The sequence below is a fragment of the Dasypus novemcinctus genome, chromosome 4, assembly GCF_030445035.2.
Source record: "Dasypus novemcinctus isolate mDasNov1 chromosome 4, mDasNov1.1.hap2, whole genome shotgun sequence".
In the NCBI taxonomy this organism is placed as follows: Eukaryota; Metazoa; Chordata; class Mammalia; order Cingulata; family Dasypodidae; genus Dasypus; species Dasypus novemcinctus.
Window position 1 is genome coordinate 43,016,217 of NC_080676.1, and position 72,089 is coordinate 43,088,305.

Consider the following 72,089-nt stretch of genomic DNA (forward strand, 5'->3'; position numbering starts at 1 on the left):
TCCGTGCTGCTGACAACAACAGAGGCGGACAAAAAGAAGAACACACAGCAAATGGACACAGAGAATAGACAACCGGGGTGGGGGGGGGGCAGGGAGGAAAGATAAATAAATAAATCTTTAAAAAAAATTACAACCCATAGTAAGAAACATGATGACCTGGCACAGTCCAATGAACTAATTTAAAAACAGGAGGAGATGCAGAACATGGAACAACTTATCTGAGATGTCCACATAAATATCATGAATCAATGTAATGAAGTGAAGGAAGAGATTAAGGATATTAAGAAGACACTGGGAGAACACACTGAAGAAATTATAAACATATTTAAAAAGATAATGGGTATGATGGTAATTAATGACACAATACAAAAAATCAGAAATACAATGGAAGCACATAACAGATTTTAATGTGCAGAAGAAAGAATCAGTGATGTAGAAGTGTGTACAGCTGAAATCAAACAGATAGTAGAACAGAAAGATAAAAAGATAGCAAAAATCTACAGGGATTCAGGGATTTGAATGAGGACATGAAACACACAAAAATAGGCATTACAGGCATCCCAGAGGGAGAAGAGAAGGGAAAGAGGACAGTTGGTGTATTGGAAGAAATAATGGCTGAAAACTTCCTGTTCAAGGGTATGGGCATACATGTCCACAAAACACAGCACACCCCAAACGGTATGAAACCTCATAAGCCCTATTCCAAGACATATACTTGTCAAATTGTCCAATGCTCAAGACAAAGACAGAACACTGAAAGCAGCAAGAGAAAAAAGAACCATCACACACAAGGGAAGCTCAATAAGATCAAGAGCTAATTTCTTATCTGAAACCATGGAGGCAAGAAGGCAGTGGTGTAACATAGTTAAGATGCTAAAAGGAAAAAAAAAATCCAGCCAAGAATTCTCTATTAAGCAAAGCTAGCATTCAAAAATGAGGGATAGTAGAAAATATTCATGGATAAACAGAAATTAAGGGAGTTTGTCAATAAGAAACCTGTACTTCAAGAAATATTGAAGGGTACAGGTTGAAAGGAAAAGCAGCAAAGAGTTGGAGGAGAGTGGAAAGAACAACTGAAAAGATAAGAGAAATAAAAACAATATATGGCATACACAAACCAAAAACAAAACAAAACAAAAACTAATGTAGAAGAACCAGCAACATGTTGATGGAATAAGGAGCTCCTAGAGTCAGCTCCTGCTACAGGGCAGTTAGCAAACACCCAGAGTCTCTGGAGCTAGCTGAAGCACCTGTTTAGGGGCTCCAGGAGGCCAGAAGAGCATTCTGCAACAACCTTGAAGGAATGGAAGGGGGAGACTGCCCACCTTAGAGACGACTCATAAGTGGAGCACTCCACACCCTAGAGGCTGGTGCCCATCCTCCACTGGAGCCACAAGTTGTCTCGGGAGCCGTTTTGTGGCTGGAATTGAAAGCTCTACTTCCCAGAAATGGGGGAGGGAGAGACAGTTGGGCACCAACTTCAGGTATGATGAGGAAATTCAGTGGGGTACAGCATGATCCTGAGAACAGCTAAGGTTAAAGCCTGTCCATGTTAGAAAGAGGCTGAGAGCCACCATCTTAACTCCACACCTGGCATGAGGAGAAGTGGGGTGGGCTGAAAATTTCAGGGCTGGTGGGGACCAGCTTCTTCCCATCCAGATCATATAGCAAGTCTAACCTAGGCCCTAGGACCACCTCCAGCAGGGAGGAAGCTGTTGGGACCAGAGCCAGCCTCTCTGGGAAATTACCAGCCAAGCCACAGAGACCAGTGATCATACAGCTCTGGTGGCACAAACCACCCCAGGAGCTGCTCTGTGACAGGAATTGTAAGCTCCATTTCTCAGAAACAGGGGAGGAGGAGATGGTTGGCTGCTGATTTCAGCTGCTGGTTGGGAGACTTGGCTGGCTAAGAGATAACCCTGGGAACTGCTAGGGTGAAAAGCAGCCCAAGTCAGAAAGAGGCCAGTAGCTGCCATTCTGACTCCACTACCAGCCTGAGGGGAGGCCGGGCTGACTGAAACTCTCAGTGTCGGCAGGAAACAGTTTCTTTGACAAAGATCACCTTGCAGGCCGCCTAGGCTTCAGCCCTGCCTCTGGCAGGTAGGAGGCTGAATAGCCCTGCACCAGCCCATACAGGTAACTGTAGGGAACTATGGCTGGCATAGATTGAAAATCAGAAGTCTACCAGGGCAACTGCTGTCACCTTGGACCCCGACTGCATAGATTGCTGTCCACACCTACAGCTCCATCCCTGCCTCAGGCAGGGGAGAAAGGGATGTGAAGCTTCATCAGTCTCTCTGGGCAACTACAGTCTAGGCATGCTGTGGATTATTCCACATAGCTGTGACTCTGTCCCTACCCCTGGCAAAGGAGAAAGTTGGAAGAAGCTTCAATGGTTCCTGGTGCAATGAGGGTGGCTTGAGCCTCCACAGCTTACAGCACAATGAGCAAGGGAGAAATGATAGGAAGCCCTGAACTAAAGAGAAAAACTGCACCCAGAAAAAAATACTCTAGTAAACCAGATGACAAGACACCAACAAAAAATTACAATCCACACCAAGAAATAGGAAGCTATGACCCATTTAAAGGAATGAGATAAGTGTCCAGATGACATAAAGGAGTTGAGGCAACTAATTATAGATGTTCAAACAAATCTCCTTAATATTTTCAATGAGATGGCTAAAGAGATTAAGGATATTATGAAGACATTAGATGAGCACAATGAAGAATTTGAAAGCATACATAGAAAAATAGCAGATCTTATGGGAATGAAAGGTGCAATCAAAGAAATTAAAAAAAAAACATTGGAATCCTATAATAGTAGATTTGAGGAAGCAGAAGAAAGAATTTTTGATCTTGAAGAAATGGTCTCTGAAAGGGAACATACAAAAGAAGAGATGAAGAAAAGAATGGAAAAAATGGAACAAGGTCTAGTGGAGCCAAATGACAGCAAAAGGCATGCAAACATACATGTTATGGGTGTCCCAAAAGGAGAGGAGAAGGGAAAAGGGGCAGAAGAAATATTTAAGGAAATAATGGTAGAAAATTTCCGAACCATATTGAAGGACATAGATAATCCCAGTGCAAGAAGCACAACATACTCCCATCTGAAAAAAATACAAATAGACCAACTACAAAACACATACTCATCAGAATGTCAAACGCCAAAGACAAAGAGAGAATTCTGAGAGCAGCAAGAGAAATGCAATGCATAACATATATGGGATAGCCAATAAGTTTAAGTGCCGATTTCTCACCAGAAACCATGGAGGCAAGAAGACAGTGGTCTGATATATTTCAGATACTACAAGAGAAAAACTTCCATCCAAGAAACTCATATCCAGCATGACTGTCTTTCAAAAATGAGGACGAAATTAGAATATTCATGGATAAAGAAAAACTGAGAGAATTTCTAAGCAAGAGACCAGAATTTCAGGAAATACTAAAGGGTGTGCCAGAGCCTGCAAAGAAAAGACAGGAGAGAGGGACCTGGAAGAGAGTATAGAAATGAAGATTATAGCAATGAAAGTACCTAAAACTGTCAAAAGAGTGGTGAAAATAAAATATGACAGATAAAAACTCAAATAGTCAGGAATAAACTTAACCAATGATGTAAAGCACTTGTATTCAGAAAACTGCAACTCAATGTTAAAACAAATCAAAAAAGCTCTAAATAACTGGAAGAACATTCCATGCTCATGGACTGGAAGACTAAATATCATTAAGATGTCAATTCTACTCAAATTGATATACAGATTTAATGCAATCCCAATAAAAATTCCACCAGCATTAAAGAAAAATTGAAAACATGATCATTAAATTTATTTGGAAGTGTAAATAGTCCTGAATAGCTGGAAACATCATAGAAAGGAAAAGTGAACCCTCATCTCCAGACTTTAAATCATAGTACCTACCTATAGTGGTAAAAACAGCATGGTTCTGGCCTAAAGACAGACATAATAGACTGATGGAACCAAATTTCTGTTTCAGAAACAGACCCTCACAGGTATGGACAAGGGATTTTCGACAAGCCTGTCAAAAGCACAAAGCTCGGGCAGAACAATCCATTCAACAAATGGTGCTGAAAGAATTGGACATCCATAGCTGAAAGAAGGAAAGAGGACCCCTATCTCACAACTTATCCAAAAATTAACTCAAAATGGATTAAAAACCTAAAAATAAAAGCAAGAACCATAAAACCTCTAGAATAAATTATTGAAAAAAAATATCTTCAAGACCTGGTGGTAGGTGGTGGATTCTTAAAGGAGATAAGAGAAGGACTGAGTGGACTACTGGTGGTTTTATTTTTTTATTTTATTTTTAGTCTTTATTTATTTTTTTAATATTACATTAAAAAATATGAGTCCCCATATACCCCTCACCCCCCTCACCCCACTCCTCCCCCCATAACAACAACCTCCTCCATCATCATGAGACATTCATTGCATTTGGTGAATACATCTCTGAGCACTGCTGCACCTCATGGTCAATGATCCACATCATAGCCCACACTCTCCCACAGTCCACCCAGTGGGCCATGGGAGGACATACAATGTCCACTAACTGTGCCTGCAGCACCACCCAAGACAACTCCAAGTCCCAAAAATGCCCCCCCATCTCATCTCTTCCTCCCATTCCCTTCTCCCAGCAGCCACCAAGGCCACTTTCTCTACACCAATGCCACATTTTCTTCGATTACTAATCACAATAGTTCATGAATACAATATCAGTAAGTCCTCTCTAATCCATACTCTATTCCTCCATCCTGTGGACCTTGAAATGGTTGTGTCCACTCCACAGCTATATCAAGAGGGGGCTTAGATTCCACATGGATGCTGGATGCAATCCTCCTGCTTTCAGTTGTAGGCACTCTTGGCTCCCTGGTGTGGTGGCTGACCTTCTTCAACTTCGTGTTGGCTGAGAGGGGTAGTCCAATAAACCAGAGTGTAGGAGCTGAAGTCTGTTGAGGCTCAGGGCTTGGCTATCACATGGTCAGTCCAGAAATTCAGGTACCCTGGGTGTATATTAAACCCCAGCACCAACTAAAGTTCTGGTAAAAGTAACAGGAGAGGCTTGTGAATAAAGATCACATCTGAGTCCATCTCTACCACACAGAAACACAAACTCCAAAGTAGGGCCAACTGACATGGCACTAAACTCCACCTGCCATGACCATAGAACCTGTGGGTCTCTGTAGCCCTCAGAAGAGCCAATACCCAGGGTTGTATCTACTTTATCTGTCTCTGGGACTCTGCTGAGGTGTGCATAAGGGCAACCCCTCTAATAACTTCCCAGCTCTTTTTGGAGACTCATAGCCATATAAACTCATTTGTCCTTTCCATTTTCCCCTTTGATTCAGATCAAAAAGCATTTTTAACTCCTGCTATTATATGTAGATTGAGATATTCTGCTGGTCCAAGTTGATCCTTTTATTGAAGGTTATTTTCTAGTTACATCATCAGCTGGTTCTTGGTAGTAATCCCTCAGCGCCACTACTGATGCTTAATGTACACAGAAGTTTTAATTAGCTTTACTGTAAAAGTGTGGAAATGTATAGAGTGGATAGTAATAGTGAGTAACAGCTAGTATATAAATGGGGATTTGAGTGAAAATGGTAGTCTAGTTATGTAAATGCCAATTGGCAGATGATGGAGAATAATCTAGGAAATGGATAGCACAGTAAACCAAGAGATGGCTGAGAATTGTGGTTGATGGTACAGATGCAAGAGTGTCCTTTGTTAACTAGAACAAATGTATGTCACTACTGCAGGGTGTTGGGAATGTGGAGAAGCATGGGAAAAATACAGCTGGAGTGACCTATGGACTGTGGTTAGTAGTAATAATATAATATTCTTGCATCTATGCAAAAGATGGACTGTGTTGATACTGAGGCAGTATGGAAAATGTGAGCCAAATGTACACTATGGACATGGTAACAATCAGATGATATTATTTTATCAGTAGCAAATGACACACCACATTGTGGGTATGTTGATGGAAGGGTGTTGTTTGGGAATTCTACACATGTGCATGATTGATTTATAAGTTTACAACTTCTGTCATAAAAAAATATATTTAAAAAATAATAATAGGGTGGGTTGGGGGAAAAACACACCAAATGTAAGATAAGAACTGTGATTAGTAGCAAGATTTTGACAATATTCTTTCATAATTTAACAAACAAGTCACAACAATGCAAGGTGTTGGTGGAGGGTTGATGTGTGGGATCCCTGTATGATGTTATACATGTTTGATTTGTATTTAACAACTTTTACTATATACTTGTTTATGTATGTTCATATATAAATGATATAAAGATAATAAGATTGGTTAGGAGAAAAATACTTTGTTTAGTAGTAATATTTTGACAATGCTATTTAATTATTAGTTAAAAGGCTTCAAAACAATGCAAGTTATTGGCAGTAGGGTTAAATATTATATATGTTTATTTGGTGTTGTATGTGTTTTTTTTGTAAGTTCACAACTATTGTACATTTATTGTTTATGTATGTTAATGTGTGTGATATATTTCAATAAATTAAAAAATAAATTTTAAAAAAGGCTAATGTAAATAAATCCTTGACAGCAATAACATTGAATATTAGTGGATTGAAACACCAGTCAAGAGACACAGATTGGAAGAATGGATAATGACATATAACCCATCTATATGCTATATACAAGCAACCCACCTTATACCCAGGGATGTAAGGACGCTGAAAGTAAATGGTGGAAAACAATTTTACAAGCAAACAATAATCAAAAAAGGGCAGGAGTAGCTATACTAATATCAGAAATATGGGCTTTAAATGAAAAACTATTTTAAGAGACAAAGATGGACACTATATAGCAATAAAAGCAATATTCTATCAAAAAGAAAGAACAATCTTAAGCATTTATGCACTAACCAGGACACCTCAAAATACCTGAGGCAAACACTGGAAAAACAAAATGGAGAAATAGATGCCTCTACAATTATAGTGGGGGAATTTAATACTCAGTTACACAATTATCACCATTAGACAGAACATCTTGAAAGAGAATGAATAAAGAAACAAAGACTTTAAACAATACATTAGAGGATCTGTGTCTAATAGACATATACATAACATTATATCCAAATATAGTGGGATACACATTTTTCTTGAGTGCACATGGATTGTTCTCCAGTACAGACCATGTGCTAGGCCACAGAACAACTCTCAATGGATTCAGAAAGATTGAAATTATACCAAGTAATTTCTCTGACCACAATGGAATGAAGCTGGAATTCAGTAAGGGGCAGAGAATCAGACTAGGCACAAAGATATGGAGCTGAACAACACACTCTTGGACAAACACTGGGTCAAGGAGGAAATCTCAAAAGAAATTAGTAACTACCTTGAAACAAATGAAAATGACAACACAATGTATCAAAACCCATGGGATGCAGCAAAAGTTGTACTGAGAGGGAAATTCATAGCCATAAATGCTCATATTAAAAAAGAAAAAAGAGCTAAAGACATAACTGCACACTTGGAGGAATTAGAAAAAGAAAAACAAACTAACCACAAGGCAAGTAGAAAGAAGGAAATAAAGATTAGAGCAGAACTAAGTGAAATGGAAATGAAGAAAACACTAGGAAAAATAAACAAAACCTAAAGCTAGATCTTTGGGAAGATCAATGAACTTGACAAACTCTTTGCTAGACTAAAAAGAAAAAAAGAGAGAAGATGCAAATACATAAAATAAGAAACATGGAAGGAGAGATCACCACTGACCCTACAGAAATAAAGGGTATCATAAGAGGATACTTTGAAAAATTATATGCCAACTTTATGGATAGTTTAGAGGAAATGGACAGTTTCCTAGAAACACATGTGCAACCTACATTGACAAAAGGAGAAATTGATGAACTCAGCAGACCAATCACAAATAACAAGAACAAATTAGTCATCAAAAACCTCCTAACTAAGAAGAATCCAGGACCAGATGTCTACACAGGTGAATTCTACCAAACATTCCAGAAAGAACCAGCCTGTATCTTGCTTAAAGTCTTCCAAAAAACAGAAGTGAAGGAAACATTGCCTAACTCATTCTATGATGCCAACATCACTCTAATACCAAAGCCAAACAAAGATGTTACAAGAAAATAAAACTATAGACCAATCTCTCTAATGAACTTAGATGCTAAAATCCTCAACAAAATACTTGATAATCATATTCATCATCACATCAAACAAATTATACACCATGACCAAGTGGGTTTCATTCTTAGAATGCAAGGATGGTTCAACATAAGAAAATCAATCATTATAATACACCACATATACAGAATGAAAGAAAAAAAGTGATCATGTCTATAGATGCAGAAAAAGCATACAACACAACACAACAACCTTTCCTGATAAAAGCATGACAAAAGATAGGAATAGAAGGAAACTTCCTCAATACGATCAAAGGTACATCATAATCAATGGAGAAATCCTAATTAACATTGTGTTAGAAGTACTTGCTCAAGCACATGCAAAGAAACGATATGAAAGGCATCCAAATTGGAAAGGAAGAACTAAAAATTTCACTATTTGCAAACGACATGCTCCTGTACAGAGAAAGTCCTGAGAAATCTACAAGAAAGGTTCTAGAGTTTATGAGTTTGATGAAGTCACAGGTTACAAGATCAATGCACAAAAAACAGTATCATTTCTGTACAACAGTATTGAGCAATCTGAGGAGGAAATAAAGAAAAAAACTCACATTTACAAAAGCAATGAAAAGAATAAAATACATAGAAATAAAGTTAACCAAATATGTAAACGACTCATACAAAGAAAATGACACAACCTTACTAAATCGAAGAAGGCTTAAATAAGTGGAAGAATATTCCCTGTTCATGAATAGGAAGACTAAACATCATTAAGATGTTTATCCTACCAAAACAGATCTACAGATTTAATGCAATTCCAAAAAAAAAAAAAAATCACCAGAGAACAAGGATAGACATATTGATGAATGGAACAGAACTGAGAGTTCTGATATACATCCTCTTGTATACAGTCAACTGAACTTTGATAAGGCCACCAAGCCCATTCAACTGGGAGAGAATGACCTCTTCAACAAATGTTGCTTGGAGAACTGGATATCCATATCAGAAAGAATGAGAGAAGAACACCATCTCATACCTTATACAAAAATTAACTCAAGATGTATCAAAGATATAAATATAACAGCCAAGACCATAAAGACCTTGAAAGATAATGTAGGGGAGTACCTACAGGATCTTATAATAAGAAATGGTTTCATGAACTTCACACCCAAAGCACAGGCAGTGAAAGAAAAAATAGATAAATGGAACCCCCTCAAAATTAAAAACTTTTGCACCAAAAAGGAGTTTGTCAAGAAAGTGAAAAGGCGGTCTACCCAATGGGAAAAATACTTGGCAACCATATATCTGATAAGGGCTTAATATCCTACATATATAAAGTAATCCTACACCTCTAAAATAAAATGACAAACAACTCATTTTAAAAATGGGCAAGAGATTTGAACAGGTGCTTCTCAAAAGAAGAAATATAAATGGCTAAAAAGCTCATGGAAAGATGCTCAAAATCACTAGTTATTAGGGAAATGCAAATCAAAACCACAATGAGATATCTTCTTACACCCACCAGACTGGTGGCTATGAAAAAAACAATACTACAAGTGTTGGAGAGGATGTGGAGGAATGGGAACCCTCATCCACTGCTGATGGGAATGTAGAATGGTGCAGCCATTGTGAAGGACAGATTGGTGGTTCTCAGAAAACCAACTATAGAACTGCCTTATGATCCAGCAATTCCACCACTGGGTATATACCCAGAAGAACTGAATGCAAGGACATGAACAGATATATGCTCATCAATGTCCATAGCAGCATTAGTCACAATTGCCAAATGTTGGAATCAAACCAAATGCCCTTCCACACGTGAATGGATAAAGAATTTGTGATATATACATACAATGGGATATTACTCAGCTATTAGAAGGAATACAGTACTAACACATAGGATAACATGGATGACTCTTGAGGACCTTATGTTGAGTGAATCAAGCCAGGCACTGAAGGACAAATATTACATGACCTCACTGATATGAACTAAGCAAATAGAGCAGACACAGAGCTAGAGTCTGGAAAATAGGTTTTACAGGAAAAGAAGGTTATGAGCCAATGCCCATATGGGCAAAATCTATGATAAGGTGGAAGTATGTAGTTGTACAGTGGAGGGGCATGACAGTAGTGTAATGATACTGTTGGGTTGGATGGTGCTGATTTGTCAGGGAGTGGGGTGGAGAGGGTGGGTTGGAGTGTCCATGGAAGTAGGTGGAATTTTGGAGGAGGGAGCAGGTGAACACTAAGAATTGGTAGGTATATGGCTGAAACTACGATGTTGGGCATGCTTTGTTGGCAATATGGCAAGTGAGGGTTCCTGGTTTGGTGTGTTGGATGTGGGGTACATTCTGGGCAGGGCGCACCTGGAACAAGGTTCTAGGGAGTGTGTGAGTGTTTCTCTTGCCATTCTGTCTAATATCAGTGGGTGGAGACTCACATAATGAGGAACAAGATGGTGGACTCCATCCTGGGAAGGCCCACTATGTTCTCAAATAGAGGGACAAGAATCTCATGTGCATGAACAGTGCCTAATAGGGGAGAACAGACCAGTGTGCCAAGCCCTCCCTGTTGTTGCAAGTAAGTGAATCTTGCCTTTCAGTAGTGAAGCCTAGTGGTTGTCACAGGTCTAGAGGGGAGTGTTTGTGTGTGTGTGTGTGGGGGGGGAATAGAATAGATGGAACAGGGGGCATTTTGGGGGCAATGGAAGTGTTCTACATGATCTTGCTATGATTGATACAGTACATGTGAAATTACATCAAAATTTATAAAAGTGTATGGTCCAAAATGTAAACCATGATATAAACCATTGGCCATGGTTAGTCATGGTCAATGATGTTCAATATTTGTACATCAGTTGTAACAAATGTACCATACACATATAAAATGTTAATAGGGGAAGGGGAAAGGGGGGAAGATTTTGGGTATACTGGAGTCCCCTGTATTTGGCACATGACTTTTTTGTAACCTAAAACTTCTTTCAAGACAAAGTGAAAAAAGTAAGACATTGGAGGAATAAATGGAAGAAAATGTCACTGTACATATTGGACAACAGAACTCACAGTGATGAAAGGCAGAATGTCAAAAAAAATTTTTAAATATTTTTTCATTAGTTTCTATTTTCCCAAGATTTTTAGAAAAATATTTTTTGTATTTTATTTCTTATTTTAAAACTACCATTATTTCATTTTCTTATTAATTGTGTTTGGCTATTTTATTGGCTTCATTTTTGAAGAAGTTTTGGATCACAGGTGGGTTACAACTCTGTCAGGGGATGTTCACCGTTGTGGGGTGTCAGTGATGGGAGATAGGTGGGAGGAAGCTCACCTGAGCATACATATAAGGCATACAGATGTGTTCAATTGTTCATGGGGCATTGTCACAGTGGGTGTAGATTCACACATTAACCGAAGGGATATCAAATTCCCATTCTGGGGAGCTCTGCCACATTATCAGCAAGAATCCCCGAGTACAGGCATAATGACTAGTGAAGGACAATGGTCCATTGATGAACTCTTGATGCAGTTGACTGTGCCTATGAACCTTTACTCTTGAAATGGAAGCTTATCCTAGTATTATAGGGTGCCTAACAGTTGCCTCCTTGTTGCTCAATGTGGCCTCTCTCTAAGCCAAACAGCATATAAATATATTATGGAAGGTAATGTATTATACCTGAGATGAGCCTACCTGGCACCGAGGGATTACTGCTGAGCACCAACTAGCAATGCTTGTTATTATGGGTTTGCTTCCTGCTTCAGAGCTGTGGGTAGGTATGTGAGTCAGGGAAGGTGGTAACAGTGTGCACTATGTTTAGCTGTCAATAATTCAGAAATTTATGATTCACTAGCACATTTTTGAGACTCGTGTCTCTTCTAGTGATCTCTTTCTGGGCCATTTCATTGATTAAAGGCTCCACTGGAGAAGGCGTGGAAATGATGCTGAAACTCAATCAGCATCCTTGGCAGTTCTGGGAAGGTTTTGAGTGTCAGTTCAGGGGCTCTGTGGAGAAATGGTTAGGATTGTGCTTTAGGATTATGTCTGAATTTAGATTGGCATAATCCTTTTCTGTCCCAAATAATCTAGAGTTAATGGTATATACAATACTTAATTGGTTCTTTTTTAAAAGACTTATTTATTTATTTATTTATTTTTAATAATCCTCACCCCCCCCCCCCCCATGGTTCTCTTGTCTGTCTGCTCATTGTTTGCTCACCTTCTCCAGGAGGCACTGGGGACAAGCCCAGGACCTCCCACATGGTAGGCGAGTGCCCAACACATCCACTCCCCGCAGCTGTGGTGTCTGCTGGCTTGTGGCATCTGCTCGTTTAGGCATCTCCTTCTAGCAGCTGGTGTGGCATCTAGCTCACTGGAGTGGTGGAACTTGTAGCTCATTTCAGTTGGTGCAGCATCCAGTTCTTTTTCCGCAGTGTGGTTTGCAGCTTGTTGCACTTGGTGTGGCGTCCAGCTCATTGCGGTGGTGCGGCATCTGCTAGTCTTCTTTAAGAGGCACCAGGACGCAAACCTGGGACCTCCCATGTGGTAGGCAGGTGCTCAGTTGGTGCTCAGTTGGTTGAGCCATATCTGTTTGGTTTTGATTCACATATTGGTAACTGATCATAGACAAAAAATATGGAAACAATCGCTTCTCAAGTGACCTGAGAAAGGAAGTTCATTGCCTTTTTTTATCTGAATTCTTAAAAGCTTTTACATTTAATTTTTAATATTTACATACGGTCAACGTCACTTTTTTTGGTGTTAAATTCTATGATTTTAGACAAATATATAATCCAGTAAATCACTCTCACTGTCAAGATGAAGAACAGTTCTATCACTCCCAATAATTCCCTAATGCTCGTCCTGTATAAATTTAACCCTAAACTCCTCGCAGTCACTACTTTCTTTTCCAGTCCTATAATTTTACGTTTTCCAGATGTCATATCAAAGGGATCAGAATTTATGTAATATAACTTTGCTCTCATAACCTAATATATTTGAGATTCATCCATGATGTTGCATATATCAGTTGTTTGCTTTTTTAAATTGTGGTGTGCTAGTCTAAGGTTTGTTTATCTACTCCTGAGTAGAAGAACATTTTGGTGTTTCTAATATTGTTACTGCTTTCTTTATTAATTTTTAATCTACTTCTTCTGTTGATTACAGACAGAGGATGTTTATGTCTCCAATTATGGTTGTGGCTTTGTCTATTTTTTCCCCTATCATTTCTTTCATTTGCATCCGTTTTTCTTCATGTATTTTGAAATCCTTTTACTAAGTGCACATGTATTTAAGAATGATGGGAAGCAGACTTGGCCCAGTGGATAGGGCATCCGTCTACCACATGGGAGGTCCGCAGTTCAAACCCTGGGCCTCCTTGACCTGTGTGGAGCTGGCCCATGCGCAGTGCTGATGTGCGCAGGGAGTGCTGTGCCACACAGGGGTGTCCCCCGCGTAGAGGAGCCCCACGCGGAAGGGGTGCGTCCCGTAAAGAGAGCCACCCAGCACGAAAGAAAGTGCAGCCTGCCCAGGGATGGTGCCACACACACAGAGAGCTGACACAAGAAGATGATGCAACAAAAAGAAACACAGATTCCTGTGCCACTGACAACAGAAACTGACAAAAAGAATAGTACCCAGCAAATGGACACAGAGAACTGACAACTGGGGTGGTGGAAAGGGTAAGGGCAGAGAAATAAATAAAAATAAAATAAATCTTTTAAAAAAATGTTATTTCTTCCTGATTAATCATCTCTTTATGATAATATAATGTCTATCTTTAGTTTTCATATTTCTTGTCCTGAGTACTAATTTTCTGATATTACTATAGCCCCTCCAGCTTTTTTTCTTTTCTTTCTCACTTTCTTGAGCATTTGCACAGTATGTTTTTTCCATTTTTTCCATACTTTTATTTATTTATTTATTTATTTATTTATTTATTTTGAGGTACTGGGGCCAGGGATTGAACCCAGGACCTCGTATATGGGAAGCTGGCATTAAACCACTGAGTCACATCAGCTACCCTAAGTTGGTTTTTTCATTCCTCTTACTTGTTGTTTTTCTTTTTGTTTTAAGGAGGCATGGGCAACTGAACCCGGGACCTCCCATGTGGGAAGTAGGCACTTAACCACTTGAACCATATTTGTTCCCCATAGTTTTGCTTTTAACCTACTTTCTTATCTTTACTTTTCAGCAGTTTAATTTTTATGTGACCACATGTAGTTTTCTATGAGTTTATTCTGTTTTAAGTATTTGCAAATTTATTTTTTACTAAATTTGGGGCAGTTTTAGCCCTTACTACTTCAAATATTTTTCTCAACAATCTTTTTCTCCTTGCCTTCTGCAATTCCTGGGACATGACTCTTTACCCTCTATTGGTCCCAGAGGCAGTGCTCATTGTTTTTCCATCTCTTTTTATTTCTGTTCTTCTAATTTCTATTGCTCTACATTCAATTTCACTGACTCTTTATTCTGTCATGTCCATTTGTGATTGAGACTGTTAGTGGCTTTTTTTCCTAATTTTGGATATTATATTTTCCAGTTGTAAAAATTTCTTTATGAAAAATATAAAAACTTTAGTTTCTGTATGTCTTCTGAGAACTTTCAATTTCCATTTCCCTTATGTGTGTTTACCTTTATTTTATGGAGCACTATTATAATAGCTGCTTTAAAATCATCTGATAAGTCCAACTTCTGAGTCCTTTTGTGGTTGACATCTGTTGATTGTCCTTTTTCTTGGGAATTGACCACATTTTCCTGCTTCCTTCAATGTAGAATAATTTTAGATCTTAGAATGTATGTGTAGAATAGTATATTTTGTCAATTCTGGGTCCTGTTAAAATCTTCTGGTGAATACTGATTTTTGTGCTACTGTAGCAGGCAATCAACTCTTTTAGGTTCATACTGTAAGTCTGTCTTACCTTATGTGGATAGTGTTTCTAGTATCACTACAGTTTTAAACCTTTGCCATGGTACTTTGTGTGTCTCCCACACCTGCTCACTGAGGGATGAGCTTGTGGCCCATATGGTTTTATACACAGAATTAAGGAATCCTCTTCTCTACCTCTATCCTTTCCATGATTTTCTCCTATAGGGCCTCTTTTCTCAATCCTTGTTTAGAAAGATATGGCAAAGTTGGGAGAAAAAGAGGAAGCAAACAATACATATGGACTTCTTTTTAAACTCTTCAGATGCCAAAGGCCCATTTCCCCGTTATCCTGGTCAGAGATGAAGTTTCTAATTGGAAGTTTTGCCTCTCATTTCACTGCCTTGATCTTATATGACATGGGCCTGCTCAAATGAAAGCCATGAGACCAAAAGGAACTCATTCCCATAGGGGTCAATTGTGCAAGTTTTGGTCTCCCCTCCTCAATCTACCTGAAATGTTTACATTTCAGAGACCTCAGGTGATCATTTTAAAAATGTATCCAGAGTCTTTAGTAGGTAGGGTGTAGTTCATTTACCTCATCTTGATCTGAACTGGAAATCATTTCAAAACTTAAAAAATGACTTAAAATGTACAGTGCTTAACCAATTTATTTCACAAATTGTGGGAAATGCATAGATGCATAAAAAAGTATACAAATCATGATCCTACCACACAGAGATAACCATTCATATTAACATTTAGGTGAATTTTCTTTCAGACATTTGCTATAAAGAGAAATTTTGTGTTTGTTTTGTTTTACAAGCATTTGGATCATAATGAACAAGTTGTTTGGCAAACTGCTTTTTCACTTAATACATCATGAGTACTTTCCAAAGTCAGCTAACATTCTCCCAAATTATGATTCCGCAGTATTTTAATATTCATCATATTTTATTTTCAGTCTTTTTGATATATACAGTGAGTTTCTTTTTATTGCTCCTATGAGCAGTGTATGAAGACTGTGTTTCCTCAGCACCTTTCTCAACCATGCTTGTACCATTTGTAATAGCTTCAGCAATTTGACAGAAAAAGAATATAGCATCTCAGTTTTAGACATTAAGATAATTTTGCACTGTGTCATATATGTTGCAATTTTTCCACTTTATTTACTTTTTAATTTAAAAATATACGGAAGTTTTTGATGTTTAGACAGTAAAACTTTCAGATTTTTTCCTTTTCTGTGTTTTTCTTTGGTTTTATTTAGAAAGATGTTTCACTCTCCAAGGTTAGAAAAATATTCATCTAAATTTTCTTTTGGCTCTTTACGTTTAGTTTTTTTGTTTTTTGTTTTTTAATTTGGACTTTCTCTCCATCGTAGCTATTTCGTTGGCTAATGTGAGATAGGTATTCAACTTTAATTTTTCCAACTAGCAAATAGATGTTTAGCAGGATTTATTAAGCTGTATGGTTTCCCCTTGTTTGAAATGCCTTCTTTATTAAGTTTTGATTACTTTTCCATAGTTGTGAGTAGACAATGTATAAACTATTTGAGTTTTTAATTGTATTATGTCAATTTATCAATATTGCATCATGCCACCCTTTTTAAATTATAGTTTTACTAAGTTTTCCATATTTAGCAAATGAAAACACAAGATGCCCAATTAAATCTGAATTTCATAATCTCATGAGATATTTGAAAGAGACTTTCACTAAAAAGTTGCTAGATGTTCATCTGAAATTCAAATTTAATTTAATACCTGTATTTTATCTGACCACCCTCTATTCCAAAATCTGGCCATAAAATTTGCCTTAAATTTTCTTTTCATTTGAAAAGTTCTAACTGACTGCCACAGTAAATAATGCCTCAAATAGTTGGGCTCCTGAAGGATCCGGAAATCTCCAGACACTACCGGCAGGGCTGACGATTCAGGAGTTTGGTCCCCTGCAAGTGGGCCCTACTTTGAAATTTATGCTTCCTGGTATGACAGAGTTGGACTCCCTACACAAGGCTATTCTGCCTCTTCTATTTGAACCTATAGCTAGTACTAGAGTTGATAGGTGTATGGCCAAGAGACTTAAATCTCTGGGCTGTCCATGTGCCAGCTGGACCCTGAATCTCAAAAGAATTGCAACACCTCCTCTCCAGGTCACTGGACTCAACCAGGGCAAGTAACAAGAGATGATGATGGACAACGACCATCCCAAGGAACAGAGAGAATCTGCAACTTCAAGCAAGATTGTTCCATCCATCTGTCTCATGGAATATAAGCCTCCTCTCAGTTTGAGGCAGAGTGGGCATCACCATCCCTGAATCATCAGGATTGGTGAATGAATGATGGACTAGAGTAGACTTACTGTTATTCTACTATAGACTTATTGTGATTCTAATAATGGAAGAACTTATATCATTGATGTGGAGGCAGTGACGACAGGAGGTTTTGAGGACAGGGAGAGGGAAAAATAGGTGTAATACAGGGGCATTTTGGGGACTTGGGAAATGTCCTGAATGACATTGCAATGACAGATACAGGGCATTATATATTTTGTCATAACTTAGAAAATTGTGTGGGAGAGAGTGTAAATTATAATGTTAACTATAATCCTTGCTTAGTGGCAATACTCCAAAATGTGTTCATCAATTGTAACAAATGTACCATACTATAAAGAATGTTGTTATTGTGGGAAAATGTGAGAGGGGCAGGGAATGGGGCATATGGGAATCTCCTATATTTTTTATGCCACATTTATGTAATCTAAGTATCTTTAAAAAATAAAAAAAGAACAAAAAGGAAAAAATATATTAAAAAATAAAAAGGTAAAATAATATTTGAAGATGTACGTAGAAATAAAATTCTCAAGGAATCCTTATTTTAAAAACCTCTCAAAAAACAGGTAGTCTTTACACAGTCTCTGTAGCTCCAAGGGATTCCACTTCTTCCTCAGCTATTGACCCTTGAGATTCGCCTCCATACTGCCGCAATTTTTTGGAATGACTTTCCTTTGGTTTCTCGAATTTTAATGAATGAACAAAGGAAGCGGAACAACAGGTACAAAAATAGATAAAGTCCACCGAACTCCTGCACAGAAAAGAAACACAGAGTTCCAATTAGCTGTTTGACCCTATCTTTGTTCAGTAAATTTGCACAGTATTAGGCTGCTTACCACAATGTATGGGAAAGTTAGGGCTATGATGAAATTGCAGGTCCAGTTGCTGAATGCAGCTAGTGCTAAAGCAGCAGGGCGTGGTCCTTGAGTGAAAAACTCAGCCACCATGAACCAGGGGATGGGGCCTAGCCCAATTCCAAAGAAAGCGGTGAAGAAGAAGATGGTTGCCATGCTCAAATAATTCATCCAAGCAAACTGAAACCGAGGGAACATAAAAGAAAGTTGGAATTTGGGTATTTCGGTGGGTTGTCCTTTAGCTAAGTAGCTTCCCACTGAGTTTAGAGGTGACACAGCTCTCTTACTGATGTGCTTATGTAAAATCAACTACAGTTATCTTAGACTGAGGATAAATCTTTTGAGCATCATTAGGGCAAATACTCAGTTTGGAGAATTTATATGATGCTTAGCCATTTTGCTGTGAAAAATGTGAGGCAAGAGTCCACTGGCCTTTGCTCTTGCCCATGCCAGGTTTCTGAACTGGATGTATGACCATCCTGTGAAATAGGAGAGGAAGGCGCTGGGCTCAGATTAGTTTCAGGTACTTGCCTGAAGTGAAGCAGGCAGCCACGTGGCAGAGCTGGGATTAGGACATGCTTGTAGCTAACCCCGGGGCTGCGCTCCAATCATATTGTACACAGCCTCTCAGGAAACAAGCACAATTTACATGCTGATGTCCAGTTGAAGCAGACCAGATAGGGAATCAATAGATGGATATAGAACTTGGCAGACAAATTGCTGCCATTGAACACATGTCCTCAATACCCCTCAGAAGGCTGCTGGAAAACCTTCATGAGAACTCCCATTCGGAAGGAGATATCTTCAGGAAGCCAGGAGAAGCTCAGGGGCCTTATCATTGGCCCTCCTGGGGGGCTGATGGTGGGGTATCAATCAAAACAGCAAACAGCTGGGATTCCTCCCATGCCATTAGCAAAGGGGTGGAAATAATTAATGGTTTAAAAAGGCTGAACTGGCCCCCTCTTGCCTTTTAATCCCTATTCCAGCCTTCTTCACCCCGGCATAGATCAAAATGCAAGTAAAACCTGGGCATTTATACTCTATAATGGGCAATTGTAATCTGTAAATTGGCCCTTTTCATCACTCTTCAGCCCCTTTATCTTTACCTAGGACCCATGATCTGCTATTTTCACCCATTTCACTTCCCACCCTACCTTAGTAAATTTCTGGCATAATCAACATGGCGTGCTTTTGAAATTCATTTCTTGCAGTTTAGCCAAGGACCTAGACAAAATCCAGCTACACAGTTTATAAGCCTAAGAACCTAGTTGTTCCCTTTTCTTTATATAGCTCCTTAGTGTGATATGCCAGTCCTCTGGCTTCATTTCATAAGTCAATTTCAAATGCTTTTGACATACAAAGTACTTTAACCTTGAACAAAGAATTGTTATCATATGGTCACGAGAAAGCTCAGTGCGGATACGAAACTTACTCTTTGACAAAATCCCCCTAACATCAAGATGACACACCAAAATGTCCATCTGTGTCCAATATTAAGCAGAAAAATTCTCCCTCTCTTCTCCACAAGGAATACCTAGGAAAGTTAAAAATATATTTCTTAGTTTTATAGGTCACCAAATACTGACTTTAGACTTAAATAGTTCTTTTCTTCCAAAAGTACCTGGAAGGAAGCAGTCCTATTGCTCCCTTTTACAAATAGAGATCTAGGAGGGTCAGCTCTACCCAGAGCTGGTCTCGGTAAACTAAGGTAATCGACAAACACCTGTTTACTGAGTCACATTGACTGCATTAGGCCTTTTTATAGGTAGAATCATAGCTGTACTCCCACTCTAGAATTATCACTTTGGGTACAAAGTTCAGATGGTATACATTCTGGATCACTCCCAATAGATTTCCTGCAAATTTAAACGCAAAGGTTCAGCATAAAACGTCATATATTTCTCTTCTGATAATTGTCCTGTTATAATTAACTACAGAATCTTGAAACAACTTAGTTATTAACTACTTCCATTCAATATTCTGACTGCTAATAAAGTCAATTCATGACCATTCACTTGACATCATGCTTAATTTAAGCCTTTTACCATAATCCTCAGGTCTGTGCTTTTCTGGTGTGGCTAAATGTATCTGGTGCTAGATGTGAAGTAATTCATTTGAAAAGATAGCCTTTAGCAAAGGGTTAAAGTCTTTTTTACCCTATTTCAGCAGCTATGTCATTTATTTCTTTGGGCCTGTTGACCTTTACATTAATGGTTAAGATTTACCATGAGCTCAGATAGAGTTTGCTGATAGACCTTTGCCTCCTAAAGGCGGGTGACTCACAAAAAGGACTACCTGTGACAGTTTCTCACCTTGCTGAGTAAATTGACTAGGCACATCAGTCTTTTGGTGTGTCGATAGCAATGATACCCTTAGTATATTGAGCTTTGGCTCTGAAAATATCTGGGAAATATTTATTTTCACCTACAGAGAAAGCCACTTTCATCTCAGAGGTACATTCATACTTCAGATAGCTTGAGAAAGAAGTGGGAAAAACAAACTACAGATTAAAATTTCTCTGAAAATTGTAACTTTCAGTGTTGACCTGATGACTCTGTTTCAAGCCTCCAAGAAAACAGAAGCATTCTCAGGATCAAAGGCTTTTACTATGTGTTTCTTTAGTTTCTGGAAAATTATCTCCTTCATTGGGAAGATTTTTATTTTCCTAATGAACTCTAAAACTGCACACCTTGAAAACTGAGTTGGGCTCTCTCTTCAGTAGGCTAGATGAGCACTATAGAGTGGGTGTGAGATTTGTTGCTTGCCAGTGGTTAGAAGTGTTTGCCCAACTATAACCCTAATTTTTGTTGTGTATCACCTACATCCTGAGTGACAAGCTAGAGTTTGCTAGTAACTGCTTCTCCTCCAGGCCCATGTTGCATTCAGTTTTCTCCATATTTCTTTCCACGTTTTCTCTCTGCTACTACAGAATCTCTTCTACAGACTCATTAAATGGAAGTTCATATGGAATGGAGACCATAATTCAGAATGGAGTTAGGAAAGTCTCTCTATTTTCCTGCATACTCATTTAGTTTGTTCCTTCCAATTAGTGAAATAAGCATTATCGGCATTTATTTCTATTAGCATATATTCATTTGTAAGGATACACAGAAATACTTAACATTGGTTAACTCTGGAGAAGGGGACTGAGTGACTGATGGACTGTCCTTGTAAATATTGAACATTAAAGCAAATTTTCAAAAACAAATAATTACCTGGATTGCCAGGTCACATGGTAATTCAATGTTTGACTTTCTGAGGAACCACTGAACTGTTTTCCACTGTGGCTATACCATTTTACATTGACATGAATATGTGTGAGGGTTTCTAATTCTCTGCATCCTCAACATTTTTTTTTCCTTTTTTTTTTTTTAAAAAGCCATCCTAGTTGGTGTGAGTTGCTATCTCACTGTAGTTTTAATTTGCATTTCTTTAATGGCTAATGATATTGAGCATGGTTTCATACACTTATTGGCCATTTGAATATCTTTGGAGAAATGTCTAGGCAAACCTCTGACTCTTTTAAAATTAGGTTGTTTGTCTTTTTGTTGTTGAGTTGTAGGCTTTCTTTGTATATTTTGGATATTAAACCCTTATCATATACATGGTTTCCAAACAGCTTCTCCCATTCTGTAGGTTGTTGTTTACTTTCTTTGATAATGTCCTTGATGCTCAAAAGTCTTTAATTTTGAAGAAGTCCATTTTATCTAAATGTTTTTGTTCCTTATGCTTTTTGTATAAAATTGAAATGCCTATTGCCCACTATAACGTCCCGAAGACTTTTTCCCTGTATTTTCTTGTGTTAGTTTTATAATGTTTGCACTTACATTTAAGTTGTTGACCCATTTATAATTAGTTTTTGTACATGTTGAGTGGTATGGGTCCACATTCATTTATTTGTCTGTGGATTTCCAGTTGTCCTAACATTATTTATTGAACAAACTGTTCTTTTGCCCATTGAACTGACTTGACACCCTGTTGACAATCAAGTGGCCATAGATTTATGGATTTATCTCTGGAGTCTCACTTGTATTCCATCAGTCTAAATGTCTATTTTAAGACAGAACCATACTGTTTTACTTACTGTAGCTTTTCATTAAGTTTTGAAAACAGGAAATCCTCCAATTTTTTCTTTCTTTTCCAAGATTCTTTTTGCTACTCAGGGCCCTTTGCAATTTCATATGATTTTGTGGGCTAGCTTTTCCATTTCTGCCAAAAAAAAAAGGCTGCTGGAATTTTGATAGGGATTGCACTGAATTTGTAGATCACTTTAGGCAGTATTGACATCTTAACAATAGTGTACCTTCCAATCCATGATCATGGGATGTCTTTCCATTTATTTAGATCTTCTTTCATTTCTTTCAACAATGTTTTATAGTTGTCAGTGTACAAGTCATTTACCTCTTTGGTTAAATTTATTTCTAGATATTTGATTATATTACATGCTATTGTAATTGAATTTTTAAAATTTCCTTTTCAGATTATTCATTATTAGTGTTTAGAAATTTAATTGACTTTTGCATGTCTTCCTTGCATCCTACAACTGAGCTGAAATAATTTATTGAATCTAGTAGCTTTCATATGGATTCTTTAGAATTTTCAATGTATAGAATCATGTCGTCTGTGAATAGGATAATTTAATTTTTTAAGAATGGACCATGTTTATTTTCCTCTACTTATTTAGTTAAAACCCCAATGAAATTGAAACAAAATTTTCCCAAGAACTATCAGGATAAAAATCATGGGAATCATGGAGGAGAGGAACTTAGGTTGAAGAGCCAATATTGATAGAAATGACAATAAATTGGCTGATTCCCAGGGGTATAAGTACACACTGAAGGAGAAGAAACCCAGGACTTTATACAGGGAAAGGTCTTTGTGCCCCCACGTGAGTTCTTAATTCACAAGCCAGTGACTAAATTAAATCCCTTCTTAGTTATGCCTAATCATAATAGGACTTACCCACAAGTGTGGCTGGGTTATCACAATTAGGACTTCTTCCCATAACCTCTTGGTTGTACACACCCAGTGCACATGGAGAAAAATCACTGAGTCCTCTTGCAGTCAAAAGTTTCCCCCCTTTTCTGGACAGGGGACAAATGAAGTATTTATCTAGACTACTTACAGAGACAACAGTGAAAACTACGTTGACAATACCAAGTCCAATCATTGCATAATCAGGGTGGCTGATTCCAGCTATCTCAAAAACGTGGGTTGAGTAGTAAAAAATCTGAAAAGTAAAAGCAGTTTAGCCTTAATCAAGGAACCTACTACATATAGCCTTAAAGTAAGAAATATTTTAGGTACCTAGAACTTCAGAGATTTTGTCCACCCTCTCCTTCCGGGAAATGGAGAATTCACAGTCTTTCTTCAGTGTACAACACCTTCTGATTGCTTAAAAGCCTTTTCTTTTCTGGGAAACAGATGTGGCTCAACCAATTGGGCTCCCTTCTACCATAAATAAGAGGTCCAGGGGTCGATGCCTGGGGCCTCCTTGTGAGGGCAAGGTGGTCCATGCGGTGAGCTGGCCCACGCGGAATACCAGCCCATGCTGGAATGCTGCCCCACACAGGAGTGCCACCCTGTGTGGGAATGCTGCCTTGCACGGGAAAGCTGCCCTGTGCAGAAATGCTGGCTGATGCAGAGAGGTGGCGCAGCAAGATGACGCAACAAAAGACACAGAGGGGAAAATAAGAAGACAAAGCAGAACAGGGGAGCTGAATTGGCGCAAGAGAGTAATTGCCTCTTTCCCATTCTGGAAGGTCCCAGGATCAGTTCCCAGAGCCGCCTAATGAGAATACAAGCAGACACAGAAGAACACACAGAGAATAGACACAGAGAGCAGACAACAGAGGGAATGGGGGTGGGGTGGGGTGAAATAAATAAATCTTTAAAAAAATAAAGTCTCTTTTTTACCAGGAAACTCTGCTACTGCATCATCTTTCCCTTATAATTTTTAATTGTTTAAACTTTTTGTTCAAGTCTAACATATATGTAACATACATGCGCATATTGGAAGTGTAAACCTCAATTAATTTTCACAAACTGTACACACCCATGTAATCAGCACAGAGATGAAGAAAAAAATTTACAACCCTCCAGAACCCATATATATCCTTCAACCCATTGTGTGTACCACACTACAATCGCACTTCTAACATCATAGTTAAATTTTGCTTAGTCTTGTACTTTATACATGTTTTATTTTGTGTTTTACTTCTCTTGAACATTACTTTTGTAAAAATCATCCATATCATTGCATGGATTTGTAAACTGTTCATTATCATTGGTATATAGTCTTGTATGGTATTGATATACCACAATTTATTTACCAGTTCTACTATTTATGCATATTTGGGTAGCTAGCTGCCAATGCAAGGTATTAAGAGTAATGTTGCTATGGACATTTAGTACAATTCTTTTGGTTAAGTAAAAACATATTTATATCTAGGAATAGAATTACTGGGCCACAGCGTATGTATGTGTTCATCTTTGGTAGATACTGTCAAACAATTTTCCCAAGAAGTGTCAATTTTATGTTCTCACCAACATGTGCAAGAGTTCTGGATGCTATCACATTTAATCCAATGTTTTCCATTAGTCTCAGTGGAGACAGAGAAACCTGGTTCACATCCTCCTAATAGACTTTTATTATTTCGTTATGTTTATAATAGTCATTTAAGTCATTCAGTCTACCTGTCTTTCCTACATAACATGTGCTGTTGCTGGCACCTTTTCCTGCAGACAGGGCTGGTACAGGAGGACTGCACAAACTACGTGTTCAGTGAGTAGTGGCTGAGAGCACACAGTGAACTATCCTGCCATGTTTAGGCTTCCCATCAACCTCAGAGTCAGCATTTCCTGGATGCCTCTCTAAGTCAGGCACTGGGCTAGAACAGGAGGCAGGGAGGTTCATAGAAACTGTTGTATATTGAGGCAGAGTGGAGACAAAAGGAAGCATTTTGTTCTCTGAGTCCCAAAGTTATTTAAGAGTTATTAGACAAAATTGAATATCACAGTCCCCTTAAAGGGGGCAGATATTATAGTAGAGCAGTATCTGGTTTGTACAGTGAGGCTCACGTCTCCTATTTCTTGAACTGATGGGAATTACTTCCTTTGCCTCCCCCAAATCTCTGTCCATCTCTCATTCTCCCTCAAAGTGTCCCTTGTGGATCTCAGATTGGTGCAGTACACTATGGCAGAAGCTGAATCACATTTTAACATCAATGAAAAGTGATAAGTAATATCCTTTATCTAGTTACTTAACAAATGCTTACAATTTTTTCCTGTTCCTAATAGTTAGCAGAAACATTCTAGTCTATATAATGTAGGGGTTTCAACTGGAAAGCAGAAAGCTAGCTACTTTATTTTTCAGTATGCTTTTCAGTCATGCCTTATCTACCCTTACGTACCATGATCATGCCAGTTCACTCTTGTATATTATGTGTGCCATCTCCCCAAATGGTACAAAATTTGTTGGATGGCTGGAGCTTTATACCTGCCTATTTGGTATACTGCCTTTAAGTAGTGCATTGTGAGGTATAGAATTCTTTTTGCCCTCGTTATCAGAAGTCCTAAATTTGATACTCAATTGTATAAGCTCCGTATATTTCTGAGTTTTCAGATGTTGATTTTTCTTTTCCTTTAGGGTACTGGGTCTGGGGACTGAAGCTTAGACCTTGTATATGGGAAGCCAGTGCTCAACCACTGAGCCACTTCAGCATCCCTGAGTTGGTTTTTAGCTTGTTTGATTGTTGTTTTTGTTGTTTGTTTGCTTTTTGGAGGTACCACGGATGGAACCTGGGACCTCCCATGTGGGAGGCAGGCACTCAATTGCCTGAGCCACATCTACTCCCCTCTTTTTATATTTATTTATTTATCTTTTGCCTTTTTTCCCCCTTCATCTTAATGTATATATAATACCATTGATTTTAGACATTTTTTAAAAATTGAAGCAAGACAAGGAAAATTAATTCATGCTTAATACATATTTGTTTAGTAAGCATGTGATGTCAACATTTTAAAATGTCTTTTAACTACCTAAACTTCTACCCCTTACCCTCTCTTCCTAATTTTACTTTGCTCTGAAGAGTTAGAGGGAGTTCTTAAACTTACTATAGTGGTTCCAAAAAATTGCTGAGTCATATGGAGTGCCAAGGCTGCTAGAATGGGCTTCCGGTAGCTGGAATTGGTGAAGAGTTTAATTATGGAGACTTCCTGCTCACATGATGCATCTTCCTTTTCTCCTCTCATGTCAGTAATGTCTTTGGTGACATCATCAGATCCTCTGAGTCTTTTCAAGCCTGTCCCCAAAAATGATCACATTGAATCAACTCAGTTTAAAAAAAAAAATCTATTTTATTTTGTTAACAAAAGAGCTAGAGGTCTGTTGGCCCTTTTGAGCACTTAATTGCATGGGTGTTGGAAATTACTTTTTGTTCAATTAAATTCTGCTCTTTGGTTAATATCAACAAAAAGCAGATTTGGTTTCATTCCAAGGCAAAGAAAACTATGATCCTTATTCTCTAAGAAGCACAAAGTTGGAAGAGAGTTTTAGAAACGTCTGACTATGTCCAATATCTTCCATGTAGTTTTCTGGTTTGGGCTGGAGTAAATGCTTATGAGTGCAAAATGGCATGGAGTTGTACTTTAACCTTGTTTTGTCCTTTGTTAAGAAAAACAAGTCTTCTCACTTTTAAAAAATAATGTTCAAGCCTGACAACTTTTAACATTTTGCTTTTTCAAAGTCAAACTCTAAAAGGTATGCTTTCATTTCAAACTGTTGTGAAAGATTTGTTCTTTAACCTTGAAAAAAATAAAGTAATAAAAACAGTAAAAAAAAAAATAACATGGAGCAATCACATTAAACTGATTTTACTCACTCTTCTTCATGTAACCACTGCTTTCATTTGAAAGGCATTGCTACCAATTTCAAGAGCAACCATTCATGAACTTTTTTACATAAACTGAAAATTCTAAAACAATAGGTAGAAAAAAACCAACCCCCATACTTACTATCCTCTGCTTTGTCTTCCTGATCCACCTTGATATAAAGGTATCTGGGGCTTTCAGGACAGAAGAAGAGCAGCAGAGACTGTAGGACAACTGGCACCATGGATAGGCCAAGCAGGACGTGCCACAGATCCTGATTGCCAAGGACAAAGCGGAGGCCCAGAATCTGAAATGGTAGGTAAGAAGCATATCAACTGCAACGCACTTTGGGGCTGCCTTTTATAACAACTTGTTGAAGAAGCACCTAGGCTATTCAATAGTATTTCCTAACATCTTGGTTCAGGTATGCACAAGATGGAAACTTTTACTAATGTACCTAACCTTAACTAAATTAGATTTATGTGTTTTACAAACAGTTCATCTATTAAATGAAAATAATTTTACAAATTCCACTGGGACATTTAAGATGGGAATGAAACAAACTTTTAAAAACATATTTGATATTGAAAGAAATGCACAACTGTGCTCTCCAGGCAATGAGATGGAATAATGCTATATTAAAATCATGAATAATTGTGGACCTTTGTTTAAGAATTCTTTCTGAGAACTTAGATAGACTGGGATACATTCAAAGGACAATGACTCTGATGAGAACCAGCTTTCTGGTCTCAACTCCCCTGGCTCACAGACTGCCCCTGAATAGCCCAGGACTGAGTTCCATGGAGTCCCTGTGAGACGAGGGGTAGCAGGACTGCAGGCCCCCAGGCGCTAAACAAGAGCTGCTCTGGCCATCATGTACATGTTAGATTTCCAGTTATGATTCTGAAAACAAAGAATATCCTGGTGCCAAATATTGAAATTTCCTATTCCTTGAAATCTGAATAGAATATTTTAATTCTCAAATAAATAGCTCCAGAACTTCAAGACTGACTGGAGGCTCATCAGGTCTCCTCCAGCGCCCACTCCACAACTCCAAGGAGAAAAGTGCAGAGTGGTAAAAATTTAGCTTTGAACAAAAAGCCTGTGTCTCCACATCACCTTCACCACCAGTGGTGGATTTGGTTTTTCTCTTTGTGCTGATCCAGTGAGAGCAGACAGAGAAGGAGAGGACCGATGAAGTAGGGGATGGGGTGTTTTTACCTGACTAATAAGAATGCCTGTGACAATGGCCAGCTGGTGGAAGGTGCTAAGAGCACCCCTGAGAGAGGTGGGAGCAATTTCACTAATGTACATTGGAACCAGGACTGATATAATCCCTGCAAGAAACAGGAACATAAAGGTTAAAGTACAACCAGTACTATCTCAGTAATAATGATTTTCTGTAAATCCAGTCAATATCCTGACCGAAAATCCCCCTGAATCCATTGGAGGGAAAAGCTCTTGTGTCCAGCCATGGAAGCATTTTCCAAAAATAAATATATTGTTGGTAAGACCCCAAATGAAGTTGTTGTTGGAAATGTGAATAGAAAGAAATGGTTACTCATGGATTTGGTAATCCTTCACGACATTGTCTTAATTAGCAAAAGTCTTTTTAAATATTATTTAGTTTAGATCATAATGCATTAGATTGTCTTCAGAAAAGAGACTTAAGAATGCTTTGATAATATTCTTAATCTAAACTCATGAGATTAAAGTGGGTTAGAAAATATGTAGACTAACTTTTTCACCTGAGAGAGGTGGGAAATGACTTGTCCAATTTCACAGCTCAATAGAGCCTTGGCATGAGAACTACTGGCTTTATTTGAGTTTGCACAATGTGGTGGTGCCTCAAGACCACTGTTAGGGGTGGTGGGGTGTAGACAGATGGGAATAGGTTAAGGAACTAGGGACTATGGAGATCCTTTCCCCCAATCACTTCACCCAGAGCAACCCAACTCCTTCTTATTCTTACCCAGTATAGACTTCAGAATAGATTTTATTTGAGGAAGGTCTTTTGCTGATTAAAGGAATACCACCCCCCCCCCAAAAAAAAAATTGAAACACGCTAGTCACTTCTGCCTTCTGTAGCTTTCTTAAATGCAGATGTAATCAGTCATGTTGGAAATGGAGTGCTCAGCCATTTGATGATTGCATAAAAAGGTCAGAGACTATCAATAAGCCAGGGGTGAATTCATTATTTGGCATTTTCAGAAGAAATTTAAAATAAGATTTTTTGGAGGATTCCTTTTACAGACTGCCTATCAAGGGAAATGGATGGTCTCTGTGTCATGGGTTATTATCTGCATTTTTCAGGAACGAAACCAAGGTTCTGAGTTAATTAATCTGTCAAAGGTCCAGACAGAAGTAGACAGAGACAGTGACAGAATTGATTCACTATGAACCCAAAGCTCTCTCTATTGTGTGTTTTGATTTTTCACCTTGTAAAGCTACCCTGGCCTTCAGTTATTTGTATTAACACAGACAAGAGTGAAAAAAGACATTCAATTAAGTTATTAACTTAAGGATATTTTAGACTTGTGTTTCAACTGATCACTTTTAACCCTTCTGTCCTACAGGTTAAAGTGTTATAAATATTTAATGTGAAATTTTGTCCTCCTGCGACAACAATACACACAAGCATGCACACTCACAAAACCAGAGGTCACACCTATCTACAAATAAGACTGTGTAAAATAGTGTGTGTGTGTGTTGAGTGTGTGTGTGCTTGTTGGGGGAGATTGGGCACTGAGGATAATCCATGGATATTAGTACTTTGAAAGGCTGCTACAATTTAGGATTATGGGTTAAAACCTCACCCCAGAGCTATCAAAATCAGGCTTCCTTGCCCTTAGAGGTTAAAGATTTGGTGATTGGCTTTAGAGCTGAATGACCCTCCTGCTCAAGCTTCTGTTGATCCATTGCTTCGGGAAGTTTAAAAAGCTGTTTTCGAGAATGAATGATTCCTGCTATTCCAATGTGACATTCACAGAGGAGCCATCTTCCTCCACCCTGAGCTCCTGGTCAGTAATTGTCTATCTGCTTTTGCCTGATTCTCTCTCCCTTCATTCACCACCACTTTACCACTTCACCCAGCCATGTGTGAAATCAGACAGGGTCAGGGAAGATGGACTGACAGAAGGGCCCAGGGTGTCAAGGTCTTGCCAGGAAAAAGGTACAGAAGCACAAGAAGCCATGTAGACCCAAAGGGCAGAGTTTGGGGTTCTGGATGTAGCAGTCTTCTCCCATTCAATGCCAATCAGGAGTAATAACAGCTGGCATCTCTTGAACCCTCACTGTATGTCCGATTCTATCTTGAACACTTTACATGCATTCTCACAAGGACTCCATGAAGTATATGTTATTATCATCTTCATTTAAGTGAGGAGGAAACTGAAAACCAGAGTTAAGTAATTTGTCTGAGATCTTACATTTAGCATTGGTATCATTGCCATGGACAAGAACATAGCATCACAATTCCCATTTACTGGTCCCTACCTGCCCTAACCTAGGACTTTGACTTTGTTCTATTACCTTTCTCTTTTGTGACACCACTTTAGGCTCAAAAAAAAAAAAATTCTTGCATGTTACCACATCTTATTTTAGATTACTTCACACAAAGATGTGTGTGTGTGAGAGACTTACCACAATAGAGTCCTGATATGCCTCTTCCTGAAATGATAAGAATGTGAGAAGGTCCCAGTTTCGAAAGCACCATCAAGAGAGCTCCAACTAATGCAAGACAGTTAGCTACCCACAAAGCTTTGATTCTGAAATTTGAAAGAACAAGGATTATAAATTCAGCACTAAAAATTGAAAAATGTGTTTACTTTCAGAGTATGCTGAGATATTAACCTGAGTATTTTAATTTTACTGTAAAAAGTACTGAAGGAACTTTAAACTACAGTTCTACTTTGACTTAACTGTGAACTAAAGCTTATACAAAAAAGATTATTGATGATGGGAGAATCTTGGTTACCCAAGCTTGCCCTTCACCTTTGCATAGAGAGAATTCAGTACTAGTGATGAGTAGTTTAACACTTCAGACATTTTTTCAAACAGTTACTATGGCACTTTGATATTATTTATGCATTCAAAAAAAGAAGGATTATGTTTGTAAACTGGTCTTTTCCTCTAGGCATGATACCTTTGATTGTATTTGATTCAGCTGAGATGTCTTTTATTAAATTATGTTAAGATTAGGGCTTTGATTCCTCCAGTCAGTACGGTGTAACACAGGTTAAGTCCCCACCCCGTTATGGGCTGCTATTAACCAGCATGCACTCAAGAAGACAGACAGAAGAAGAGAGAGAGCTTTGTCAGTTTTGATCCTGGAGACATAGGAAGAGAGAGAACTCCATAGATACCACAGAAGAGAACTTCATCAGCTTTGATCCTGTGACTCTGGGAAGAGAAACAGCCATTCAACTGATATTTTACAGCTAACCTTGTGAAGAGACCAGAGCAGCTGGTAAGGCCCAAGAAACCAGGTAGAGATTACCCACCATCTTGCTTCAACATGTGGCAACAGAATTTGGTGAGAAAACAGCCTTGAGCTGATCTCTTTAGGGCCATGTAAATGTATGCTTTTACCCCAAATGAATACCCTAAAAAAGCCAACAGATTTCTGGTACTTTGCATCAGCAACCCTTTGGCTGACTAAGACAGTTAATAATTAAGTTTGTTACAAGTTGATTGCTTTAGATAATACTTCTTTAGTGATAGCTAAAGTAAATTCTATAGTTGTAATCTGAGATTTCTAGTTTCTTTGTTTTTTTTTTTTAATGGTACAGGTTTTTAGTTGTAAATAATGAGAGGAACTTTCAATGTTAATTTTCCTTTTGTGAGAATTAAATTAAAACATACTTTTACTTTAAGCCTTATTGTAGAGAATTATTAATGTTGTATGCCAGCATATTTCCAAGATCTATGAATAATTTCAACCAAATATATAATAAAACAGGCCTTAGTAAAAAAAAAATCAATTTCAAAATTCAGCATATGAAAATTGAAAAGCATTTGCAAGTATGTTATGCTTTTATTTCTGTGATAGGAAAGTGAGATACACAAAAACCTTCTCTAAGTTAAGCAGATGTTATTACATTTTATTAAGGCCAGTAAAAGGATTCGAGTGGGTAAGTGTGGAAATGTTTGCTTCATGAAGAAAGGTAAACACCTTATTTTTATGCTCTTCTTGGGATTAAATCATGTTCTAAAAAAAGCATGTTCAGGTTCCAAACCCTGGTCTTGTGGATATGAACCCATTTGTAAATAGGACCATTGAAGATGTTATTAGTTATTTCTTACAATAACACAAATTGGTATTTGGTTTGTGCCCAGACTGAACAAGAGTGGGCCTTAATCCAATATGGCTGAAGTCTTTATCAGCAAGAAAATTGGACAGAGAGCAGGAGCCACGGGGAGCAGGCAGAAGCTGGAAGTTAAGAGAACCCGGAAAAGAATGGAGATGACACCACCATGAGCATTGCTATGTGATGGAAAAGCCAAGGAGCCCCAAGATTGTCGGACAGCCAGAACATGCAGATTCAGGAGGATGCAAGCCTTCTTACATATGAAACCATGGGCCAATAAATTCCAGTTGTTAATACAACCCATTGTATACTATTTGTATGGTATTTGTTTTAGCACCTCAGAAACAAATAGGTTTCAATATTTCAGACATTGCTGGGTGAACTTTTTCTAAGCAGCTATAGTTAACACCAGAATTTTTAAAAAATAGAGAGGGGAACAGATGTAGCTTAAGTGGTTGAGTGCCTGCTTCCCACACCTGAAGTGCATATGAGGTCCTGGATTCAATTCCTGACACTGGTACCTCAAAAAAAAAAAAAAAAAAAAAAAGACTAAAATTATATAATCTCATACAGCAATGATTTTACAAAAACCAGGTGGTAGGCTGAATAATGGACTTCTAATTCCCAGACTCTGTGAATATAGCAAAAGGGATTTTACAAATCTGATTAAGTTAAGGATATTTTGAGATTAACCTAGACTATACAGGGAGACCCAATGATATAATCACGAGTAAACTTTTGAGGGAGGCAGAGGGAAACACTACTGCAGAAGAGAAGGTGACTTGATGACAGAAGTAGAGATTGGAGTGGTGCACTTTGAAGATGGAAGAACGGACCACAAAATAAGGAACAGAGGTGCTCACAAGAAGCTGGAAAAAGGCAAGGAATGATAATAGACATTCTACCCTCAGAACCTCCACAAGGGTCCAGCCCTACTGACACCTTGATGGTAGCCTGATTTCAACTTCTGACCTCCAGAACTGTAAGACAGTAACTTGTGATGTTTGAGCCATTCAATTTGTGGTCATTTGATATAGCAGTAATAAGAAACCAATACAAACCATTTGATGGAAATAAATGGTAAACAAGTACCAACTACCTTAAGGCAGGGGAAATAGAGGTATTATTTTTACTCACATTGTAGATGGGGGAAAATGTTTTAGAGACTCCAAACAACTTGCTCATTTTCACACAGTACATAATAGCACTAGGACTTGTTCTGTGTGAAACCAAAGTTTAATGTGTCATTTTCATCAGTTCCATTAAATTTCTACCATTTTTTATAAAAAAGCATGCAACGTGTGTTCAAAGGAAACCTATGTATGCCTTCCTTGACTCATGTGTGAGTTGCCCAGACCATGTTCTGTTCATATGTGGTTTTTAAATTGTAAGCACACAACCCCTGGAAAAACTGAACTTACAAACCTGAAACAATTAAAAATTGGCTATAGACATTATGTTCTATTACATAAGTGCAAACAAAGACTTCCTTCAGCAATAATGGAAGGAATACATTTTTACTTATTTATTTTTAACTGGTAGAGAAATGATCCTGGCAATAAGGGAAAAATCATGTCATCTTCTAGTGATTCTCCCCAGGGGAAAAAAAATTATTTTATGGGATAGTTCGAACTCTCTTTTCTTAATTTTAGAGTTGAAATTTTGAATTTTAGGGCTGTTTTTCAAGGAGCATCATTTTTCTGCTGGGAACTAGAAGAAGCCTCACTTTTAGTTTACCATATACCACTAGATAAATGGCCATTTGACATTGTTTTGGTGTCTGAGTATTAAGATGCTAAACCCTAAGGCTTAAGAGAACCTGCATCCTGGTTCCAAGATTAGGACACTAATGAATGTTCTAAGATAAATTACCACACCTGTCAAAATTTCATTTCTAAATGAGGGTAAACAATGGTTTCAGCTTTATCTTCAGGGACAGGAAGAAGTATAAAATATCAGTAACTTCTAAAAGAATTGGTCTATCCGTATTTTAAAAATTAATTTAATTTTGCTTAATTTAATTTTCTTTAGTCATACTCTAGAAAAGTACCCATTCACTGCTTATGACAGATTGGTACAAATGGAAATTGATGTTTAAGAATGCTGTATTTATTGATTCTGATTTAAAGTTTGACTAAACACCATTAAGTTGGTAAATATGTGAGAAAATGATCATTTTCTTTTATGGTAGCTGAAAGTCCCTTTCATAAAAGAATGAGAATAAAATTTGGGTTACCGTGATACCCTTTATTTAAGAAAACTTCTTATAGTCTTATTATATAAAAGCTCTGATACAAGAGGAAGAAGTTATCAGAATTTTAACAACTAGAGAGATAAAAATTATAATTTGAACTGCAATTGGTAAATGAATTGTAATCCAGAATTATTAAGCTAGTTGCGTAGATAGTTATATACACCTTTAAAGGCTTTTGTGTTTTTCTAAATTTTCCATATCTGGCCTATATTGTTTTTACATTCAGAAAAAAATGCAATTAGGACAGAAAACCTGAACTCAATGAGCAGGAAATGAATCTAAAGAAAGCAATAATTATTTGATTTTCTGATTTTATTTCCTCTCTATATAGGGGTGAAATCCCTATGTCTTTTAGTATGTCATGATTAAGTGACACTTCAGGGTTAAAGAGTTCCACTGAGCTTTTAATCCAAAACACCTAATAGAAACCAGAGTTGAGAAATGATGCCACTGCTTCATCTCTGGTTGGGGCTTTGGGATAGCAGTAGTAGCAGCTAGAACCTCCATACTAAGTACACTGGGCAATTGTGAGTTTGGGATATTGAACGGACCCAAGGCCTTGGCTGATCCAAATGCTAAATTGTCATTTGAAAATGAAAAATTGGACGATTGAGAAATGGAGGGATTTGTTAAAGCACAGTGGACTCCCAAGTTAAAAATTCCAATCTTGGCTCTTCTATTGAGTTCCTGACTTAACCATTTGTGCAGTGGTTTCCTAATATGGTTTATAACTTACAAAGCAGAGAATCAAAGCACTTATCTAGAAATATACACCAAACCTACTTTTGCTGTAAATACCTCCACAGCTAACTAGATTGTTGCAACAACTTTCTTCATTGCCCTGATCTAACATGGACCTGTATTATAGGTTATGAATTCGACAAACAACTCTAAAACTATCTCACAAAAGGAAAGAGCTTATCTTTCTAAACAAAGTCTAACAAAACCAATATATTAATGTTTCTGTGTTTAATGCTTATTTATGAAATTTTCCTACCTTCCAAGCTTGTCCCCAAGGAACCCACCAAATAATGATGCAATCATTCCACCAATTGCAAAGCTGTATACAGACAGGGACCAGAGCATGGTGACGTGGAGAGCAAACTCCATACTCTCTTCCTCGGCCCAAGGGGTTGGGATGGTGTCCACTGGGTGTGCAACTGTGGGCACGTCCTCTGTGCTGTTGACAGTATATTCGTTGGTGGCCTTTTGGTCATCCAGTGTGGTCAACAAACGTCCATAATGGGATTCTATTACCTGAGGAAATAAAGAAAATAACTCCAATATTTTAAACATGCCAGATATATTGTTTTTGTTTTTCCTTTAAAACATTTGTTAGTTATTCAAATGGGGTCATCCCAATTACGTGTTATACCCATATAAACATGGATAATTTTATTTATAGATGACCATATCTATAAAACAGTTGTCACAGGTTTAGTGGCAATGGGAACCAGGCATGTGACAGTTCGAGATTGTTTTATGAATCCAAAAAAGAGAGAATTTATGTTTGTAAACTACATTGGACTGTCAGAGGACTTGACTTAGGTTGAGTGTCTGTCCCTTGCTGGGTCTGACATAAAATGGACACTCCCTGAAGAAGACATAGGGGAACAGAGGGAGCTCTGTCATTTTTGATCAGGAGGCTCTGCAGAGAAATGAGTCTTTCGTCTGACAGTGTGCAGTTGACCTTGAGAAGAGAACAGAACACTTGAAACTGATATAGAAGACCTATAAAGAAATGAGCCCTCTGGCAGCCTACAGCTTAGCATGAGGATACACAGAAGGTAAGGCTGAATCCTTGCAGAGATCGCCCATCACCTTGCTTCAGCAGGTGGCAGCTGAGTTGGTGAGAAAGTGCTGTTATAGTACCTTGAGTTGGAATGTCCACAGCCTTGGGACTATAAGCATTTTACCCAAATAAACATCCTTTATAAAAACCAACAGATTTCTGGTACTTTGTATTGGCACCCTTTGGCAGACTGATACAAGGCAGGAACAAATAAGTGAAGGAGGCAAGAAGTACCTTGATGACTGGAGGAAAAAATGAGAGATTAATAGGGAGTAATAAGGATTGTGAAGCAGGAGAGCACTTGTCCCATCTAATGGGCGAAAATGTGAGACTAGTGTTGCATGAACTTCAATTTTTTAACAGAAGCCAGAAATATGAATGGTTATGTAATATTCTCCAATGTTTACATGCTGGCAACTATTCAAAATGAAAATATTCTGCAGGCTAAAAATAGACACATTTTCACACTAGCTTGACTTCTGCACCGAAGGTTTTAAATTGGTTACATAAATATTTTTAACAAAAGTATAAAAAAGCATACAAGAAAAAAGTTTGGGCAATTTAAGATGAGGCCAGGAATGAAGTTGGTATACAAAATTCATATGCTGGCTACCAAATCCTTGCTCAAAGTAAAACACACACTTAGCAAAGAATTTTCTATCTGCCAGTGCAAAGCAGGGAAAACAATCAGGTACATGGCTGATGAATTCCAAATATTAAAACCATGCAATGGCCCTTGAGAAGGTACTGAGCCCTGAAGAAGCTTTCTCCTATGGGTCCTCATAGAGTTCAGTGTGTAAAAGGAAGAACAGTGTTCGAAACTAAGTTTCAGGGAGCCATATTTTACGACGTGCTCATAGAGGTTAATATCATACCAAAGCATAACTGAGAAACAGCGTGTCCTTTGGGCCATCTTCCTCCTGTGTCATTCCTCTCAGTGATGATTTGATCACTATTCAGTGGCAGCAACCTGAGCTGGTACTATCCCACGAGTACCTGAAATATAGCTCTTCTAGGCTGTGCAAAGTCCTCTGTGCTAAAGTCAACTGAGTGAGGGGGAGACTTGACATCCTGTTACAATGAAAGAAGCCTGCAAAGATATTCGGCTCATTAGAAGGATGCCCCATATGAATAATATGCATAAACAAGGGCTAGAAGAAATTCTCCAAGGTGTTCTCAGCAGTTTTCTCTTCATGGTATAGTTATGGTTTTCTTATAATTTATGCAATAGGCGTGTTTTTATTTTATAATGATAAAAAAGTGTTACTTTAAAGTACCTTAACATAATTGCAAATGCCCTTCAGCTAATAAAAAAATGAAGGGCCAGAATGACCATTTTTACATAAACATATTTAAGCAGCTCTCTAAATACACAAGGGGAATGAGCCATAGGAAAGCACTGATCTGATGCCAGTGGGGGGAACCCTGTTTTCTACTCTGGCTCTGGGCTTTGGATGGAAGGAGTGGGGAGCCCTTAGCCTAGTTTTCTCTCTGGGGCTGGCGAGGCTAGTTTAGCCAAGGATGTGAAAAGGACTTCCAACAAAAGAGAAAAGACTCTACTAAGTCTAGGTTAACGTGAAGTTGAACCAAACTTCAGGCAGCCTACAACATTGTCAAATATCCATCATCACCCACAGAAGAAAGACACCGTCCAGGTCTCCTGGCCCTCCAGCACTATTTCCCTGTCCTCTCAGCCTTGGTAAGGCCTGCTGCTCTCATGGTAATAACCGAGGCACATGTTTTGGCCTCATGTTTTGCTCTCATGGTAATAACCGAGGCACCTGAAAAGAGTGATGGACTATGGCCAGCACACATTTCGAACATTCACATGCTGCAGAATCTTACACCTTTCCTTGGAGTCTAATGCTGTATGAGAAGCAGGTGGGGCAATGACAGATTCATAGGAGGCACCCAACAAGTGCTTATACCCTCCTCATTCACTAACCACTTTATTAAGTTCCTTCTATATGACAGTAATTGTGTTTGGCACTGGTGATAGGAAGACGAACAAGGCAGCAGTCTTGCCCTCAAAGATCCGATAGAATTAGAGCAGAGGGGAATGAACTCCAGGTCCCCCTGGCTTGTAGATGTGGAAGCTGGGAGAAATCACATCCCTCTCCTATCTATCCATTGGACACCACAGTCGTGGTGCCCAAAATACATGAAAAAATTTTTAGAAATTATTTGACATACCTTAAATAATAACCGTCCAAATAGTGATCATGAAGGAAATCCAAACTTTGTTGGTCTTTTTGAATATTATTCTGAAGTTTGATATTATTTTGCTTTCAATTTCCTAAGGGAGATGGGAATGGGGATAAAGAACTCTACCTTTCTAGTGCTTAGGTCTCCTAAAGGTTTTCATCTGGACTGGGAACAGGAAAAGTAATTTTGTTGGAAGGACAGAACTGGAGGGAGTGTATATTAAAGCACCTGGTGCATAGTAGACATAGGTGTCTAATAAATGTTTGTGCACTGCAGGAAATACATCCTTCTCTCATTTCCCATTATTCCCTAGAGTTTTTCATCCATAATGATTGGAATCTTGAATAAATGCTGCAATGAACTCTCTTCTTTTCTTTAATTCTCCCTGGGCACATGGTATTCTTACTGGAGTGTTCTGTGAGCTCAGCAGATAGCAGAATCAGCTCAAGAATCACTTATTAAATCCCCTGCTTCTCCTGTGAGGAATGTTGACTAAGGAGTCAAGGCAAAGTTATCAGCTTTGGAGACAAGCACCTCTTACCTGACAGAAGGCCAAGATTACCTGGTGTCCCCCTTGTGGGCACACTTAATCTCCTTGTCCAAAGAACAGGTGAAATCTTTCTGTCACTGACTGCAGTTGCCCAAAAGAACTTAGGTGTTTTACTTGCCTCTTGAGGTGCGTTGATCACATAAAGGTCATATCCACACTTGAAGGAACTCAGCACCGCAGTGAAGACAGCAAAAGCCAAGGTCCCAGTGATCTGTGAGGATTGAAACACAGGGCAGGGAAACACCCAGACTATTTCAGTTGCCCATTATGCTTTCGGTCATAACTTGCACTTTTTACAGGCTCCACAGGCTGATTCTGTATCGTCACTATTCATTTACAATATACCTTGTGCTTCCAGCAGGTGAGAACCATCACATGAGTACTTGAGAGCCATCCATCATTTCCCCTAATTACTAATGCTGAAAAAAGTCAGGGACAGCTTGTTCCAGGCAAGAAACCAAACATCCTTTATATATATATACACAGAACAAAACATCCCTTTCCATATAGATATGGAAATATATACATATATTTTTTAAAGCATTCAAAATCAGGCCTGGGAACTAGAATTGATGCTGACCAAAGGAAAGTTCCAACGTAAAAACAGTCATGTCAAATGAGAAATCAGTTGTCAAAGAGCAGGAACCTCCCCTAGGCATTGCTACTGTAGAAAAATGCTTCAGTACTTGTACAATATGCACTCATCAGCATTTATACATCCACATCAAGACCCAGGGAAAGATGTATTCCAAGATTTGCACCTAAAATTTTAGCAGATTGAACCTATATGTCTGGCTTAAGGGAAATTATACCCACCCCCACCCCCATTCCATGTAGCTACAGTAAAACAGTTTCAAAAAGGTAAGAGCCCTCATCCCCTTCAACTCTGCAAAGACCCTTCTAACCATCCTAGAGAAATCCTATGATGAGTACAGAGAGGCACTTAAAAGGATATTCAGTGCAGCAAGTTTTTTTGGCAATATAAAAAATATGGGAATAACCTAAATGTCAATCCATAGAAAAATGCTTAAAAAGATTGAAACCCACCATGGCATAGAACACTATGTAGCAGTTAAAAATGATAAAGTGATTGTTATGCACTGACTTGTTAAGTTGCAAAGGTAATTGTATAATCTCATTTTTTAATTAAAAAGAAGGCTTAAACATGAGTATTTTTTGATAGTGCATATATGTATATAATTAATAGAAAATTTTCTTAAAGAACAACTAGCAAGATACTGACATTAGGAGAGGAATATGAGATTGGAAAAGGAGGGTGAAATGGTATTTTTCTCTTTCTATTATTAGACATTTTATAAGGAAAATATTTCAAATATAACTACATAATTTAAAAATTAAAGAGTATGGTATAAAGTCAGAACTTTGTTGCATGAATGAATGAACAAATAGCTCATATCAGTCTAGATTCCGGTAGCCATTCTTTCCTTTAGTGTGACCCAAGCCACTTCATCAGTAGAGGCTCCAGTTTTTCTTGGAGTTGGGGGATGGATGTAATTTCCCCAACTCCATCATATAGAATGGCTTCTTAACCAGAACCCCTCATTCCCCAATTAAGATAGAAATCAGAAATTTCAAAGCATCATCATCAACAAAGTGTTATCACAGAACCACATGACAGAGCCTTTGAAGGTGTGTAGCCAAATGGTTCTAAAACCAGAATCTGCTTGAAGAGCAGGGATTAAGAATATGTAGGTTTACAAAGTCGCAATCTTTCTGCTACTTCATAATTAATTACAGATAGTACCTATGCAGACTATCCCTCTCAACAACTTCCTTCCCTGAAAGAAATAACTCAAGAGCTGAGTAAAACAATGTATGGTATGATATGGTGATATGATATTATATATAGATATATAACACCAAAATGTATATATACATGTTTATGTATAAATAAATATAAACAATATATATAATATACAAGCACATTTCTCTCTTTCTTTCATATGTATGGTGTATGTGACCACCAGAGATCTCTGAATTATCTTATAAATTATAAGTAGACATCTAAAACTCAGTGGCTCAGACATCCATAGCCAGGATGGGGTTTTATTCATTTGGTTGGTGATTTGTCTCCAAATCCTTCTTCTTCTCAAGCTGTTTTCAAATAGAAAACTTCATCCTATTCAAAGGTAGTAACCCTTTTCAGCAGCGATGGAAATAGTAACAGCCTTGTCAGGGATTAACCCACCTCTCTCATAATCTCCATCAGCTACCCCTCCCCAGTTCTTTGTTGTGGATAATCTGATGTTTGGTGCAGTGCAAACACAGCTTCAGGGTCTAGTATTGATTATTTACATTTACTACGACATATCAGGCATCCTGTTCAGTGATTTCTGTGGATAATCTCATCTAGTCTTTGTATTCGTGTCCTATTGCTAATTTAACAAACCATCATAAACCTGGCGGCTTAAACAACGCAAATTTATTATCTTACATGCTGAAAGTCTGAAGTCTGGTATGGGTCTCAGTGGACTAAAATCAAGATGCCAGCAGGCTGTGCTCCTTTCTGGAGCCTCTAGAGGAGAATTTGGGTTGAGAGTAGACTTCAGTTCCTTGTGGATGTAGGACCAAGGTCCCCATTTATTCATACTTCTTGGCTGTAAACCAAGGGCCGTTCTCTGCTCTAGAGGCCACTGCATTCCTTGACTAATGGCATCTTTCTTCCATTTTCCTAGCAGCAGTGGGCAGGTCAAGTCCTTCCCCCCCTCATCTCTGATCCTGACTACAGCAGGGAAAGCACCTCTCCTTTTAAGGACTTGTGTGAGTAGATGGGGCCTCCCCAGTAATCCGGGATAATCTCCCCATGTCAAGACCTTAAATGTTAATTACATGTGCAAAGTCTCCTTTGCCATGTAGGGTGACTTATTCCTGGGTTTTGAGGACCAGGGTGTGGAAATCCTTGGAGGATCATTATTCACCAGTAGTATCTCCATTTTATGGATGACTAGTTAGGTTAATGTTTCATTGCTAGTAAACTGTTGAGTAATGACTTGAATCCAGAGACTATAATTTCAACTACTAGGTTCTTCTGCAACCTTGATTGGTTACAAACAGATGTTCAAAATTCTAGAACATTAAAAAACCTAGGAACATAATCTTTCCAAATTAGGGAAAAAGTTTACTGCATATATCTATAGAATTTTGTCCATTGTGATGCTGACGCCAAATCACTGAAACTCACAAATCCCAAGTGCTTTTTCCCACCACCCACTTCACAAATCTTTTCCCCTTCTCCTAACCATAGAAATCTTTTGATTGTCTCAGAGATAAAACCTGAGGGTATAAAACTTACTCAACTGTTCATCTGTGGTTGAGCTATAGAAGGACCTTAGGGTGCTCCCACCACCAAGCCCTGGGCCATGATACACCTGCCCAGTCTCTTCCCTCTATCTCCTCTTCTTCCTTGTGGCAGAGAGTCTTCTTATATTTTGTCCCTTAGCACCTGCTACCTCCTTATTCCATCCCTGGTTGTCTTTTTGTGTGTGTAAGTTCTGGCTCTCTGCCACTTTCCTTATCAGATAATAATATAGTTCTTTTTATTCCATTTTAAGAATCCCACCAGTGACCATACCAATGGTGGACTACGGAAATGGGAATTGGGGGTGAAGGTGGTACCTGCAGTAGATTTGCTTCCACAAAATCTCCATCAGCCTCCTGCATTACGCACGAAATGCACAATCTCAGTCACAACAGTGTTAGCTGTCCTTACATTATTTTGATAAAAATAAAAGTTAATTTTCAAAGACAGATGTACTCTGGAGCTCCCACCTCATTCTCTTCCAACCAGATGGTTCTTGCTAAGTCCTTCCTATAGAAATCCTGGAACTTCCTCCATGATCAATTCTTATGTTAAAGCAGGGGCTCTTAACTTTTTTGTTCCATCAACCCCTTTACTAGTCAGGTGAAAACCATGGACCTCTTACTAATTCCACACTGTAATGTGCATTATATAATAAATATATTACACTCGCACCAACATGTCCCCACAAGAATAAGGTGTTTTTTTATGAATTTCAGTTCAACCTCATGGAGCCCTTGTTAAGAACCCCTGTGGTACAGGGATAACAAAAATAACTATGAAGAACTGGGAAAGTTTTGAAATGTGTAGAGACCCAGGAGTGTGTTAGAGTCACTGTTCTCACTTCTTTTCAGAGTTAACACTGGTGCTGTCCACTAGAGCCTGCAGTCCCCCATTTTAATCCCTCAAGAAAGCTATTTCCTCTAGCTGGCCAGGTAAATAGCAATAGATGTTCTCTACAACTCTAAACACGTCTCTTGAATTTCTTAGAAATGTCAAGTAATGTGATTATCCCAAATATCCGAGTCTTGGGACTATATGATTGCATTTACTTTTTGCTTTTTTTTCCCTTTATCTCTTCTTTTCAGGTTTAATTTTCCTCTCTGAACTCCAAGTAAACTGTCTCCTTGCTTCCCACTTTTCTTTCTCCAACATTGTGTAATGAACAACTGATCTTCATAGTCAAACCTCCTATGTTGCTTTGGCATTAGATTGGTCAGAGTAAGGTTTGTTTATGAGAGGGGAAGTTTCTGAAAATGACTAAGTGTGAGTAAACTCTGTTGACCCACTGCCATTCAATCTAATTAATGTCCAAGTGGTTGACACAGGTATAGTGCATAATAGCTAATGATAACAGTGAGGGTTTAGGATCTTACTCTCTCCAGGGTTAGGTTCTAAGTGGTTTGCTTGTATTAACTCACTTCTCTCCACAGCCCTGTAGGTAAGGATTATAACCATCATTTCACTTGTGGGGAAACTGATATGGAAAGGTTAAGTGACTTGTCCAAAGCCCACACAGCTAGTAAGTGGCAGATCTTCAAATCTTTTCTCTTAATCATTTCACAGACTATGATGTCTGTACTTTTAAAAGACCAGTGTGATTTAGAGATTAATAATTTTAAGTTGGAGAAACTTGATTCCATATCCAATTACAATATATGCTCCTGGGCAAATATGGGAGGGTAGATTAGGCAAGTGGCTCAACCTTAAAACAAAATGTGATGTTTAATTTATGTTTTGGAAGCCAAATGGGTTTCATGAGATAAACAGAAGTTGACTAAAGAGGCAGAAAGCATAGGTAAGTCCCAGGCAGGCCCCTATCTTCTCTGAGCCGCAGTTTCTTTGCCTATAATTTAGGTATATTAATAGGTAATACATGTGTAAAGACTAAGTAAAATAAATTTAAAATGTGACCTGCCAATAAACAGTGAATGGGCTATAAAACAATTGCATCTTCAGTCACATCATCATCTCATTAGTTGCAGGTTCTAAATAATGGTTATACAGCTACTGATGTCTACCACATCAGTCTTTCACACATCACCAGTGATTTTCACAATAACACTATGAAGTACATCAAATTAGCTCCATTTTACAAGTCTCAGAAAGGGTAAGTGGCATTCCCAACACCACACCCAGCTAGTAAATGGCAAATATTCTAGTACTAGAACCCAGAGTGGATGTTCTTAAACCCCCACTAGTAAATTTTCAGCAGTACTGGTTTACCAGATAGGAGGAGAAGCTTATACCTTTCTTCTCTAAACTGTGTGCTGAGAAAAGCTAAAGGAAAGATGAATTTGCACTCAACTGTGGAAAAGACCAGGGGTGCACTGAATCATAGAGTTTTTAAACTTAAAGGGACCTAGAGGGCAGATCTTAGTACAATCCCTTCATTTTTCAGTTAAAGCAACAGGTCCCCGCAGGCAAGCTGCCTGTCTCCAGCACACAGCACATTACTTAGCATATTCAGAAGGAGAACCCAGGTCTTCAGCCCCGCAGTCCAGTGCTTTGCTCATTTTTTTCAAGTTCTGGGCAGATTCACAAAGCTAAGAAATACTGCACTTCCCATTGGCTCTCATTCTTCATGAGTTCCACTATTAGACAATTATCTCCTCAAAAGTCCTACCACACAACCACACAATTTCTAAAGCAGCATAAGGGAATTTCACTATAGTTTTATGAATGTAGCATTGCTACAATAATGTGATCTAATATCCATCCAATTTTCAAAAATTTCCAACTGTTCCTTCTATCTTCTTTCTTCCTCCTTCCATATTCCAATCCAAGATCATTGCACTTAATTGTCAGGTCTTCTTAGTCTCCTTTAATTTAGAACAGTACTTCCATCTCTTTTGTCTCTAATACATTGAAATCTTTGAAGAGCCCAGAAAAGTTGTCACGATTACATTCACAATTATCAGATTTTTTGTTTGTTTGTTTGTTTGTTTGTTTGCACACCTTCAGTAATATGGTTACACAGATTCACTTGAGAAAAAGTTATGGAGGCTAGTTAGAAAACGAAGCAAACATCTTTCAAACCCAGCTTACAGCAGCCAAATGAACTATCCTTTGGCTAGACAAATAGAAGCTTTTTACCTATGATCACTACACCCAACATCCCAAGAATACTCTGTATATTCACTGACATGAACAATTTCCTTATTCATTTTCACAAAGCCAGTTTCAAAATGAACAATGCTGCTTTACCTTATTGCCTGTCATTTTATGGGGTGGGAGTCCTCCTCTTACTTCCAGGTCCTGTAGAGCGTGGTGCTACAAGCCTCGGGGTAGCCACTTTGACTTTCTTGCACTTTCTGCTCTCCTCTCACTTTCGGCAGGGGAAGCATATGCCCAACAGTCACAGCAGTCTATATTCAAGGGACAATTCCTTAGCAATCATTTCACAAAGGCAAGGCATTCTGTGGGAAAGAGACTTTATCCCGCCGTCATAAACGTTACGATTTATCTCTGCTTAGCTTTTGAACCTTCCCTCTGAGCAGTGTTATTGGCCTTAAGAGAGGCGTGGGGCGGGTGAGTCTTTAACTTCGCGAGCTTGATGCCATCCCGTGCACAACGCCGCCAGGAGCTGTTCTCCTCTCCCATTGGGAGAGCCAGCTGCCACTCACTAACGGGGGTGGGACCTTGAGCCGCCGGGACCGTCTTCTCGGGTTTAGCGACTCTTTCTCCAGGGCTGCTTTTGCTGAAAAGTGAGTGTCAGAGCATTATTTAAGGATGGGCTGCAACTTTACCTCCCGTGCAGGAAGGAGAGATTCAGTAACATTGAATTGGTTGAGTTAGGCCTCGGAGAACTGATGTTGGATTTCAGCGTCGCGGGAGAGTTTGCCTTAGCGCCCACCCGAGGAGTGCGGGTCTGGGTTGCAATTGGGTGTCTGGGCGTTTCCTGGCAGTGGGACTCTGCCAGGCTTTTCGCGCTTTGCTGCTGGGGTGGGGGAACTCGGGGAGGTGCGCCAGTGCCCAGATCGCCCAGAGACCAACGCTGGACATGATGAAACCACCTCTGTGCTTGTTCTTTTGGTTTCATACATTAAGCTCCTCAGGTCACATTCTGTTTATCGTTGATTAATCTTATTAGTTAGTGGATGCCAACAGCTCAAGTGCTGACAGGTTCTCAGGGCAGACAAGATTCCCCCTCCTGTTTTAAAAATTCATTTCCTTCCCAAAAATGGGGAGGAAAACCCCAGCTACCTCAGCAGAATGCATTCCTCTCTGATTGGGTCAGTCGTGGGTAAAGTGCCAGAGAATCTCTGGAGAACCAAATCAAATGACTTCAAACCGGCCTCAACCAAGAGTGCAAGAGAACATCAGAAGGTTCCAGTCCCATAAAGAAGGCAATTGTATTTTTTTCCAGTATTTTCCCTTTAAAAAATTTATTCAAGTATGTCACTATCACTCATACGTAAATGTATATAAATAATAAGTGTATAGTGAAAGTTGTGAATTAACAAAATAAACGTACATAACATCTTGTAGGACTCTTATACCCTACCACTGATACCTTGCACTGTCATGAAACATTTTTAACTAATGATGTAAAAGCATCCTAAAATTTGTACACTAACCAAAGTATCTTACATTTGGTGTATTTTCCCCCCAACTCACCCTATTATTATTATTATTTCTATCATTCATACATGAACATAAACAAACAATAAGTGTATAGTAACAGTGTGAATTTAAAAGCAAACACGCATAACATCATATCATAGTCCTATACATAAACCCACCACTAAAACCTTGTACTGTTGTGAGACACTTGTTACAAATTATGAAAGAATATCATCAAAATCTTACTACTAACTATAGTCCATATCTAACATTTGGTGTATTTTCCTCCAACTTGCCCTATTATTATTTTAAATATATTTTTATTAAAGAAACTGTGAACTTATAAAACATGTACATGTACAGAATTCCCATACAGCACCCTGTCATCAACACACCACACAGTGGTGGAACATTTGTTACAGATTATGAGATAATATCATCAGACTATTACCCTTAACCATGATCCAGGGCATATATTTGGCACACTTTTTCCATACTTCCCCATTATTCAAGGGACGAATAATGCATCTTTGGCATAGATGCATGAATATTACAGTATTGCTGTTAACTACAGTCTATAGGTCACTCCAGTTGTATTTTTCCCATGTTTCTCCACATTCCCACACCCTGCAATAGTGATGTGTATCTGCTCTAGCTCACAAAGGTCACTCTTGCCTCTGTAACATCAACCACAATTCTCATCCACCATTGGGTTTACTGTTTTATTGAGTTCCTAGATTATTCTCTAGCTTCTTTCAATTGAAATGTACATCCCTCAACTACCCTTTCCAGCCACATTCCATTTTATAAACCAGCTGTTACTCACTAAAATGTGTTACCGTCATTTTTGGAAGACAATCTTGTCATATATAAGATTCTTGACTGGAAGTTTTTCTCTTGCTGTATCCGAAATATGTAATACCACTGTCTTCTTGCCTCCATGTTTTCTGATGAAAACTCGGCACTTAATTATATTCAGTATCCCTTTTATGTTTTGCATTGCTTTTCTCTTGCTGCTTTCAGAATTATCTTTGACTTTGGCATTTGACATTCTGATTAGTATGTTTCTCAGAGTTGGTCTACTCAAATAGATTAGGATGGTAGTACATTGTTCTTCTTAACATGGATATCTATGACCTCTATAAGGTTGGGGAATTTTCTATCATTATTTATTTAACTATTCCTCCTGTGCCTTTTCCCTTCTCTTCTCCTTCTGGGACACCCATAACACATATGTCTGCATGTCTCTTGCTGTTGTTGAGTGCCCTGAGATCTTGTTATAATCCCTTGGTACTAGGGAGTCCCATCCCTGGGAGTCATGTCCCATGCTGGGGGGGAAGGCATTTATTATGCTGAGTTTGGCTTAGAGAGAGGCCACATTTGAGCAAGAAGGAGGCTCTCATGATGTAACTCTTAGGCACCCTATAATACTAGGCTGAGTTTCAATTTTAGAAGTTTTGTAAGTACAGTCATCAATATCAAGGGCGCATCAATGGGCCATCCTCCTTCACTAGTCACTGCCCCTGTACTCACAGGGTTCTTGCTGTTCCATTAGAGAATGTGGCAGATTTCCCCAGGATGGGAATTCAATATTCTTTCAGTTATTGTGTGAATCTCTACCCACCATGACAGTGCCCCATGAACACTTGAGCACATTATATACCTTATATATATGTCCCAGGTGACCTCCTCATGCATCCCCCATCACTGATCCCACACCAATAATGCTCCCCAGCTATAGTTGTAACCCTTCTGTGATTCAAAACTTCGTCAAAAATGAAGCCAACAAAATAACAAAATACAGTTAAACAATGAAATAGTAATGATAGTTTTAAAAATAAGATACAAAAAATTTTACAAATTTAAAATTTAAGAATTTGGAATAAAAATAATGAAAAAATATTAAGACAAAAAATTTTACTTTGTCTTTCATTGCTGTAAGATCTTTTGTCTCATATGTACAGTGATATTTTCTTCTGTTTATTTCCCAAATGTCTTATTATTTTCATATTTTCTTCAAAGAAGTTTTAGGTTACCCAACATCCTCCCCCCTTTTCCCTTCCGTTATTAATAGTATTTTACACATGGACAGTACATTTGTTACAATTGATATGCAATATTAAAACATTGTTACTAACCATGGTCAATGATTCTCATTATGGGTTACACTTGGACCATGCACTTTTATAAATTTTGATATATTTAACTTGGCCTGTACCCATCATTGCAAGATCATGGAGGACAATTCCATCGCTCCCTAAATGTCCCATGTTCCATCTATTCTATTCCTCCATCCCCCTCTCCATAGGACCCACATCAAACACCAAGCTTCACTTCTTGAAGAACAAGATTGATAGTTACTTGCAAGACTGAGGGCTTGAATTGAGGCCTGTCCTCCCGTGTTTGGTACTGCCTATGCTCTCAAGAGATTCCCACACCTCTAAAATAACAGGACTCCCCAGGATGGGAGTCCAACACCTTTGAGCACATTATGTAGTTCTCCACCCACTGATATAACCCATTATGACAAGATGAACACTCACACACTCCCTAGAGTCCTGCTTTGGGTGCAACCTGTCCCAAATGCTCCCCACATCCACACTGTAAACCAGTAACCCTCTCCTGCCACATTTGCCAAAAGAAAATTCCCCATTGCAGTTTCAACCACATACTTGTAAATCCCCCGAGTTCACTTGCTTCACCCTACAGACCTCCCCCCAATTCCATGGATAGCCAGATACACTCTCTACCCTATCCTCCTCGCAAACCAGTAACACCCGGGCCAATAGTATCACTATACCCCTGTCTTATCCTATTCACTCCACAACTACTCACTTCCACCTTATCATAGATTTCCCCCATATGGGTGTTGGCTCACAACCCTCTTCTTCCTTTCTGTTCCTGTAAACCTATCTTCCAGACTCTAGCTCAGTGAGTCTACTTAATTTGCTTAATTCATATCAATGAGGTCATGTAATATTTGCTGTGTAATATTCCATTGTATGTATATGCCACATTTTATTTATCCATTCATCTGTTGATGGACATTTCGGTTGTTTCCAGCTTTGGCAATAGTGAATAATGATGCTATGAACGTTGGTGTGCATATATCTGTTCATGTCCCTGCTTTCAATTCTTCTGGGCATATACCTAGCAGTGGGATTGCTGGATCATATGGCAGTTCTATAGTTAGCTTCTTGAGGTACTGCGAAACTGTCCTCCATAATGTCTGTACCATTCAGCATTCCCAGCAGCAGTGGATCAGGTTTCCCATTCCTCCACATCCTCTCCAACATTTATCCTCTATTTTTTAATAGCCTCCCATCAAATGGGTATAATTTGATAGCTCATTGTGGGTTTTTTTTTTTTTCATTTCCCTAATACCTAGTGATGTTGCGCATCTTTTCATGTACTTTTTAGCCATTTGTATTTCTTCTTTGGAGAAGTGTCTATTCAAATCACTTGCCCATTTTTTTTTCATTTATTGAAATATATCACTCATACATAAAGATACATAAACAATAAATGTATAATAGTTGTGAACTTACAAAACAAGCATATATAACATCAAACAAACATATATAACATCTCACCCTACCACCAATAACTTGCATTGTTTTTAACCTTTTTAACTAAGGATTAAAGAGCATTGTTAAAATATTACTACTAAACAAAGTATTTTTCCCTAACCAATCCGATTATGATCTTTATATCATTTATATATAAACATACATAAACAATTAAGTGTATAGTAAAAGTTGTGAACTTACAAAGCAAACATGCATAACATTATTCAGGGGCCCATACATCAACACTCCACCAACACCTTGCATTGTCATGAGACGTTCATTACAAACCATGAAAGAACATAGTCAAAATCTTACTGCTAATCATAGTTCTTTTCTTACATTTGGTGTGTTTTTCCCCCAACCCACCCTATTATTATTTTTTAAATATATTTTTATGATAGAAGTAAACTTATAAAACAGTCAAGCACATGTGCAGAATTCCCAAACAACACCTCTCCATCAACACACCACATTGTGGTGTGTCATTTGCTACAGATAAAATATCATCTGATTATTGCCATGTCCATAGTGTACATTTGGCTCACATTTTCCATACTGCCTCAGTATCAGCATAGTACATCTTTTGCATAGATGCAAAAGATCACTACTAACCATAGCCCATAGGTCACTCCAGCTGTATTTTTCCCATGCTTCGCCACATTTCCAACACCCTGCAGTAGTGATATACATTTGTTCTGGCTAACAAAGGACATTCTTGCATCTGTACCATCAATCACAGTTCTCACTCACCTCTTGGTTTACTGTGCTATCCAATTCCTAGATTATTCTCAAGCATTCTGTCAACAGGCATTTATATAATTAGACTTCCATTTTCAGCCACAACCCCATTTATAAACTTGCTGTTACTCACTTTGTGCTGCAATCCACTATATAAATTTCCACAATTTTACAGTAAATTTAATTAAAATTTCTGCATACATTTAACATCAGTAGTCTGCCCGGTCCTTCTCTTACCTTCTTTAAGAATCCACCACCTGGGAAGCGAACTTGGCCCAGTGGTTAGGGCATCCATCTACCACATGGGAGGTCCGCAGTTCAAACCCAGGGCCCCCTTGACCCGTGTGGAGCTGGCCCATGTGCAGTGCTGATGCATGCAAGGTGTGCCATGCCACGCAGGGGTGTCCCCATGTAGGGGAGCCCCATGTGCAAGGAGTGCGCCCCATAAGGAGAGCTTCCCAGCTTGAAAGAAAGTGCAGCCTGCCCAGGAATGATGCCGCATACACAGAGAGCTGACACAACAAGGTGTCAAAACAAAAAGAAACACAGATTCCCGTGCAGCTGACAACAACAGAAGCGGACAAATAAGAACACACAGCAAATGGACACAGAGAACAGACAACTGAGAGGGGAGGGGGGAAGCGGAGAGAAATGAATAAAATAAATCTTTAAAAAAAAAATGTATCCACCATCTATCACCAGGTCTTTAAGGTATTTTCCAATAATTTCTTCTAGAATTTTTATGGTTCTTGCTTTTATTTTTAGTTTTTTGTTACATTTTGAGGTAGTTTTTGGATAAGGTGTGAGATAGGGGTCCTCTTTCCTTCTTTCAGCTATGGATGTCCAATTCTTTCAGCACCATTTGTTGAATGGATTGTTCTGCCTGAGCTGTGTGAGTTTGTAGGCTAGTCAAAAATCACTTGACCATACCTGTGAAAGTCTGTTTCTGAACCATAAATTTGGCTCCATTGGTCTATTGTGTCTGTCTTTAGGCCAGTACCATGTTGATTTTACTGTTATAGGCAGGTCTTATGATTTAAAGTCTGGAGATGAGGGCTCAATTTTCCTTTTGATGATGTTTCTGGCTATTCAGGACTCCTTACAATTCCAAATAAATTTGATGATCATTTTTTCAATTTTTTCTTTAATGCTGGTGGAATTTTTATTGGGATTGCATTAAATCTGTATATCAACTTGAGTAGAATTAACATCTTATTGATATTTAGTCTTCCAATCCATGAGCATGGAATGTTCTTCCAGTTATTTAGGGCTTTTTTGATTTGTTTTAACATTGAGTTGCAGTTTTCTGAATACAAGTGCTTTACATCATTGGTTAAGTTTATTCCTGATTATTTGAGTTTTATCTGTCATGTTTTATTTTCACCATTCTTTTGACACTTTTAGTTACTTTTATGATATAATCTTCATTTCTAAACTCTCTTCCAGGCCTCTCTCTCCTGTCTTTTCTTTTCAGGGTCTTGAACAGTATTTCCTGAATATCTGGTCTCTTGCTTAGTGAGGGAGAACAGGCCCGAATATGGCTAGCGAGCCTGGCTGAATCCAAGGTATGAGATTGCATTCGTCTCCCTTGGCAGCAAGGTGGTACGAGGTCGATTACGCCTCCCATCATTGCTCAGCCCGCTCGCTGCTTACTGGACAGTTCTAAGCCTCATCTACCCAGCAACTAAAAAATCATCCAATCATCCCCTAGACGCTCCTAACCAATCACCTTGTTACATGCCCTATAAATTGTTCTCACTTCCTCATTAAATCGGATCAGCGCCATCAGCCTGTCTCCGTGAGGTCTTCTCGCGTCGGTCCTACCTGCTGCGAGGCCCTCCGACCACTTCCCTCAGCTTAGAAATTCTCTCAGTTTCTGTTTATCTGTGAATATTCTAATTTTGCCCTCATTTTCGAAAGACAGTCTTGCTGGATATAAGATTCCTGGCTGGAAGTGTTTCTCTTGCAGTATCTTAAATATATCAGACCACTGTCTTCTTGCTTCCTTGGTTTCTGGTGAGAAATCAACACTTAATCTTATGGCATATCCCTTATATGTTAGGCATTACATTTCTCTTGCTGCTTTCAGAATTCTCTCTTTGTCTTAGGCCTTTGACATTCTGATGAGTATGTGTCTTGGAGTTGGTCTATTTGGATTTTTTTGGATGGGAGTAAGTTTTGCTTCTTGGGCAGGGTTATCTACGTCCTTCAATAGGATTGGCAAATTTTCTACCATTATTTCTTTAAATATTCCTTCTGCCCCTTTTCTCTTCACTTCTCCTTCTGGGACACCCATGACACACATGTTTGCATGCCTTTTGCTGTCATTTATTTCCCTGAGACCTTGTTCAATTTTTTCCATTCTTTTCTTCATCTCTTCTTTTCTATGTTCACTTTCAGAGGTCATTTCTTCAAGCTCAACAATTCTTTCTTCTGCCTACTCAAATCTGCTTTTATATGATTCCAATGTTTTTTAAATTTCATTGATTGCACCTTTCATTCCCATAAGATCTGCTATTTTTCTGTGTATGCTTTCAAATTCTTTGTGCTCATCCAATGTTTTCTTAATATCCTTAGTCTCCTTAGCCATCTCATTGAATTTATTAAGGAGATTTGTTTGAACATCTACAATTAGTTTTCTCAACTCTTTGATGTCATCTGGAGGCTTATCTTCTTCCTTTAACTAGCCCATAGCTTCCTGTTTTTGGTGTGAATTGCAGTTTTTTTGTTTTCTTCACATCTGGCTTGCTAGAGTATTTTTTCTGGGTGCAGTTTTTTTCTCTATTTTATGGCTTCCTATCATTTCTCCCTTGCTGGTTATGCAGCAGGAGCCAAGCATGTAGTTGGTGCTGTAAGCTGTGGAGGCTCAAGCTGCCCTCATTGCACCAGGGACCAATGAATCTTCTTCCAACTTTCTCCTTTGCCAGGGGTAGGGACAGAGTCACAGCTATGTGGAATAATCCATGTGCAGGCCTAGACTGTAGTTGCCCAGAGAGACTGATGGAGCTTCCCATCCTGTTCTCCCCTACCTGGGACAGGGATGGAGGTGCAGGTGTGGGCAGCATTCTATGCAGTGCAGGTCCTAAGATGACTGCAGTTGCCCTGGTAGACTTCTGATTTTCCATCTATGCCAGCCATAGTTCCCTGCAGTTATCTGAATAGGCTGGGGCAGGGCTGCTCATCCTCCTCCCTGTCAGAGGAGAGGCTGAAGCCTAGGTGGGCTGCAGGCTGATCTGTGTGAAAGAAACTGTCAGCGTGGCTTCCCCTCAGGCTGGGGGCAGAATCAGAATGGTGGCTACTGGCCTCTTTCTGACTTGGGCTGTTTCTCACCCCAGCTGTTCCCATGGTTATCTCTTGGCCAGCCGAATCTCCCAATCAGTTGCTGAAATCGGCAGTCAACTGTCTCCTCCCTGTTTCTGGGAAATGGAGCTCCCAATTCCCATCACAGAGCAGCCTCTGGGGTGGCTTGTGCCACCAGAGTAGGACAATCACCAGCCTATGCAGCTTGACTGTTAATTTCCCGGAGAGGCTGGTGTAGATCCCTGAAGCTTCCTCCCCTGCCTGAGGTGTCACTGGGGCCTAGGCTAGACCTGCAATATGATCTGTATGGGAAGAAGGCAGTCCCCACCACCACTGGGATTTTCAGTCCACCCCATTTCCCCTCGTGCCAGGTGTGGAGTTAAGATGGTGGCTCCCAGCCTTTTTCTAATCCGGACAGGCTCAAACCTTAGCTGTTCTCAGGATCATACTGTAGCCCACTGAATTTCCTCATCATAGCCGAAATGGGTACCCAACCGTCTCTTCCTCCTCCGTTTTGGGGAAGTGGAACTTTCAATTCCAGCTGCAGAACAGCTCCTGAGGGGGCTTGTGCCTCCCGTGGAGGATAGGCACCGGCCTCTGTGGGGTGGAGTGCCCTACTTATGAGTCTTCTCTGCAGATGGGCAGTCTCCTCCTTCCACTCACCCATGGACATTGCACGATGCTCTTCCGGCCTCCTGGAGCCGCCAAACAGGTGCTTCAGCTAGCTCCAGAGAGTTCTGGGTGTTTGCTAACTGCTCTGTAGCAGGAGCTGACTCTAGGAGCTCCTTACTCTGCCACCATCTTGCTGATTTCTCTACTTGCCCATTTTTTAAATGAGTTGTTTGTCTTTTTATTTTTGCGGTAGAGGCTTCCTTTATATATGCTGAATAATAGACCCCCTATCAGATATATAGTGATCAAATATTTTCTCCCATTGTGTAGGTTGCCTTTTCATTTTCTTTACAAAATCCTTTGAGGTGCAAAAGTTTTTCATTTTGAGCAGGTCCCATTTGTCTATTTTTTCTTTTGTTGCTTGTGCTTTGAGTATAAAGTTCATGAAACCATTTCCTAATACAAGATCCTGTAGATGCTTCCCTATATTATCTTCCAAGATCTCTTTGGCCTTGCCTCTTTTATTTAGATCTTTGATCCATCTTGAGTTAATTTTTGTATAAGGTGTGAGATGGTGTTCCTTTCTCATTCTTTTGAATACAGATGTTCAGTTCTTCAAGCACCATTTGTTGAAGAGGCCATTCTCTCCCCATTGAATAGGTTTGATGGTCTTTTCAAAGATCACTTGACTTTGTGAGGATATGTGAGGATCTATATCACAACTCTCAGTCTGGCTCCTTGGTCACTATGTTTATCCTCATAACAATACCATGTAGTTTTGACCATTGTAGCTTTGTAGTATGTTTTAAAGTCAGTTAGAGTGATTCCTCCAATTTCATTTTTCTTTTGCAATATGCCTTTGGTTATTTTGGGGTCTCTTGCCCTTCCAAATAAATTTCCTTACAGCAAAGCATTTATAATTCATTAAAACATGCTGTAGTAATTATTATTGGGATTTCTTATATCTGTAATTCAGTTTGGGTAGGATAGATGTCTTAATGTCTTTAGTTTTCCTATCCATGAACAGGGAATATTCTTCCATTAATTTAGGTCTTCTTTGATTTCCTTTAACAGTGTTGTGTAGTTTTCTGCATACAAGTTGTTTACATCTTAATTAAATTTATTCCTAGGTATTTGATTCTATTAGTTACTATTGTAAATGGTATTTTTTTCTTGATTTCTCCTCATATTGTTCATTAATAGTATACAGAAATGCTACTGATTTTTGCACATTGAACTTATAACCTGCCACTTTACTGAACTCATTTATAAGCTCTAGAAGCTTTGTTGTACATTTCTCAGGGCTTTCAAGGTATAGGATCATGTCATCTGTAAATTGTGAAATTTTTACTTCTCCCTTTTCAATTTGTATATCTTTTATATATTATTCTTTCCTAAGTGCCCGAGAAAGGACTTATAACACAATGTTAAATAAGAGCATTGACAGTGGACATTCTTATCTTGTTCCAAATCTTAGAGGGAAAGCTTTTAGGATTTCATCATCGAATATGATGTTAGTTGTGGGTTTTCCATATATACCCTCAATCCTGTTGAGGAAGTTTCCTTCTATTCCAATCTTTTGAAGTGTTTTTATCAGGAATCGGTGCTGTATTTTGTTGAATGCTTTTTCTTCATCTATAGTTAAGATTATGTGATTTTTCCTTTTGACCTGTTTATGTGGTGTATTACATTGGTTGATTTTCATATGTTGGACTGTACATACATACCAGGGATGATACCCATTTGGTCATGGTGTATAATGTGTTGCTGAGTACAATTAGCAAGTATTTTGTTGAGGATTTTAGCATCTAGTTTCATTAGAGGGATTGGTCTATAGTTTTCCTTTCTTGTGGTGTCTTTGTTTGGCTTTGTTATTAGGGTGATGTTGGCATCATAGAATGAGTTAGGCAATGTTCCTTCCACTTCTATTTCTTGGAAGACTTAAGCAGGATTGGTGTTATTTCTTTCTGGAATGTTAGGTGGAATTCACCTGTGAAGATAATCCTGGACTTTTCTTAGTAATTTTTTTAAATATATATATATATATATATATATATATATATATATATATATTTTTTAAATATATAGATTACATAAATGTTACACAGATAATATAGATATTCCCATGTGCCCCACTCCCCATCCCTCCCACACCCTTTCACATAAACAACATCTTTCATTAGTGTGGCACATTCATTGCAATTGCGTTGTAATTGATAAACATATCCTGGGGCATTGCCACTGAGCACGGACCATGGTTCTCATAGTTTACAGTGTGGTTTACACTCTCTCCCACACAATTCTGCATGTTATGGGAAGATATAAAGTGGCCTCTATTTGTCATTGCAATGTCTTTCAAGACGATTCCCAAGTCTTGAAAAGGCCCCTGTGTTATACCTGTTTTTCCCTCTCCCTGCCCCCAGAACCTTCAGTGGCCACTTCCTCCATATCAATGTAATTTCTTCCATTGTTAGAGACACAATAAGTCTATAGTTGAATACAAGTAAATCCATTCCCCAATCTGAGGATTCTGGAATGGTGATGTCCACTCCATCTCTAATGGAGAGGGGGCTTCAATCCCATACAGCTGATGAATGGGCCTCTCTTGCTTGCAGTTGTAGGCTTTCTCATTTCCTTGGTAAGGTGGTTGTCAATCCTCACCTCCTCATTAGTTGTCCTGGGTGAGTCCAATGAACTGGAGTGGGTGTTGCAACTCTGCTGAGCCTCAGGGTCCAGCAGGCACATGGACAGCCCAAGGATTCCAGTCTCTTGGACGTACACCTACCAACTCCAGCACCAACTAGAGGTTCAAATGGAAGGGACAGATGAGCCATGTGAAGGGAAGCCATAACTGAGTCCAACTCTGTCACTCTCAGGATTGCAAGCACCAAAGTAGGGGCCACTAGCAAAGTACCAAACTCCAGAGCTATCCGCCCTGACCATAGGACCTGAGTGTCTCCAGAGCCCTCTGGAGCTTCATTATTAGGGGTAGGATCCACTTTGGCAGTCTTTGATATCCTGCTGAGATGTGCATAAGCGTTACCTCTGGGATGATCTCCTGACTCACTTTGAAGTCTCTTACCCATATAAACTCATTTGTCTTTACCTTTCTCCTCTTTTATTTAAGGTATTTTTCCAGATGCATTGCTAGTTTTTGTTTAGTAGCAATCTCTTGGTGTCAGGGACAATCATCCTGGGATTCATGTTTGTTGAGACCAGCTCAACATAAGGGATGCTCAAATACAGTGCATTGCAGAACTTAAGAGACACAAGAAGTAGGAAAAGATGGGAACAGAGAACTCAGAGTCTCAAGGATTACAAGCCTCTACGCAACCTTTCACGTCATATTTGTTGAATATCTCAGGGACAGGAGAATAGTTACTTTTGTATTCATTTGGTAGCATTTTGCCAGAGTAATCATGTCCACATCTTTCCCATGCAGACAGTGTTCCGTCCTGAAAGGACCTGAAGTTCTAAGGTCCTTACCCTCATTTGCATTATGGAAACATTTTAACCTCCAGCCATTTCTCCACATTTCCCCCTTTGTGTTTTTGCAAAGTAATGAATACAGCTAGTGTGGTTTCTTGTTGTAATAATCCCTGGAGGGTTTGTAGTGTGCATCTGAGGACTAAACACATACAAAACAGACAGGAAAGATAATTAATATACCTCCTAGAAGACCCTCTCTCCAACTTTTAATCCATACCATAGGGTTCAGGGATCTTAATCTATCAGCAATTCCTGTCAAAGTTTGTGAGGCAGGAAACAATTGCAAATGAGCATGTTGAATGCTTGTTACTTGGGCTTGTAATTGAGAAATATCTAAGCTTAAACTGTCTCTATGGCCACGCAAATGATGTTTCACTGATTCCTAAGGAATATCACTGTTATTGTATACATAGGGGGTCACAAAAAACTAGATATATTCCTATCACATTGTAGGCATAAATGCATCTTTACAATTTGTAATTCTTCTTCCAAGCTTAGAACAGCATTTTATACATAATCCATAACTGCAGTGGATTATACAACAACAAACAATAAGACTTTCAACTAGCAGACCTTGAAAGAATAGACTTTCATTTCTCATGCGCTTAGGATTCCCAATCAGCAAGGCTATATAGGCCAGTGCTTGATCAAAAATGACCTCATTTTCCCCAGTTTGTAGAGTTTGAGGCATAGGCAGTGACAAATTATTGTTACTTCCCCATTTTGGGCTGTGGGCAGCTGAAAGTTTTATCTCATAATTTCAATGCTTTTGTTGTTCCTGTTGTAGAAGTCAAAAGAGATTCAATTATTTGTGTATAGAAAGGCCAGGACTCAGGAATAATCTTTGGGAAAGAAAAATGATTTATTTATGACCCACCAGGCTCAGAGCTTCTCATTCCAAAATCTGAGCCCTGAACAAGAATTTTGAGTTCCTTTTATACAGCGAGGAAGGGCCAAATGGTTCTTTTCTTTCTGCTGCTCAATAGGCTTGAATTAGTATATATCTTCCACATCCTAGGTAAGCTTTTAGCATGGACTTTATATATTCTAGATAAGCTCTTAGCACATTTGGTTTGCATTTTCCCTGAATATTTAAAGTTTATAGAGTTTGCATTGATAAACTGTTTCCCGTGACTGGAGTCATTGCCATGGTCACCAAGGGCAGACCTGCAGCCTCTTACTGTCCCACACCTACAAGTCAGGATGCAGACAGCTTAGGATATCTACGAAGAGATGAACAGTCTCCCACCCATAGCCCACAGTCCTGCTCTTAACATCTTCACTAGACCTGGGGCCACCACTCAGTGTTGAATTTAAACTTAGTCCATTGTTGTGAGGATTCATTTTTTAGGCAGAAAATAATAGATGGCTTGATATAAGACTCCCGATGCAGTGTTTGTTGCAGTGAAATCATACCTTGCCCCTTCCAAGAGCAGGAGGGTACTGATGTCACAGTTATTGAAGTGACCATACAGGACACTCATGGGTGATGTTCACAAGCTGTTAGCGAGTAACAGGCAGCTGGAACTGCTGAGCTACGTACCACAAGGCCTGGTATCCATTATGTCCGCTTTTCTGGTGGAGGCATTTGCTTCTTCTCAGGTCTCAATGGTGTGGCTCTGGATCTTCACGAAGTCATCTGCCTCAACAGTCCTGAGAGGGATGTTAGAAAAATGGGCAGGGACTTGACAGACAGTTACCTGTCCCTGCTGGCAAGTGTCCCAGTTGTTCTTCCGCAGATCTCTCCCCCATACAGGGTGATTCACTACAGTCCATCGTTTCTGTCTTGTTTTTAGTATTTGCAATCCACCCCTGGACTGGGATGGCAGTCTTCAGAGTAACTGGACACTATTGGGTTAAATCTTCCACTTTCAGCAGGGCTTCCTATGCTGCACACAATTGCTTTTTATATTGTACTTTTGGCCTCTTCCCAGAATTGTGACTAAAATCCAAGGGGAACTTGTTTAGAATGTTGCCTCTGCCACAAACCCCACGTAAGGCCAATATTGGTGCTGGCCACATCCAATTCACAGGCTAAGTCAATGTCTACCTTCTCCCTCCCCATTATTTTAAAAAGCAGCCTGCTGGAGATCCTCCTACTCCCTTGAAGGACCTTCCCCAGTTAACACATACAATCGTTTTAATATTTGAGCTAAGTGAGGGGTGAAAGATTTTTAGTATTCCAACAATATTACAAACTCCATTAACACGAGAAAACATTGTACTTTATCATTTACAGCAGAGGGTATAGTTTTGTGTTACCCCACCAAACAACATTTAAGAATTTGATAGAGCTGCAGGGACCTTGCAGCCTAACCCAGTTGTATGCCTATTTCCGGCTCTTAAGATACTATTGTCTCTGATGCTTGTTTCCATTCTGAAGAAGGGATTACTGGTTAACATAATGTTATCAGTTTGGTTTCAGCCACAGATTTCTTCTATACAGCCAGATTCTTTGCCACTAGGCCAGGAAAGATGGTTGGACTATGCACACAGCTTTGGGGAAGTAATGCAAAAGTCCATTGTTGGGTTTTCCACAGGTAGGAACTTATATTATGCAGCAGTGCTCCAAAATGTATTCACCAAATGCAATGAATGTGCCACAGTGATGAAAGAGGGTGTTGATAAGGGAGGAGTCGGGTAAGGGGGATGGGGGGTATATGGGAACCTCTTATATTTTTTGAATGTAACATTAAAAAAAATAGATTGTACAACCAAAAAATAAATAAAATAAAATAAAAATAAATGAACTTAACTATTTTATTACTTTAATTTTTTCAAGATATAAGAACAAATCTTTTGCAATAGTTTGAAATAAAAAGATACTTTTCAGAATCTGACTTTGAGAAAGCAGGTTGGAACATTATGTTCCTTTAAAAGTGATAAGACCTGTTTCTTTAAAAAAAAAAAACAAGGAAAGATAAGGTTAAAGTACAAGAAGCTATTTTGATCAAACAGACTTTTCTTTGTATACTGATTATTCAGGAGAAAAACTCTTTGTAAACTTTAACTAAAACAGAAATAACAAAATTTAATTTTGTATTAGTATACTATTTGCTATTAAAGTTTTTAAATCTTCAGAGATAGACCCATCAAATTTTACTCAACTTTAAACACAAAAATTCCTTTTCCGCACAACTTTCTGTATTCAGGTTTTTTTCTCAAATTTTACTCTTTTTAATAACCCATCATTTTATCTTAGGACAAAATTATTTTCTGTTTCCATAATAATAAAAATGCATTCTCTATACCCTACAACATACAATTCCAATTAACACTAAACAAACTTGTTAAAATAATGATTCAGTTTGGTTATATACAAATATAACTTTTCTCTATTTCAAATACCTAATAGCATGCAATACTGGAAATAGTCTTTTAGAAATAAGTTGGCAATGAAGGCTGACTACCAACAAGTTTTCCTGATATAAAATTACTTTTTGTTATTATTATCAATTCAGTTTTTGTTTAATGATGACTTCTTGGAATTAACCATTCAAACACTTTAATTCAAACAATGCTTCCACAAACTTCTTATAATTATTTATAACCACATAGACTATAATTATTTTATTTTGAGACAAATTTCACCTACACAGAATATATTCCCTTACTTAATGTTACCACAATACCTTCTACAGCTTGCCGTATGCATTCAAGTTTTGTCCTGCATATTTTCATTTCGATTTTATGAAAACTACCCATCTGATTTTAAGACAAAACACACTTTTTTGAACAAACTTATTAAATTTCAATCAGCACTCCCACAAACTTTTTACCTTTTTTAATATTCATTTAAGTTTTGCATCCTTCATTTTATCCTGTGAAGAAAAATAAATTATTCATTTCAATTTAGGCAAGAACTATTTTTTATGAAGAGACTTACAGTAATTTCATTAAGACTTACAATTTTTATCATTGTAGCGATCTTATTAACATTTAAACTTATGTATTAATATAAGCACTTATTTAATTTTTGGCCATTTGAATAGAAGCTCTTTTAGAAATTTTTATTTATCAATTTATATTGCCATCTAGAAGTATCAAAATATATGCTGACATTGAATAGACAAACACAAAAACAATTGCAACACACCAACAGAAGCATAAAGCCTACTAATTTGACCCATAATTCTTACTGTTTTGGTATAGCTGTTTCCAAATCCTCCATCATTTCACATCTTTGATGTTACTGCTTTTAAGATTACTTCTGGAATCTGTGTTGCCTGTAACATGCAAGCTTGTTCTTGCAAACACTTTTATTAGTAATCAGCAACCTTTTAGGATAACTTAAGCAGCATAAATAGAGTTAAGCTCTTATTTAGCAGTTTGCACAGACAGTTAACACACATTTTTTGGATTACTCCTCTTTAAGACTACACTGAGACTTGAAGTTCAGGAGTAAGCTATTGATTCAAAACCGAAAATTCGTTTTAACACCTTGATAAAAATTTCAGATTAATTTTATTAATTCGTCCAAATAGGCCCAATCAGAATCAGCATGAAAACAAAACAGAACACCAGTGTTTTCATCTTTTCATCCTCTTCCAGCAGCTTAGTTCTATCAGCCCCCACTAGCCCACAGCCACATTATCATGTAGGCAGCAAGGGGTTTGCACAGTTGCTGCCAGAATATTTTCCTTATCTTAGTCAACACTTTAACAGAGAGTTTTCTTACAAGCATGATTTCAGTAACAAGGGCCTATTTAACACTTCTGACTGTGCAGGATGTTGTATTTGTGAGTTAACCTTTCCTTGCACAAATGGCTCAACATGATTTCCCTCCATTCTAGCCTGCAAGATTCCCTTCTGTAAGGAGGATAATTTAGGCTGGGTATTTCTAGGCACAGGTATAAGGGGTGGAGGAAGAGAAGGTATATCAGCTTCCTCAAAATTAATTAATGGAGGGACCATAGGAAAAGATAGTTTAGAATCAAAACCTTTAGAAATTTTTATAGGAGAAGGGTCATCATGGACCTTTTCTTCATCTTCTTCTTCATCCTCTGTTTATAAAGGTTCTAGGCCAGATAGTAACAGGGATGGAAGCCCCTTGAACATGTAATTTTTAAAATTCCTTACCAACTCGTTCCCAATCAATTAATTCTAAACTGCCCAAAGTTGGGAACCATGAACAGTGAGCCTCAACAACCTGTAAAGTTCCATAATATGGGATTCACTAGCTTTAGTTCTCTCTGCTTTGAGGAGGTTTTTCAGGAGACAGACATAAGGACAATACTTGGTTGTACTATCTCCATTTCCCATTGTAACCCTGTAAAAAATACCCAAGAGCATCCTTACCAACTGAAGACTTCAGGGACGTTGCAACCACTCAGGGCTCTGAGATGATACACCAATTTTAGTTTCACTCCAATGATCCTTCTTCTATTCGAGCCCCATGTTAGACATCAAATGTTGAGACCACCTCAGGATAAGGAATGCTCAAATAACAGGTGCCGCAGAACTTAAGAAAAAGACACAAGAAGTAGGAAAAGATGGGAACAGGGCACTCAGAGTCTAAAGACTAAGAGCCTCAACCCAAGCTTCCACATCTTATTTTTTGAATATCTCAGGGAGTGGAGAATAGTTACTTTTGTATTCTTTTGGTAACATTTTGTCAGAGTAATCACAGTCCACATCTTTCCCATGTTGTGCATGGCAGGAATGTATCTTTCTGCAAACAGTTATGGTTGTTTAGGACAGTGTTGTATCCTGAAAGGACCTGATGTTCTAAGGTCTATACCCTCATTTGTGTTATGGAAACATTTTAACCTCCAACCATTTCTCCACACTTTGGGAGATTTTTGATGACTAATTCAATCTTGTTACTTGTGATTGGTCTGTTGAGTTAATAATTTCTTCTTTTGTCAATATAGCTGCTTGTGTGTTTCTAGGAATTTGTCCATTTTCTCTAAATTATCCATCTTGTTGTCATACAATTTTTCAAAGTATCCTCTTATGATACTCTATTTCTGTGGGGTCACTGATGGTATCCCCTTCCTCATTTCTTATTTTATGTATTTGCATCTACGCTCTTTTTTCTTTGTTAGTCTAGTTAAGGGTTTGTCAATTTTATTAATCTTCTCAAAGAACCAGCTTTTGGTTTTGTTTTGTTTTGTTTTTTTTTCTAGTGCTTTCTTGTTTTCAATTTCATTTAGCACTGTTCTAATCTTTCTTATTTTCTTCTTTCTACTTGCTTTGGGGTCGGTTTGTTGTTCTTTTTTAAAAATTCCTCCAGGTGTCCAGTTCAGTCTTTGATTTTAGTTCTTTTTTCTTTTTTAATGTAAGCATTTAAGGCTATGAATTTCCCGCTCAGCACTAGTTTTGCTGCATTCCATAGGTTTTGACATGTTGTGTTGTCATTTTATCTTGTTTCAAGGTAATTACTGATTTCCTTTGCAATTTCCTCGTAGACCCACTGATAGTGTATGAATGTGATGCTTAACTTCCATATCTTTGTGCTAATCTGCTGCTCTGGCCCTTACTTATTTCCAGCTTCATTCCATTGTGGTCAGAGAAATTACTTTGTAAAATTTCAGTCTTTCTGAATTTGTTGAGAGTTGTTCTGTGACCTAGCATGTGGTCTATCCTGGAGAATGATCCATATGCACTTGAGAAAAATGTGTATTTTACTGTATTTGAGTGTTATGTTCTGTTAATATGTATTAGTATCAGATCCTCTAATGTGTTATTCAAGGTCTCTATTTCTTTATTGATCCTCTGTTGAGATGTTCTGTCTAATGGTGATAATGGAGTATTAAATTCCCCCACTATAATAGTAGAGGCACCTATTTCTCCACTTAGTTTTTCCAATATTTGCCTCATATATTTTGAGGCACCTTGATTAGGTTCATGAATGTTTATGATTGTTCTTTCTTCTTGATTGATTAACCCTCTTATCAATATATAGTGTTCTTCCTTGTCTCTTAGAATAGATATGCATTTAAGGTCTATTTTGTCCAATATTAGTATAGCTACTCCTGCCCTTTTCTGTTTATTGTTTGCATGTAAATTGTTTCCCAGCCATTTACTTTCAGCTGCCTTGCATCCCTAGTTTTAAGGTGATATTCTTGTGGACAGCATATATATGGGCCGTATTTCCTTATCCATTCTGCTAATCTGTGTCCCTTGATTGGAGAGTTTAATCTATTTACATTCAATGTTATTACTGTCAAGGAATTACTTACATTCACCATATTTTCTTTGGTTTTTGTATGCCATATGTTTTTTTTTTTTTCTCTCTTTTTATCTTTTAGTTATTCTTACACTCTCCTCCAACTCTCTTTCTCCTGTTTTTTCCTTTCAATCTGCAGACCTCCCTTTGGTTAGTATTATTGAAGGGCAGGTTTCTCATAAACAAACTCTCTTAATTTCTGTTTATCTGTGAATATTTTGACCTCTCCCTCCTTTTTGAATGCCAGCTCTGGTGGATGGAGAATTCTTGGATGGAAGTTTTTTTCTTTAGCATTTTAACTATGTCCTGTCCCTGCCTTCTTGCCTCCATGGTTTCAGATGATCAATCAGCACTTAATCTTATTGAGCTTTCCTTGTATATGATGATTCTCTTTCCTCTTGCTGCTTTCAGTATCCTCTCTTTGTCATGTGAGACAATTTGACAAGTATATATCCTGGGGTAGGCCTGTTATGTTTTATTCTGTTTGGGGTATGTTGCGGTTCCTGGACATTTATGTCCATGCCCCTCAATAGGGTTGGGAAATTTTCAGCCATTATTTCCTCCAACACTCCTTCTGTCCCCTTTCCCTTCTCTTCTTCCTCTGGGATGCCTATAATGCGTATGTTTGTGTGTTTCGTGGTGTCATTCAAATCCCTAATTTCCTGCTGGATTTTTTCCTATCTTTTTCTCTGTCTGTTCTACTTTCTGTTTGATTTCAGATGTTCTGTACATCACTGATTCTTTCCTCTGCCTGTTCAAATCTGCTGTTCTGTGCTTTCAATGTATTCTTGATTTCTCACATTGTGCCATTCATCACCATCAGGTTCATTATCTTTTCATGTATGTTTACAATTTCTTCAGCCTGTCCCCCAGTGTCTTCTTAATATCCCTTATCTCTTTCTTCACTTCATTAAGTTGATTCATGATAATTGTTTGGACATCTTTGATTCGTTGTTCCAGAGACTGCATCTCCATCTGAATTTCAGTTTGTTCATTAGATTGAACCATGTCTTCCTGTTTCTTAACATGGCTTGTAATTTTTTGTTGCTGTCTGGGCATCAGTTTATCTTAATGGGGGCTTATTTGGTTGGGTAGCTTCTCTTTCTACTCCAGGGTTTTATTCTGTTGTTTCTTCATTTGTGGTAAGATTAATTTTTGATACTTGGTTCCTCTTATTCTATCTCCTTGCTGTTGTCTGTGTTCCCTTGAAAAAAATTAGTAGTACCAGAGAAAAAGAAAGAGATAAGAAGAGTAGAAGAATATTAGTATTAATTATACAAAAAAGTTAGATGAGAATATATGGAAGTGCTAGAATACTAAGTAATATGACTAAAAAATTATAAAAAGTACACAGGAATGAGAATAAAAAGAGGTGGAGTACAAAAAAATAAAATGAGACAAAAGAGAGAAAAATAAAATAGAATGAGTTAAAAGGCTGCACCAAAAAATAAATGGCCAGACAGATTAGTATAGTAAAATAAAACAAGAAATAAAATACAGAGAAAAAGGTAGAATGAATAAAAAGGCCAGACAGATCAGAAGAGAATAGAGAAGGATGGGGGTGGGGGGGTGGGGGGAGAGTAAGATAATAAATGAAGACCAAGCATCAAGTGATGGAATGGAAGAAAAGCAACCAAAGTCAGAAGACAGAAAAATGAGGGAATGAAGAGAAATAAAGTAGGTTGAAAAAATAAGCAAAAGAAATAAAAGTAAACAAAAAAGGGTAAACAACAAGCAAGAAAACAGCAAAAGGAGGCAACACACAAAAAACAGCCTTCCCTCTTAGACCCTAGAGAACTTCTCAGGCTGCTGGTCCTCATCAATTAATCACCCTCAACCTGCCCTCCACAGGTGATGTATCCAGTTTTAGCAAAAAAGGAAAGAAAGGAGAGAAAAAAACATCCAGAAAACCACAAAACAAAACAGTAGACTCTATCTATAAGTTCTTTATCATAAGATGTTAGCTGTGTGCCTTAACTCTCCCTGGAGCCCTTCTTTTAGGAGGTATACATGACTCAGCTGGCAACCTTCTACAAGAAAGGCAGTAATTTGCCCACTGCACTAGCAGCTCCATAGACTAAATAGGCTTTTGAAAGCTTATTGGGCCCTCCCTGCCCTGTTACCCTTAGGTGAGTTGGACTTTTAATAGTTTTCTGCTGCTGGGCTACTTAGTTGCCTGTCTCTGCAAGTTCCTCTCTCCCAGGTCAGCTGGGTGTGGCATCCTGCCTAGGCAAATTCCCTTCTCTCTACCTGGGGCCACCTCAGTGCTGGCTGTTATCCTCCCTGAGATTCAAAAGGGCTCAGGTGCCCAAACCCATGGAAAGGAAACCACTCTCCACCCTTTCTTGGATCTTCCTCCCAGGGAATGCTCCTTGTCACTCAACTGGCTGGTGAGAGCAGGGGTTCCACGGAGGCTATTTGCCTTGAGGTTGGGGTTTAGCTGCCAGGCTGGCTGTTTCTATCCACAGGGGCAAACAACTCAGAGTATTCCATTGGGTTCTTTTTCTCTTTGTCCACTTCCTTCCAGATGGATGCCCTGAAGCCTCCTGCTCTCTGAATTCCCAAACAGCTCACTCAGGTAGGATTTTGCCCCTCCTCAGCTGTTTTCTGTGAGAGAGTTGGGCAGTGCCTATCTAAAATGATGTCGTTCTCCTAGAACCTCCCAATGTCTTCTTAATATACTTAATCTGTTTAGCACCTCATTGAGTTTATTAAGAAGATTTTTTTGAACATCTGTGATTTGTTGTCTCAACTAATTTATGTCACCTGGAGGCTTATCTTATTCCTTTAACTGAGTCTTATCTTCCTGTTTCATAGTATAAACTATCCTTTTTCTTGGTGTCTTGCCATCTGCTTTACTAGGTATATATAGTCTGGGTGCAATTTCTCTCTTTAGTTTAGGACTTTCTTGCCCTTTCTCCCTGCTGAGTGTGTACTAGGAGCCAAGGATGTAATTGGTGCTGTAAGCTATGGAGGCTCAAGCTGCCAGCATAGCCCCAGGGACCAGTGAATCTTCTCCCTCCTTTCTCTTTTGCCAGAGGTAAGGACAGAGCCACAGCTGTGAGGAATAATCCACGTTGTGCAGGCCTAGACTGTGCTTGCCCAGAGAGACTGACGAATCTTCATGCCCCTTACTCTCCTGCCTGGGCAGGGATGGAGTTGCATCAATCTATGTTGTATGGATCCAGAATGACTAATGTTTCCCTGTAGACGCCTGAATATTCAGTCTTTGCTGGCCAAATGTGCCTGCAGTTACCTGGAGAGGCTGCTGCAGGTTCTGCTAGCTCCTCTTTTCTCTTGCAGTATTTTAAATACATCATGTCACTGCCTTCTTGCCTCCATGCTTTCTCATAAGAAATCTGCACTCAATCTTATTGGACTTCCTTGAATATGATATATTGCTTTTGTGTTCCTGCTCTCGAGATTTGCTCTTCATCTTTGGCATTTGACATTTTGATTATTACGTGTTTTGGACTAGGTCTATTCAGATTTTTTTTGGATAGGAGTATGTTATGCTTCTTGGACATGGATATCAATGTCCTTTAATAATGTTGGGAAATTTTCTACCACTGTTTCTTCAACTATTCCTCCTGAACCTTTTCCCTTCTCTTCTTTTTCTGGCACACCCATGATACATATGCTAGTGTGTTTTTAGCCATTATTTAATTTCCTGAGACCTTGTTCAATTTTTTCCATTATTTTCTTTATCCATTCTTTTGTATCTTTGCTTTTGGCAGCTGTATTAGTTTGCCGATGGGATGCTGATGCTGAGTAACAGAAATCTGTTGGCTTTTATAAAGGATGTTTATTTTAGGTAAAAGCTTACAATTACAAGGCCCTAAAGAATCCAGTTAAGCATTGCTTTCTCACCAAAGTCAGTTGCTCCTTGTTGAAGCACGATGATCACTGATCCCTGCCTGGTCTCTCTTTCCTGGGCTTCCTCTTCCTCTTGAGGCTCTGTGGACCTAGATCCTTCCTGGTCTCAGCTATCCCTTGGCATAAGGCTGGTTTCTTTCTGGACCTTCTCAGCTGTTCAGCTGCTCTGTTCTCTTAGGCTGCAAACTATCAGGGAAATGACTTATGTCTCCCTGGGGCCACAGGATCAAAAATCACAAACTCCTCTTTTCTTCTGTGTGCCTTCTTGTATGAGTGTCCATTTTTATAGGCTCACTAAGGGGGCAGGGACTCATCCTGAGTCTTGCCTTACTGACATGGTCAAATCAAAGCCCTAATCTTATCAGGTAATTTAATCAAAGACATCTCAGCTTAATCTAATACAATCAAAGGGTATCACATCCAGAGGAACAGACCAGTTCACAAACATAATCTTTCTCTTTTTGTGATTCATAAATAATCTTAAACTGCCACAGACACCCTGTCTTCAAGCTCACAGTGATGGTTAGACTATTGTATCAACTCAGCCAGGTAATTGTGCCCAACTGTTTGGTCAAGCAAGCACCGGGCTAACTGTAATACAAGGGCATTTATGGATTTTAGTCACCATTGACTTTACTGCAGTGGTAAATCATAGACAGCTCATTACAATTACATCAATCAGGGAGATTATCATCAGCAATGAGTGATGCTTAACCCAATCAGATGAATGCCTTAAAAGGGGAAGTGATTCCAGCATCGAGAGAGATTCTCCCAGCTCATCTTTGGTAGCCAACATCTCCCAGAACATGTCAAGAACCTTCACTGGAGTTCCATTGGAGCCCCTAGTCGCAGCCTGCCTTTGGAACCTGGACTTGTACATCACATGGCTGCCTCTTATAAAATCACTTACTATTGACAGATATCTCTTGTTGATTCTGTTTCCCTAGAGAACCCTGACTAATACACTCACTGATCCTTTCTTCTGCTTCCTCAAATCTGCTGTTATATACTCCAGTGTATTTTTTATTTCCTTTACTGTGCGTTTCATCCCCCATGAAATCTTGTTTTTCTTTAATGTATGCTTTCAAATTCTTCTTTGTGCTTACCCACGGTCTCCTTAATATCCTTAATATTTTCTGTTCCCCTGAGATAGCTCCCTTATCTGTCTTCATGTTGTTTCCCCTTGCTCTTTGCAATTGTCTGTTTCCTATGTTTGCTGATTATGTTTTTGCTGTGTCTGCTCATTGTGTCTGCTGCATCTGCTCATCTTCTTTCAGAGGCATAGGGAACCATACCCAGGACCTCCTATATGGTAGGTGGGTGCCCAACCCGCTTGAACCACATCCACTCCCTGCTCACTGTGTCTGCTCGTTGCATCTTCTCATTGTGTCAGCTCGTTGTATCTGCTGGTTGCACCAGCTCACTGTGTCTGCTCGTTTTCTTTAGGAGGCACAGGGAACCAAACCTGGGACCTCCCATGTAGGAGGTGGATGCCCAATTGCTTGAGCCAGATCTGCTCCCTCCTTAATATCTTTAGCCACCTCACTGAATTTAAGGAGAATTTTTGAACATTTGTGAATAGTTGTCCCATTTTAATGACATCTGGAGGCTTATCTTGTTCCTTTGACTGGGCCATATTTTCCTGTTTCTCAGTATGAATTGTAATTTTTTGGTAGAGTCTTGGCATCTGGATTTCTAGATGCATTTATTCTGGGTGCAGTTTCTCTCTTTAGTCTAGTGCTTTCTATTTGATTGGTTTTGTGCTACAGCCCCACTTTGATGCTTGCTTCACCTTAATTTGGAATTTTATGATGGCTTGTGTTAGTCAATCTGAAATTTTCTGCTCTTTTCATCTGTTTATTCCTCTTTCTCCCTTGATGTTTGTGGGTTAGGACCCAAGGATGTGGTTGGTCGTGTTAGCTGTGAGGCTGAAGCTACCTCCATTGCCCCAGGAACCAATAAAACTTTTCTCACCTTTTTCCTCTGCCAGGGGTAGGAATGGAGCTGTAGCCGTGTTCAGTAACCCAAGTCATGCAGGCCAAGACTATAGCTACCCAGAGATTTTATGAGGCTTCATGCCCCTTTCTCCTTCTCCCAATCTGGGTCAGGGATGGAGCCACAGGTGTGGGTGTTGCTGGATTTTTTCTAGGTTCACAAAATGAATTTTAAGTGCAAGCCAGTTTAGTCATGTCAGTAATTTATTAAGGAACTGAGAGAAGAGAAATGGGAGAAAATAACAGATTATGGGTCCCAGGTAGAGAGGAAAGGGGCTAAAAAGAGAGAGAGGGCTGATTTACAGAC

General features: G+C 38.7%; 1 protein-coding gene across 1 annotated transcript; it reads right to left on the reverse strand.

The window, feature by feature from the left end:
- Window positions 1-15,644: 15,644 nt before the first annotated feature.
- Window positions 15,645-45,991, reverse strand: LOC101422600 (solute carrier family 2, facilitated glucose transporter member 2-like). The gene is given in 12 exon segments (XM_058295268.1): window positions 15,645-17,940; window positions 17,942-18,064; window positions 18,150-18,347; window positions 19,600-19,701; window positions 23,293-23,397; window positions 26,283-26,470; window positions 27,183-27,345; window positions 28,260-28,375; window positions 30,681-30,805; window positions 35,599-35,858; window positions 39,267-39,359; window positions 45,675-45,991. Coding segments are annotated over 12 exon segments (1,542 nt in total). The 5' UTR covers window positions 45,690-45,991; the 3' UTR covers window positions 15,645-17,886.
- Window positions 45,992-72,089: the final 26,098 nt, after the last annotated feature.